This window comes from Symsagittifera roscoffensis, chromosome 10 (genome assembly GCF_963678635.1).
Source record: "Symsagittifera roscoffensis chromosome 10, txSymRosc1.1, whole genome shotgun sequence".
Lineage (NCBI taxonomy): Eukaryota > Metazoa > Xenacoelomorpha > Acoela > Convolutidae > Symsagittifera > Symsagittifera roscoffensis.
The window spans coordinates 11383389-11455477 of NC_087071.1; the positions used below are offsets into that span (position 1 = coordinate 11383389).

Sequence of the window (72089 nt, forward strand, 5' to 3'; positions counted from 1 at the left end):
GGGCCTTAGACTTCTATATAATGTGCAACTACTCTCATCAGTCTCGGTCCATCTGTTGTGAGTAATCATCTCACGGCCCTAGAATCCAAGTTGGGTTCTTTTTCTCTCAAGTAGTCTGCATAGATGTCCAGGTAAACCAGCATAATCCCAGACTGTTCAGTCAAGTTCTTCACAAGCTGATGACTGGCGACCGATAAAACTGACATTATTTTCCCCCTCTCTTGTCATTTAAAAGTTCTTCCCTGAGATGTCTTCTCTAGCATGTCAAGTTTTTTGTGCAATTCTGTGTTTTCCAGATCAGACCTCACCCATTGTTCAAATTCTTTCGTGGCCAACTTTTGCTGAACATTCTGTAATGCAGTCCGAGCCACTAGGCCATAATCTACTTGGACCGCATTAACTGACTCGGCCTCCAGTTTCGATGCAATCGCGTCATCAGGCAAGGTCTTCCTTTTTTTAGTCGTGAATGTGCCTTGTGTCACTTCTTTCTTCCACGACTCAGCTTCGTTCATTAGGCGTTCTCGACTAGCCTTGACTCCTAAAAGCAACTCTTCATGGTGGCGATGCTTCGCGTCCACCACTGCATCCCAGAACTGAGTGCAGTCTGATTTGAATTGTCCTTCCAGATTGTAAAAGAAGCAACTCGACCCAAACTTTGTTATGAACCATCTCACGTATTCTTTATGATCCTCGCCGGTTGCGACAATAACGTCAAGAAAGTAACCAATCGCTTTCATGTTTTGTTTTCAATTAGAACAGGCTGAACCTTGACGGTCTAGCGAACCACATTCAGCGCATGATTTCCTTTTGTCCAAGTCGTCACGCGGTTTGTACCAACCAGAACTTGTGCCAGTGTTTATTCCGCTGTAGTTGCCGTAGTTGTTGTAGCGGTTTTGAGCCCTTAGCTTTATGAGCTGAAACTCACGTGATTTCATGCGCAAATCATTCGGTGTCGGCACGAAGTCCGCTGACACGGTTAAGTATGTGGCCAGTATGGTTTTCAGTTAATCCTTCTTTACTCCATCCATGAACTTCGAGGCTCTGGCCAAATTCCGTTCCGAGATCTTCTCGTCAAAATTACTTCTCCTTCTGAGCATTTGCAGGACATCCGAAAACTTGTCGATGGACTCATCATCTCTTTGATCCCCCGAACCATGGCCTGATTCCTCTGTACACCTGACCCGAAACGATTCAGCAAGCTGTCGAAGGTTTTGCGAGCACTGTCTCGTTCATTTATTGTTTTCGACATCACACAGCTCAAGGCCGTGCCTTCTAAGACTTTCTTCAGTGAGCTATATTCCTGTTTCTTGGAGAGAACCTCTTCCTCAAAATGCAACTTCATCACCTCTAACCAGGTATCAATACAGTCATCAGACTCGTGCTTGTACGACTTCGGTTTCTTGAGTGTTCTTCGTGGCCCCTCTCCTCTCTCAGTAGACTTCGAGAGTTTAGTAATAAACGTCTCAAGAGACCGTTTAATAGCTCAAACATTGAATCGTTTATCGTAGTGTCATGCAAGACGGTGGTCAAATCTGGCGTTGATCTGACGTGCCCCCGATGAGAAAGCCTCTTCTGGCGTGATTGAATTCATCCAACGTGCGCTCGATTCGGCTACCCTTGATCTCTCCCTTTGCTTAGGCTCAAAGCTCTTTTTTGATCTCGGTTGGGCCCCCACATGACTGTGGGTTCCGGATCCGTCAGTCGCCTGACGCGAATCCTTCCAGATATGCGTTCCTCCTGGATGCAGCGAGATGATGGGAGTTCTCCCAGCCACATAGATTGCGCCCTGATTAGCCGCTGTCATTCTGGTTTTAATCGATATCAGATCCGACCCATCGAAGCCCATGTCAGTCCAGCTGCTTATGGGTATGACACTGACCACCGCTACGGTGTCGAGCAGTCCTTTCACGGAGAGTTGTCTGCCCTGCACATCCAATACGTGTGCTGCCAGATCGGATTCACAGCCTATGTTGACCGCATCCTGATCAAGCATGACATTTTGTCCAATCCTGAACATTAAGTTCTTCTCGGCCGATGTATATTCGGCCTTCTTGGTCCCTTGAATTGGTCAAGTGAGCTGTCGTTTAATTATTTGTGTCGTCTAAGTTCGTCAGATTCGGGTATGGGCCTTAGATTTCTATATAATGTGCAACTACTCTCATCAGTCTCGGTCCATCTGTTGTGAGTAATCATCTCACGGCCCTAGAATCCAAGTTGGGTTCTTTTTCTCTCAAGTAGTCTGCATAGATGTCCAGGTAAACCAGCATAATCCCAGACGGTTCAGTCAAGTTCTTCATAAGCTGATGACCTGCGACCGATAAAATTGACATTATTTTTCCCCTCTCTTGTCATTTCAAAGTTCTTCCCTGAGATGTCTTCTCCAGCGTGTCAAGTTTTTTGTGCAATTCTGTGTTTTCCAGATCAGACCTCACCCATTGTTCAAATTCTTTCGTGGCCAACTTTTGCTGAACATTCTGTAATGCAGTCCGAGCCACTAGGCCATAATCTACTTGGACCGCATTAACTGACTCGGCCTCCAGTCTCGATGCAATCGCGTCATCAGGCAAGGTCTTCCTTTTTTTAGTCGTGAATGTGCCTTGTGTCACTTCTTTCTTCCGCGACTCAGCTTCGTTCATTAGGCGTTCTCGACTAGTCTTGACTCCTAAAAGCAACTCTTCATGGCGGCGATGCTTTGCGTCCACCACTGCATCCCAGAACTGAGTGCAGTCTGATTTGAATTGTCCTTCCAGATTGTAAAAGAAGCAACTCGACCCAAACTTTGTTATGAACCATCTCACGTATTCTTTATGATCCTCGCCGGTTGCGACAATAACGTCAAGAAAGTAACCAATCGCTTTCATGTTTTGTTTTCAAGTAGAACAGGCTGAACCTTGACGGTCTAGCGAACCATATTTAGCTCATGACTTCCTTTTGTCCAAGTCGTCACGCGGTTTGTACCAACCAGAACTTGTGCCGGTGTTTATTCCGGTGTAGTTGCCGTAGTTGTTGTAGCGGTTTTGAGCCCTTAACTTTATGAGCTGAAACTCATGCGCATCATTCGGTGTCGGCACGAAGTCCGCTGACACGGTTAAGTGTGTGGCCAGCATGGTTTTCAGTTAATCCTTCTTTACTCCATCCATGAACTTCGAGGCTCTGGCCAAATTCCGTTCCGAGATCTTCTCGTCGAAATTACTTCTCCTTCTGAGCATTTGCAGGACATCCGAAAACTTGTCGATGGACTCATCATCTCTTTGACCCCTCTTTTCAAACTTCACCATGGCCTGATGCCTCTGTACACCTGAGCCGAAACGATTCAGCAAGCTGTCGAAGGTTTTGCGAGCAGTGTCTCGTTCATTTATTGTTTTCGACATCACAAAGCTCAAGGCCGCGCCCTCTAAGATTTTCTTCAGTGAGCTATATTCCTGTTTCTTGGAGAGAACCTCTTCCTCAAAATGCAACTTCAACACCTCTAACCAGGTATCAATACAGTCATCAGACTCGTGCTTTTACGACTTCGGTTTCTTGAGTGTTCTTCGTGACCCCTCTCCTCTCTCAGTAGACCTCGAGAGTTTAGTAATAAACGTCTCAAGAGAACCGTTTAATAGCTCAAACACTGAATCGTTTATCGTAGTGTCATGCAAGATGATGGTCAAATCTGGTACTGATCTGACATGCGGTCCTGTGGGCAAACGTGCCCCCGATGAGAAATCCTCTTCTGGCGTGATTGAATTAATCCAACGTGCGCTCGATTCGGCTGCCCTTGATCTCTTTCTTTGGTTAGGCTCAAAGCTCTTTCTTGATCTCGTTTGGGCCCCCACATGACTGTGGGTTCCGGATCCGACAGTCGTCTGACGTGGATCATTCTTTTGACCGGAACGATTATCTCGGCTACTGCCGCTCAAGCTTTCTTCAAGCTTTCCAATTATAAGGTCAGCCTTGCCATCTAATCTCTTGTACAAGCTAGTCATCGTTTGAGCATAGTTGTTGTCATGGTTTATCAATAATCGCTCGATCTTTCTTGTCATCCTACTGTCTCTTTTTTCTGACTCCATGGTTGCTAGAGCCAAGTTCTCCCCAAGGCACTGATTGTTATTTCGAATCAACTGGGCCTGACCGCTTCTGGCTTGTGATTTTGCGTCTGCCAGCTCGTCTCTTAACATTTCATGGACCTGTTGAGCCCTTTCTTTTACTCGGTCGACACTTTTCGTCATATCCTGTCGCAGTAATTCAAGGCCAGTCATTACGATGGCAAACTTGCCACTCACATCTCTGGCCGTTCCCAACACTGGGTTAACCCTTAGAGATGATGATGTTCTGAGCATTTGCAGGACATCCGAAAACTTGTCGATGGACTCATCATCTCTTTGACCCCTCTTTTCAAACTTGACCATGGCCTGATGCCTCTGTACACCTGAGCCGAAACGATTCAGCAAGCTGTCGAAGGTTTTGCGAGCAGTGTCTCGTTCATTTATTGTTTTCGACATCACAAAGCTCAAGGCCGCGCCCTCTAAGATTTTCTTCAGTGAGCTATATTCCTGTTTCTTGGAGAGAACCTCTTCCTCAAAATGCAACTTCAACACCTCTAACCAGGTATCAATACAGTCATCAGACTCGTGCTTTTACGACTTCGGTTTCTTGAGTGTTCTTCGTGACCCCTCTCCTCTCTCAGTAGACCTCGAGAGTTTAGTAATAAACGTCTCAAGAGAACCGTTTAATAGCTCAAACACTGAATCGTTTATCGTAGTGTCATGCAAGATGATGGTCAAATCTGGTACTGATCTGACATGCGGTCCTGTGGGCAAACGTGCCCCCGATGAGAAATCCTCTTCTGGCGTGATTGAATTAATCCAACGTGCGCTCGATTCGGCTGCCCTTGATCTCTTTCTTTGGTTAGGCTCAAAGCTCTTTCTTGATCTCGTTTGGGCCCCCACATGACTGTGGGTTCCGGATCCGACAGTCGTCTGACGTGGATCATTCTTTTGACCGGAACGATTATCTCGGCTACTGCCGCTCAAGCTTTCTTCAAGCTTTCCAATTATAAGGTCAGCCTTGCCATCTAATCTCTTGTACAAGCTAGTCATCGTTTGAGCATAGTTGTTGTCATGGTTTATCAATAATCGCTCGATCTTTCTTGTCATCCTACTGTCTCTTTTTTCTGACTCCATGGTTGCTAGAGCCAAGTTCTCCCCAAGGCACTGATTGTTATTTCGAATCAACTGGGCCTGACCGCTTCTGGCTTGTGATTTTGCGTCTGCCAGCTCGTCTCTTAACATTTCATGGACCTGTTGAGCCCTTTCTTTTACTCGGTCGACACTTTTCGTCATATCCTGTCGCAGTAATTCAAGGCCAGTCATTACGATGGCAAACTTGCCACTCACATCTCTGGCCGTTCCCAACACTGGGTTAACCCTTAGAGATGATGATGTTCTGAGCATTTGCAGGACATCCGAAAACTTGTCGATGGACTCATCATCTCTTTGACCCCTCTTTTCAAACTTGACCATGGCCTGATGCCTCTGTACACCTGAGCCGAAACGATTCAGCAAGCTGTCGAAGGTTTTGCGAGCAGTGTCTCGTTCATTTATTGTTTTCGACATCACAAAGCTCAAGGCCGCGCCCTCTAAGATTTTCTTCAGTGAGCTATATTCCTGTTTCTTGGAGAGAACCTCTTCCTCAAAATGCAACTTCAACACCTCTAACCAGGTATCAATACAGTCATCAGACTCGTGCTTTTACGACTTCGGTTTCTTGAGTGTTCTTCGTGACCCCTCTCCTCTCTCAGTAGACCTCGAGAGTTTAGTAATAAACGTCTCAAGAGAACCGTTTAATAGCTCAAACACTGAATCGTTTATCGTAGTGTCATGCAAGATGATGGTCAAATCTGGTACTGATCTGACATGCGGTCCTGTGGGCAAACGTGCCCCCGATGAGAAATCCTCTTCTGGCGTGATTGAATTAATCCAACGTGCGCTCGATTCGGCTGCCCTTGATCTCTTTCTTTGGTTAGGCTCAAAGCTCTTTCTTGATCTCGTTTGGGCCCCCACATGACTGTGGGTTCCGGATCCGACAGTCGTCTGACGTGGATCATTCTTTTGACCGGAACGATTATCTCGGCTACTGCCGCTCAAGCTTTCTTCAAGCTTTCCAATTATAAGGTCAGCCTTGCCATCTAATCTCTTGTACAAGCTAGTCATCGTTTGAGCATAGTTGTTGTCATGGTTTATCAATAATCGCTCGATCTTTCTTGTCATCCTACTGTCTCTTTTTTCTGACTCCATGGTTGCTAGAGCCAAGTTCTCCCCAAGGCACTGATTGTTATTTCGAATCAACTGGGCCTGACCGCTTCTGGCTTGTGATTTTGCGTCTGCCAGCTCGTCTCTTAACATTTCATGGACCTGTTGAGCCCTTTCTTTTACTCGGTCGACACTTTTCGTCATATCCTGTCGCAGTAATTCAAGGCCAGTCATTACGATGGCAAACTTGCCACTCACATCTCTGGCCGTTCCCAACACTGGGTTAACCCTTAGAGATGATGACGTCAGTTGAGATTGCAGCCTGGTGCTCAAGGATGCACCACAATTGTGTGTGCATATCGATATCATCAGCCTATCGATTGTCGAGGATGTTACCATCGTTATCCCATCTGAAATCGGTTTTGATGGCGAATTGGACATCGTTTCCTTACTCTTCTCCTGTCTCGGGCTAGGCTTGAAGTCCGTGTCCGAGTGCATCAGTCACACATGGTCTAAGCCAGAAGACAAACCATTAATTCGGAGCAATGTCGTGCGTTCATCGTTCAATGTCTTGAAGCTCTTTCTTGCTCTTGAACTTGGTTGCTCTTACCTCGGACTTACGCTCTGCAACATCGCAAACTTGCCATGCTTGACCAGAGAGGATTGTTCCTCTCTCCGACTATAGCTCTTGGTCTCCGTTTAGACGTCGCTTTGAAAAACAGTTCCTCTACTGCATTGGTCTCGGAACGCTCCGAGGTCCACTGGGGTTTCTCGATCCCTTTGCGTTCAAAGTCGTCGCCGGGCTCTTCCAGGTCCTCATGATGGTGGCGGTTTGGTCGAATTAGCGTTCACTCCTCTTCCTCGAAGAAATTGGTTGGTGTCACGGTCGCCGCCCCGGTCTCAGCGTTTCGCCTTTCATCACCATCTAGAATCTTCTCACTTCCTAGATTCATTCTGCTCACTGAAAAACCACTATGACCTTCACTCGTTTCTCCACAAGAGAAAACGTTGGAGATGCTCCTAATTGAAGATTGGTTACGCCGCGACTTAAGCCTCCTCGTGCCACTTTGCTCAGCCTGGTGATATTAGTCGTTTTTCCTAACTAGTCTCTCCGCTGCATGATTCGTTATAAGCGATATTGTTATATTTGAGAAAAAATGTATACATTGACGACAATGCACAAGTCCCCAAAAATTTTTATTAGAAAAGTTGCCCAAGCTATTAAACCTGCCTGTTTGTTTTCTTCAATATCTAAAGTTTTCTTTTAATCTCTTAGAGATGCTATTAGTGACTCGGCTAAAGTCAAACGCAGAGTCTGCCCAGTATTGAGTTACAACTGACTCCACTCAAATATTTAGTATAATAGTATCGCTAAAGTTCACAAGACATTATAACCAACACACAAAACAAAATTGACAAAAAAAACAACAAAAAACAATAAAATAAGGAGGGTTGTTAAAGGGCTCAACTGACTCCGAAGGGCTGCTTCTGAGGGTTCCCCAGAGATCATGAAAAGAAGTGTTTTCATGGCGATAAAGCCTCCGATCGCGGTATGACTTACTTGAAACAAGGTTGGTTGACCCTGTCAACCTACCCAGTGGGACGAAAACTAAATTTTTTAAAAATTTCTGTCGCTCGCAGGGTGCCCTAAAATTTTGACCCTCCAAACAAGCAAATTCTAAAAACAAAGTTCTTTCCTGAGATTATCAAACTAAAAATGGATGCGGTTCAGAAAATCGATCCAAAACGTCGACTTATGGTACCAGAAATTTTATAATCAGTTTGTTAGTTTTTGAGAAATCAACAAAAAAGCGTTTGCTAAATTGTCCTTTTTTGAGTACTTAAATTGATTCGATTCTCCGCAAATCTTTTTTCGCGATTCGACTTTTTTCGCAATTTTTGCTGAAACTGCTTAAAAATTCTTGAAACGCGCGCAGTAGTCCTGAGCAGCCCTGGAATAACGCAAAAAAAACCGGCCAAAGATGGTTTAGAAACAAAAACTTGGCCAAAAACTATCAAGTTTGGTCCCTCCGATTCCTTCCTTTTCCAATCTTTAAGTAATTAGTTTTATCCACTGAGCTATTCAGAGGTTCACTCAAAACATTTTCTTGCAATTGAGCTCTTTGTAAAAGCAGGGTCTTAACGGAAAAATTTTTATCGCTTTATCGCTTTTTGAAAAGTTCAAAAAATTGATTTTCAAAACTCTTTGAGGAAAATCGGAAAATTACAAAAATTTTGGTCGGAAATACTTTTTTTCGCCAACTACTACTGAGTACGGTTTCTTTAGTTAGGAGGCTTGAACTACGTATTAGTTCACTGCGCAAAAGCTTTTTGTTCTTCGAAAAAACTTGGATGTCCAAAGTTTTTGGGGTTAACGTTAGGTCGAAAATGGGTATTTTCGACAAAGTTAGGGTGTTTTTCGTGTCTGAATGGAAAAAAAATAATTAATAAAAAAAATGATAACCTGATTTTAGTCCTTAATCAAAATAATTGTACCCTCTTCTCGTAATATTGCAATCGATGGAGGGTACAAGACCCTTAAATTGGATAAACGCAATCGATGGAGGGTAAAATCGGACCTCGCCAATTTTGTCCACCACCACATAAAATTCAATGAAATAATACCCGAACGACACTAAAAATGTGTTAACGATGCCCAACAAGCGTTGCAGATGTTCTTCTTGATGACCTCTGTCGAGTTATGAACACGTCTGTCAGCTTGCCACTCTACCCTCTGTTCACTGACAAAATAATCAATAACTTGCTTAAATACTCATACAACACTAAAGGGGGGAGGGTACCTAATCAACCACCAGAACACTAGGTATTTCGATCAAAAATGATATAAATCAATCTCAAACAACAACAAATAGTTATTTTCTCCGGAAATATTATATAAATTGTCATTTTTTGTTTTTTACTGTTTTTGGCCTTTTTTGGGCTCTTTACTGTTTTTTTGTTCTTTTCTGTTTCAAGTAAATTTGCTTCTGGCTTTTCGTGGTTATACTTCATTTTTGATTGGTTTTACGCTTTCTCTTTAATTGTTTTTGGTCCTAGGGCCTTGTAATAAGCGGGCTCATGACTTCCCACATGACCCTCCGACCCCCGGAATTTTCGGTTTCAATTAAATCATAAAGCTAAATCGTACTAGGCAGAGGGTCGGTAACTTCCGCCTTAAACTATACAGATCATTAAGCGCTCTAGCTCGGGAATACGCCTGGAGTGGACGGTTCGTCGCTGAAACGTTTGCTTTTTTGGTCTTGCGTTTAAAACGCTGAAACGTCGATGGTCTTGCCTTTAAAAGGCCCACCCAGGAGCGCCATAAAAGCTGATATTGATCATTCGCCCAAATATTACACATTGACGGAGCGTAAAAAAGCTCTTTTAGACGACTGGCAGTCGTCAGTTACTTCAAGGTTTTTCGTTTTTCACCATCTAGACCTAGCCAGTTAGTGGTCTGGTCTGTTTAGGGCAAACTAAAAAATTACCATTTATAGGCCATCATTCAAACGACTTTTGATCAGCTTTTGTTACATGCAAAGATAACCACAAAGCTGGGTCTCGGATCACCAGACTACGTGATTACCATTGAAAACACGGCTCAGAAACCATTATTTACTATGTATTTAGTGACAATTATATACTAAATCCATTGGGGTAGATTGAATGTTACTGTCTCTCTAGCTACTCATGCTCTGAAATAAAATGTAAGAACGGAGTTAATTCAACTATTAACTATTCAGGGCATCACAGCTGCTAAAATTTAAGTTTGAGTTCGACAGAGCCTCTGATAGTGTCTGGGCACTGGGTCTGCAATTCCGTTTTCCCTCAGAGATAATTTCGTGGTACGGGAGGGTGCTATCCCACTGAAGCCTTCTTTCTTTCTACCTGCTTCTGCTAAGCGTCTTATCGTGTCTGATCGTCAAGATAAGAGGCTTCATTATTTATCTACTTTCCTCACGACTGTCTTTTGTCTGTTTAGTTTTTTTGTGTTTTTCTGGTCAAAATGGACAAGCTTGATGGTAGTGTGAGAATTGTTGAAACCATCATGGTTCATAAGCCCAAATGCTGATTCGTTATTGCCAGAGACGCAAAACTTGCCGAGATAATTAACTGCAGGTTGCAATTTTCGCGACCTCAACGTCTTCTACAAGTTGACAACCACAGACTCTAGGAGAAACCGAGAGAACAGTGTAGTATTGCCTGGCTGGGGCCCACAAAACCTGATCAAACCTAGTAGCTGTCTGGTGAAAGTCTGGTGACTAGAAGATCATATGTGTGGAGGTCTTGTTTGCGTGAAAACACTTGCGGAACAGCATAAGCAACTAACGATACTGTTCGGAAAAATAGCGATGAAAGCGCAAAAAAACGGAAAGAGAACTAATGGCAGATTGTCATGGTGAGGAATTGAAGTGAATCTATTTACTGTCCTAAGATTCTACAGCATTTTTCGATCTATAGAGTTCATAGTGAAACTAGAACAAAAAATGAGATGATCACAGCCATCAGTGTAGAAGTGTTTCCGGGAGTATTACAAACTGAACAGAAGCATATCGGAAAATGGAGAGAAGCAATAGAGGTGGAGACGAATATCAGGCAGAGTGAAACATATCGAAGAACGTCTGTAGCTAGATACCTAGTAGGCTCGATAATAGCTCCGATGTGAGCCGACAAGCAGTTCAATCGTAGCAAGGGATGTAAAAAGCTCAAGGACGATAGTAGACCAAGCTTTCTCAGTGCCAAAAAGGGTAGGAATTGCAAGATTGACCCAGTTTTTTCACAAAACACTCAGTAAATTGTTTGGCGCAGTTCTAGGAAGAACCAATGACGAGTTAGAACCGATACTAGGAAAAAATTTCATGAGAAATTTTAGTGGGAGCTTTAGCGATTTTGAAAGACACTAGCAGAAAATAACAAGGGATTAAATCAACGGATGACAATACAGTAGATAATAGTGATGAAATATACGGAGTGATGATGAAAGTAGAACCACTACTGGAAGCGTCGAGAAAACGAAATTGGAGTAGCCATGCCCTTGTTTGCTACAAACGTGCTAGTGTCCTGGGCGAAATAATCTGGTGTTGATATGGGACTCTGGAAAACTGCCCGCCATGGGTTTACAAGACTCATCAAAGCTCCACACAATAGTGATTTTTGGAGTTATTATGGCGAATAGATGGCTGGAAGCTCATGATAAGGAGAACGGTCCACAGGAAGCACCGACTATAGACCTTTTTAATAAAATGTGCACAATCTTGAACTTTTGATAGAAGTTAAGAATATGTGGGAAAGAAAACGTCTGATGCCATGGTTTAGTGCCAACATGTCTGCTTGGTTGTACAAGTATGCCAAGAAGCATTTGTCGAAGCACATCAGAGTGTATAGTTCGTATCTGTTGGACATAGTGTCAGAAGCATTCAAACGATTGCAGTATCTACCACAGTGAAGAGAACATGAAAACGAATGATTATGAAGGGGGAGAAAGAGAAGAAATATTGAAGGGAGATCTGGAACAAAATGTGAGGTTGTACTTGTTCTGATTTCAAAAAGAAACAGAAACATGAATTATTTTATTGCGTTCACAAAATGTGACGCCGCCGCCACCACAAAAGAAATATGTTTTTATTCCCTTGCAAAAGGAAGGGAAATGATATTGGAATAATTCGTATAACGTTTTAAGCATTGAGAATTGAAACGACTATTCTTATTCAATGCGAATAATAACGATTCCTCTCGTAAAGTACGAGCATACAAAACTTTCTTCTGGTAAAATACGAATGTACCAATAGAGAATACGAAGTTGAGAAGTAACTTCTCATTTGATACAAAAAGTGGTACGATTTCCCATCTGAGTATAATTAGAAGCTCAAAACTACGGGAATTCATTCCCAACAATTTCTCTTCTAACAACACAACCTCCCTCTCTAATATCCCAACAATATCTCTTCTAACACCAACACCACTCTCTTCAACCAGCCCAACTTTTCTCTAAAATAATGTACAATCTCAGAAAAAATATCTCTAATCTCACCGTAAAAATTATATGTTGAGTCAAAAGGCAACTTGCTGTAAATTCATACTAACTTCTTTTCTAATAAAATATTTCTCAGCGAAATTTAGGTTTACTTTCTAAGATAGAAAGTAGAAAGGACCCTTTATTCCTAGCAAGCGTTTTGTCCCGCGCACATAGTCTTGCTAGATCAAAATAACCTCCACAACAATTTCTGCAGAAATAGGGAAACTAAAGATCCTCTAGCTTGTGGCGAAAAAGTATAGAAGAGCAGAAGTGTTAGAGGACTTCCTCCAACAGCGTCAGAATGGCCATCGATATGTTGCAAGACACTGAAACTGAGAGGGCGGTTTCGATATCACAGGAGGAAGAGATGGAGCAGTGACAATAAGCCGAACGACAAGATGCAAAAAAGAGAATTTTAGAAGAATTTAGAAGTTCTAGAACTTCTAAACGACAAAAATTTCAAGAAAGAAATTAACAAAGGAGTAACAAAGAAGAAGCAATTGATACTCAGAATTTATTTATGTGAGAAAAACTCAAAAGAGAAACCAAGCAACTAAGCTGGAAATTGAAACTGGATGAAAGAGAAAGGTTTAGTTGTTTTGAGTCCAAAATTTGTTGCAATTATAAATTTGCCTTGTGATCTTAGTTACTGTTTTTGAAGAAACTTACTATTTATCTATAAAATTTTGAGTGGAAAGTGAATTCAAATTTTTCCCACCTGCATGGTTGTTTTCAAACAAATGGGAAAACTGTTCACTTTGAAAACTGGCGGTTCGAAAGACTTGGGTGATCTCTTGAAGAGGAAGATATTTCATTGTTCGTTCTAACCACCGAGTTTCTTAATTTAAAAAATCAGTACCAATAACAACTAAATTTCCGAGGGGGGGGGGGAGAAAAGAAGAATGATTTTAAATTGCTGGTTGGCAGGACTGTTCTGCGTCCCAACACTTTTTAAACCTTAATAGAACAATTTTTAAAATGAAGATATTGACACAAAAAGTCAGAAAAGATATTTAACGTAGATCATATCCTTTTGGTATAGATTAATGAAAAAGCGAGAAAGCTAGAGCAATGTAGTATGATGTCTTTTGTAGCACGTGGTGAGCCGATGTGATTCGACTAAAAAAAAATTTCATGCATTTTCTGAAGTCTGCTCGAGGACACCTTTTCTTTTTGACGGTTTACTCGAAGGTCAAAGAGGACATTGACCGAGATGTCCGGGGAGTAGGTAACAATCGACCAGAATGGCCTAAGACTCATTTCAGAAAGAAATGAGTTTTTTTTTCATTACAATTCAGAAGGAGGATTTCATGTTTTAATTATCGAATAGAACTACTTCGGAGGGTTTAATGTGGAGTGCCGAGAGCCAAAATTGCAACACTTCTCAGTGTTGAAGAGAGAGCTTATTCGGTGAAGATCACGAATCCCAAATGCTGAAAACTGATTTAAAACAAATTTAGCTTCCTGGTATTTCCTGAATTGAATTAAGTTCATTTTCAGGAAACAATAGTCATATGATAATAAATAGTAGCCCTGTTTTTGGGAGTGACCTCGTGGTCTGGGGATACTAAGACCCGGTCATGGGCTCACTTTTTTTGCATACAACTAATTTTCTTTTGAGCGGTCTGGCCGAAAGCCTTAAAAAGGAATGGCTTTGTCGATTCGATGAAAATGGACCATTCATTGGACTGGCTTTGTTTTGATTGAAAGCATGGGAAGCTCTGTTTAGAAGCTAGACAGTCGTTTTAGAATCAAGCTTTTTTCCGTCGGTATATTTTTCCGGGCGAACGTATATACTTCCGGGCATTTTTTGTATGCTTTTTTAAAATGATTTTAATTTGGGATGATGACAGGCACATTACCGTTATACATTTAGCGGTTATTCAAAAACAACAGATATGATTTGAATATTTAAGACAATAAGATAAGTTGGGTTCAACTGTACAATTTGCTGGCAGAATATATACTTTTTTCGCCTTCATTTCAAATGGGTGTCACTTCTGCTTTTTGGTAAATTTATTGTTGGCTATCCAGTTGGTTTCATTATTGAACAGTATCTAAGACAGTCTGATATGAGGCGGTCTAAATATTTTACTAGACTTCCAAAGCTGTCCTTTAAAGCCAGTTCAAACGCGTTTCGTAAAATATTAGGTACATTCAGCTGCCTTCCGAGAAAATCAAGTTGGTGAAAATTACTAACTAAGTCGGTGATTCGAAAGAAAAGATGTGAGATGTGTTTAAGTTAACATTTCGTGACCATCGGCTTTGTTGGAAAAATATTTTGTTTAACACATTTAACATCTAACCACTTGTGTCTTCTTGCCAATGAGAGTTCTTTATCATTGTATATTTCTTCGCATGAGTCATCGAACACTAGCAGAAAGTTTTCAATTATTCTCAAATGATGAAATCAATCAAACTTTACAAACGCTTTTTGAAATTTGAGACCAATTAATTTTTCCTGAATTGTAAGTTTTATATCTTTGTCAAAAATATCGCTCGGTCAAATCTGGGTTGAAAGATTTTTTCTATCAATAGTATGAAAATCAACTCCAGGTTTTTTTTTCAGATTCCGAAGCTCCTGTGACTGCCATAAACTGCCTCTTGTCGAAGTATCAATAGTTTTATTCGTATCTTTAGATTAAGTAGCACAAACTCAACCAAACAAGACAATTTGAAAACCAAACTGACGTTTATTTACAGCTTAGTTGTCTCCAAGAAAGTACATGGACACACCAAACAAACTTATTAAAATTATATTCATTTGAGACATACAAACCAACTCTAATCTAGACAGTACATTAAATTGAAAGATTTTTGTTCGGTGCTACCTTTTGTTTGGTACAAAATACAAAACCTGCAACTATATTCGCATCAGATTCATCAACTGCTTTTTCAGGATTTTTCAGATTTTTGATTTGGTTTCACTCTCTCTCTCTCTCTCTCTCTCTCTCTCTTTCTCTTTCTAGCTCCGACTTTTTATCTACAGCAGCTGTTTCTTGAGAAGATAGAAAAATAAAATGTTGATGTCATAAAAATGAAATGTTTTTCCCGCTGATGAACAAAAAAAAATCTCGCATCGAGTATAACCATTAACTTTTTTTCATTAACAACGTCACCCATTTCAACTACATAACTGGCTGTGGTATTTTCATTTTTTGCATCGAATACAAATTCTGAACTTCTTCACATAGGTCATCGCTGTTTTCCGTGATGACATCTGGGCACTAATACTAGCCTGGGAAGATTAACTTCACGTTGGCTGGCCAATATTTTAAATCTACGTCTTCTATGTCACTCTCGGAGTCATACAAGCACTAAACCTTAAATTTGGAAACATGAGCGTCTCCAATTTTGCTTGTCTCTCGTTACTACTCTTTTTTCAGCTAATCCTAAAAGACCTTGCGTTGTTTCAGGGCGCAGTAGTTCCTAGAATTGTAATGATGTGAATGTTTTTTGCAAAATGAAAGTTTTTGTGAAAAATAAATTTTCAATTCTCGGCCAGCCCAATTCATCAAAACTCTCAAATTTTTAATATAGGTTTTTGCAAAAAGTTCAGTCTTCTCTTTCCCTTTGGCGTTAATAATTCGCAAAATAGAAAATAGAGTAATCTGACTGTAGTTAATTCCGGGCAAATATTTTGTCAACCAGTGAAAGGCTTTTTGTTCAGGTTTTAGAAATTACTTGAAAAAAACTTAAAAACTTAGTTAAAAGCTTTATAGAGTCGCAATAGTCAGAAATTGTAATGAGTAAATCTTTAACTACAAAATAATTTTTAAATTAAAAGCCTTCCAAAATTTAGCACGGATGATCGTTCACTCAACGCTTTAAAAATGATGGAGTTCTTTTCTCATTATGTTGACAAATAAACAGGATGTTAAACCACTCAAATGGCAAGTCAGGCTGTTTTTACACTTCCAAGGCATGATTTAACACTAGGTGAGAACAATTTTATAAACTTCGTGAACCACTCCTGCGGCGTCATCTAAAATTGCATGCAGTCGTAATTTTCTTAAAATGAAGAATCGTCTATGCCAATAAGACATCTAGATGGATAAGTTCGAGTTCATAATTTGAATTATTCGTCTTTGAAAAAAAAACTAAACACTTGCAGCTAGAAAAGAGATTCGACAATCAGTATTTTCCGGATAGGTCTTTGTTAGGAGTCAAATTTATTTTATCTAGTTTTTGTAAAGATGCCAGTCGAAGTAAAGTTAACCATGTAGATACCACTTGCTGATGTTTCCATCTCGACGATATATATTCAATAAAAAACCAGAAGATTTTGATGTTCTGAAAACTTGGTGAAACAAAGTCTGATTTTTTGCCCCACTCATTTTCCAATCAATGTATTGCCGAAGTAGAACGACAAAGAAATATATTATCATGAATAGCAATAGTCAAATCAGTCGCTTTATGACATTTCTGTTTTGCATAAAAACATCACGTTAATTGTAAAAGCTCATTCAAAGAAAAAAATCGACGCAAAATTGACCATGTTCTTTGATTGCAATTTCTTCCCAACTCCTAATTGAAATTTAAATGTCAATTCTGATTATGTTTGTTTTTTGATCAGACACCAGTAGAAAAAACGTTGAACGATAAATTCTCACTTTTAATATCGTCAATGTGCCAAGTTCTCATGAAACTCAATTTGCCCAATTCGTTCTTCTAATTTTTGTTTTTGATTTTGAGTTGGTCGGTTTTTTCGACAACCCATGAGTATCGGCAACCCCTGAAACTAAATCTAACTTTTTTTTAAAAAAAGTTCAGATTTTTTTTATAAATGTAATTTAACGTTTTGTTTCAGTCTGAATTTTCCTGTTGAGCATTTAGAATCTGTGGAGTTGGTAGGAAGGATTTCGTGTGGTGTGAGGACACATTTGATTATGGCCCGGTCTAAGCTGGACATCAAACTCCTTCTGAAGCATCGGTTGTGAAGGATGTAACGCTTGCGGGTTTGCTTGGCGGGACTGGTGAAAATTTGAAAATACAGAGCGAGTTGTGATGACTCGATGACGAAGTGAGGCGTGTACTTTCTTTCGATGGCGGGATTAGTGAACGCTGTGTCCAGCTGCTGGAGCTCTTTGAGCGCATGATTGCAGGTGTGATCAGATACATGCGCTCCAATTCTTCCTTTCCAACAACTTTGCACATATTATTTTTTCACCTTCTCTTCTTTCCGTGTCTTTATTACATTTCGATTACATCATTCCTTTTAGATTTGAGTTTTTTTTATTTAAAATTTTTTTAATTTGTGTTCATTTACGATGTTGCTAAGCTTTTTCATTTCTTACAAAAAATTTTTCTGTGGAACAATAAGCATCAAAAAAGTAGCTCCGTTGCACTGGTTCTTATTACATATTATTTTCTTGGAAAATAAGACCAGAGCTCAGTTTTAACTGCTTAAAAATCATAAAGTACAGACTAGGAAATAGTCACACATTAAGCGCGGCGGAAATTATACTTCAAATTATACAGCGAAACGAAACTTCAATACCTCCAAAATTCTGAGAGCAGTCGCAAGATACCACTCCTTAAAACCCTACAAAACATGAGTGGCCGAAAACGACGTAAGAATTTTTTTCACTTGAGGGGTTAAAATTGTGTAATGTTAGGCCACATCGACTTCGGTGGTGGAGGATGGTTAAAAATATGTAATTTTCTAGCCACTTTTACATACTCCTCGCTACAAAGGAAGCCGCGTTAACTCTGCGCCAAATGATAAAAATTGTCGATGTTGCATAAGTTCCATTTTGGATAAAGCAACCTTGGAACTCCAGATTTGTGTACGAAAAGTTTTTGACGGGGAAAAATGTCTAGCTTCCGATGATAAGACACTTCCTCTTGCAAGTGTAATCAACCAATTTTTAATTACTATTGGTACACACAAAATAGAAGACCGGTCTAGACATTTGTCGAAATCACCTGATTTTTTTGAAATCTTTGGGTGCTTGTAGTAAAGCATCTCGAAACGTCTCAAGACATGTTTTCCCATCGTCCGCATTTTTGTTTGGTTGCTTAGAGCTAAAATAAAAAACATCAAGTAATTAAAACGAAGGTGGAACACGTAGCCTGAATCTCAGACTTTGGAACACAAACTTTAGTCTTATCCAGTTGCACTTGTCTCGCTCAAAAAAGCGTTTTTTTACATCCTTTCAACAATCCTTTTTTAAATCTTTGCCTTTCTTTTTGCATCTTTTCTTAATTCGTACTGAAAACATTAAAAATCCCAGAAAACTTTTTCTCATTTTTTGACAAGATCACGGAAATCAGAAATGAATCCATTGAATCTACAAGCACCAATTTTTTTATCACTGACGAGAAATACCTTGATATTTGGTCTAATTTTCAACCCCAATTTTTTTTATGAATTGCTTAAAGAGAGCAAAAGATATCTTAAAGTCTATTTTTCTTTTGATGTCTGACCTAAACTTTGTCGAATTGAAGTTTTTAATAACCGGCATGCCAAAAAATTTCATTAGCCGCAATATCCGTGATTTTATAGTGCAAATTAGCACTCTTAATAATTTGTGCTAATATGCATTATTTGCTGCTTTTTGACCATTTCATATTTTTTGGTTTTTTATGAATTTATAAATGCCCTATAACTGACTAATTTACAACTGCCCTATCCCGTTTGATTTATGTCGTGTTTCTTTTGGAAACGGAAATTTTGATAACCTCATTCATCGTTGTTTACGAGCCAGTCGTTTCAGCGAAGAAAGATTTTTCAACGCTTAAATTCATCATAACTATTACTTTGTTGCGCATTATAAGCTCATTGTCAACTGTGTTTTAAATTTTTATCAGAGGAACAAAATAATTACCACCACAAAGTTGAGTAAAGCGATAAAAAATCTGAAGACTCCATTTAAATCTTTCGGAAAAACGTCCGGCAGAATTTCATTTGAGTAGCTTTGCGACAGACTGCGTGCTCGTTCTGTAAAGTTTTACCTTTGCATCGGATATGGTTAGCTTTGCGTGGTTACCAGCTTAATTAGTGTGATCTTACCTCAAAACAACGCTTGCGATAGTCGCGTTAGAAATGCGCTTATCAAGACTACAATTTTTAATTTTTCTGAAAAGTTTGAATAGTTTTATTGCATCAAAATGTACTTCTCCTGCGAGTTTGTAAATATTCAAGAGCTTGACTCAGATTGTCGATATTTTGTTCAATTTCACATTTTCCATTGTAATCCTTGCTTTTTCTTAACCCCCTGTTTTATGAGCAAAAGCATGAAAAAAAAATTGAAGCTAGAACAAATCATTAGTTTAATTACCAAGCTTATGAAGTTTTTATTCAGAACAATTTCCGGCTCTTCGAATGTACTTCTTAATTTTTGGTATCGTTTTTGGCATCGTTCCAAGACACTAAGTGCAATAAAAAATGGGCATTTTTCAAATAATCTTGAATTTTTTAGAATAATCTTGAATAAGCTATGAATTTTTTATCGACCAAGATCTTACCGCGCTTTAAATCTTTGGTCATAGTTTTCTAAGGGAACTCTAAGGGAAAATTTTTGTGTTCGCAAAAAGCTGATAGAATTCATAAGTCAACCCAAAATATCTGTAAACTTTAACTTAAGGAAAAAACTAACCTGCTACTTTGCGGATTTTCTTGAGGGTGGCGTACGGAACTGCTGTCATGACAAACTTGCTCATCGCCCTCGATTTTGTTTGGTGTTACCGAACTAAATTGCAGAATATAACATGTTAATGGCAAGGTCGTCTTCTCAGAACAAGCAGCTTAAAAATCAGACTTATGAACAGTAATTTAAGTCAATGCTAATTGCAAATTATCTCACTCAGAGTTTTTTTAACAACCATAATGAGACTTCATAATGAGAACTTCAAACTTAATGAAATTTCAGTTTATAATTATCTGCATGGGTATTGAAAACATTGAAAGCCGAGAAACATTTTTCTCTTGATTTACCAAAAGTTATGGAATTCACAATTGAATCCAATATATCAATAAAATTACTTGAATTGTAATCTAACTTCAATGACCAAACTTTTTAATGAAACATTTGAGTAAAAAATGATATCCTAATCTCTGTTTTTCCTAGTGTTTGTTCAAAAAATGATCTTCATGTTTTTTCATATTGGTTTTTTGCAGTTCAATTCATCGATTACAACAAACTGTGTTTGATTAGAACCTTCAATCTCGTACTAATTTTTGTACAATTAATTAGTTTACTTGCCAAGCTTCGAAAGTATTTAATCAGGGCTATTTTTTTATTATACTCATGTTCTCCTACATATTTATTTATTCGCACTCAAATTATTTTTGCTCAAAAAGAACAAAAAGATGCAACGTTTTGAAAACATTTTGCAAAAATCATGCTGTTTTTTTTCTGAAACTAACTTATACGTCTAGGATGAAATTTAAAAAAGCAACCTAATGCGCAAAACCATTCATTTTTTCAATATATGAATTCAACAAAAAATATCAATTTTCTGCCTGGTTAAAATGATTTCTCACATTCTTAAATGAGATGAATGTTTTGCGTGCTGGTTACCGCACTTTTTTCATGATTGTAGAAATTATTAAAAACCTACGGAAAATTAACGGAGTCAAGGTCGGAGTGGTTAGACGTAAACCCAATAAACCTGAAACTTTTAATTCAGGGAAAAACTTGAGCAGCTCATGTGTAATTTTTTTAGAGGCTGGCTGAAGAAATGTTGTCAGGGCTTATGGAATTGTTATCATTACAAGTTTGGCTATCGACTTTCAAGAATATTTGCTTCTTCAGCGCTAAATTGCATAAGATATAGATGCTGAGATATGATCAAAGTAGCGGAGAAATTGTCCAGTCAGATCTTAGACATCATATTTATTTCTCAATCGCAATTTTAATCGCTCAACAAAGAACGTTTACATTCTTCCAACCATAATGAAATTTCTAGTTATTTTTAGCTTGCATTTGAAAACATTAAAAACCGACAGAAATTTTTCTCAAGGATTGCGTAAAGTTCATGTAATTATTCAATACTAAAATCTACGCTCAAAACTCGATTTTTGTAAGACAAAAAACCCTCAAATTTTAACCAAAATCTGGCCTTAAAAAGAGGTTTGAGAATGTTTTCCGATCTGGCAATTTAGCTGAAAGGTATCAACAGGCAAGCAAAAATCCGACCATTCAGTTTTCCCTGAAAAGTTCTTTCAATTTTATACATACTGAAAAATGTCAAAAGGTCAAGAATCGTTTTTTTTATTGTTCTGTTGTCCTCCCAGAACAATTCGAAAACCAAACAATACGCCAAGATTATGCTGTTTGGTAGCAAGAAAATGTGCGAAGAAAATATTTGAATGGCTGTTTTGTTTCATTTTATTTCAAGCGTGTAAGAAACATTAAGAAACTTAAGAAAAAAGTTGTTAGCGGCAAGAACAAAGATTTCAAAATTAAATCAAAAATGTCGGCCAGCTTTAACTAAAGAAAAATCTTTACCTGTCAGTACAAATATCAGAAGAACACAATGCTAGATGGCGCTTTGACCTAGTGGCGAACTCTTTGCAGACTTCGCTTATCTTTTTGGCACTTTTCTTCATTTCTTCCAAGTGCAGAAACATGGCATATTCTTCCTCGCAATGGATATGAGCGTCTAAGTTTTTTTTCAAGGTATGCAAACTTTCCAGGTAAAGACTTCTGATAAAATTTTCGAATGCAGGAGTTAATTCATTGTCAACGAACATTTTCTTTTTCTTTGAGGAAATATACCTAATTTTTTTTGTTTGGTTTGATGGCAGTGTGCTATCTATCAAATGATTCAAGGCTCTAACTGGTGACATGAGTTGTTGGGAAGCTTTATCATTGGTGTAATCTTTCGGGACAGTGTCTCCAACAAATGTGTTTTTGGCGCTTGGATTCATCTCATCAACTACTTTGTCAAGTTCTGGTTTTAAGTCTTCCCACAATCTCAGTACTTCTTCAAAATTCCCCTGATTAGTTGTAAGAGAGTCGTGCAAAATAGCAGCTTCATACTGATAATAGGTCAAGGCCACAGATTTGTTCATAGCCGTGGAAATTTTTTCAAAAACTTCCTTAGCTTTTGGCAAAATTTTATTTGAGTAGGTTTTCAATTGATCCGGCGTTCGCTCCAAAGCTAGTTGATAAAACTTGGATTCATGATCTTCGGCAGACACAGTGAACTCATTCATTAGCTTTTCCGTTTTTTCACTAAAAAGGAAAGATTTTGAATAAATTGTAAATTGACCATTGTCCAATTTAGCTCTTGAAGCTGTTACATCAATACGGTGCAACTAAACTAAAAGCAATTCTTTTTATGAATCATGTTCAACTCACCTGAAAACGTGAAGTGTTTCAGAAGCATGGCTTAGATTGTCGGCGAACTGTTCAATTTCGTTTCTATTTTCGAATTTACTCTTGTCGGGTACGCCACTGCTTTAATAGACACAAACAAAATATTGGTAAGTTTTTAAAAGAACTCAAGCAAATACTTTTAAACGCTGGAAAAGGCCATTTAAACAACATCAAGTTTATGGAAATCAAATGAGAAGATGATTCGTCAGTTTTTGAGCTTGATTCTCAACCGTTATTGCGAATTGATTACAATCAGTTATAGTCCACTTTTAACAAAACTTCTGCCAATACAATTTCGAGTGTGTGCGACACAAAGATATCCGCACTGAAAAAAATGGATTATGATCGATTTTAGTATGAACAAGTACGTTGGTTAAATTTAGATCAATTTGAGTATCAAAAAAGTACGTTGATTAAATTTAGATCAGTTTTAGTATAAAGAAATTACGAAGACTAAATAAAAAAGAAGAAGATTGATTTGGATCCTAAATCCCAGATAAAAAAATTGATCCAAATCGATTTTATATCAATTTAAATGCGTTTTCCCAGTCTGAATTTGTTTTCATTTTTAAGGGGATTAAAACGGATTTAAATCGATTTAAATCAATTTTTTTCATTCGAGTTTTATCAGTTTCAAATTTTTATTGCATTTACTTCTTGCCTATCAGTTTCATTTATCATCCATAGCGTATTGTAGCATGAAAAAACCAAATAAAAAGACCAAAAAATCGATAAAGTTCTATGGTTTTCTTGCATATTTTGAGTTCAAAAACTGATCTATATTTACCCTTTTCATGATTCGTTTCATAAGTTGTTGCTTAAAATCTGATTTACTTCCATGTTTTTCTATTATTTTGTTACATATTATTGAGATCACAATTTAATTTACCTGACCCTATTCTCGTTTGTATCACAAAAGTTTGCCCATAATCTGATTTACAATGGTTTTCTATGATTTTATTGCAAAGTTTTGAGTTTAAAACCTGATTTATGTGGATGTGGTTTTAATGAATTCTATAGCATCTGGCAAAAGTGCTTTAGTTTAAAAAATCGAGAATAAAAAATTCCAGGAGTTTTTTAAAGGGTATGTTTTTTTCGCCGTGTTAGCAAAAAAATTGATTTTAGTGTTTCGGAAAATCCATCGAAATCGATTTAAGTCGATTTTTTAGACACTTGAATCAATTTGAAATTTTCAAAAAGATCGATTTCAATCCATTTAAAATGGATTTAAGTGAGATTATGATGGATTTAAGTGAGATTCGGATGGATTTTAGTGAGTCGGAAAACCCATCGAAATCGATTTGAATCGGTTTTTTAGACGCTTAAATCGATTTAAATTTTCATAAAGATCGATTTAAATTGATTTAAAATCCATTTAGATTCGTAAAATGTACATGGTTAATCGATTTGGATCGATTTAAAATCAATTTAAACTCAATTTAAATCGACCGAAAGCCGTTTCTGTCAGTGCGGGTACTGTAATAATAATGTTTTTAAACAGCTAAGTGAAACAAAACTTATTTGAAAATTGCACAATATATTTTTCTCAATTTATCAATGTCGTTAAATTATGAATTACATGTACCAATTAAATAATAGCAAAAGCCGCAGGATATGAATGCCACCAAATATCGAAGATAATCAATTAAAATCGTTTTAATAGTTATCTTGATAAAGCTTTAAGAAATTATCTGTTTCACATTTGTACGTCGTTTACTTGTTATAATTGAATTTGATCAGCCAAATTGAAGACCAGTTGAGGTGATATACATTGGAATATTTATTGTTCATCCAAAAATATGATTTTTGTTAAATCAACGCAACGTTTTCAAACAAAAATTCGGCAAAAATTATTTTTCAGTGAAAAACTTTGAAGGAAATGACAAACAGTTTTTTCAAACAGCACGCATATGACTAGGATAGTCTAATGCAAATCAATCAAATGCGTATAAGAAACTCTAACCTGGCTCCTCCGGAGCTGCTCGTTGCTTGAGACTGAGGAAGCTGCTTATTCTTTTTGTGGAAGTCTCTGAGGAAGCGGCCCAAATTACCGACTTTTCTTTTTACTTCCGCGAACTGATCAGTTTCGAAGTTTCTTGCTTTCTTAGGGTCTTTCAATTCTTCGAATAGGGCGGTGAGCTTGTTTACAAATTTCAAGCACTTATTCAGGTTTTCAATGAAATTTCCATAAACTTCGTTTTTTTCAAGAATTAAACACTTTTCTTCCTCATCAGTTAAGCCAGTTAATTGGTTTTTCTTTGATTTATTGATAGAATTTCGTTCTTGAGTTGATTCTCGACTACTATTTAAGTAGGGTCGCCCAAAATGAGGTTTCGCAAGCATGATATGGGCAGACTTGGCTGTTTCTTTTGACCCTGTTTCTTCCGTTTGGGTAGCCTTTCTATTTCTGTCTTTTTGAAAAAAATTTTCTGCTTCATCATTCATCTCCTTTATAGCGGCATTATGTGTATCCACGCTAATTTTTTGGCACTCTTCAACAATTAATTTGATTTTTCTTTCCATATCTTTCGATTTTACTGATTGGGAAACGTGCAAATTCGAAAACGATATCAGAGCCTCGGAAATTTTTCCAAACATTGGAACAATTTCACTTAAACAATCTTTTGAGTAGATCGTAAACTGACATTGCAGGAACTCTTTGAAAAGTTGTGCTCCGGCGATCTCGTCTTTCTGGAGTGAACTAAACGAAAATTAGAAAATTTGCTTAATAATGATTTGAATTGTAACCATTCATTTTATCTAACATAGGTCTGACTTAGCTTCTTCGAATCTAATGTAAGAAATACAGTTTGATTTTCAGTCCTAAACTTTTTTTAAATTTTTTGTGTTTTCGATATCAAATCGTTAAATCGTCATTATTTGACAATTTTTGAAAAGTTTTTTGTATTCGAAAGTGAAAAAACTTGACAAAAAGGACATTTTTAGGTATTTTTTAGGGTCCAGCTCACCCCACAAAATAATGTATGTCGACCCCAAAATACTTTCAAAACAAATTTAGAGTCGGTCAGCCGAAAAAAGGTATCCGAAAACAGAACCAAAGTGAGTACCTTTCATTGGTCAGGGGTTGGAAACCTGAGAGGAAGCTTCCGCTACCTCCTCGTCTAAATCTGCAACGGCTTTCTGAATTTTTACCACTATATGAAAAAAAAGTTTTTCTCACAGTAAGAAATTGCGGTTTTGCGCAAAAAAAGTATTGGATGGAAAAAAACTTAAGCTAAGTTCTGAGTTCTTTATGTTGTTCTTTTTTAATGACCCAAGTACAAGGTTTATTTAACAAATCTAGTGTAATTATGTCATTCTTTGATCGGAAAGGACATGATTTTTGTATGCACTGTAACGAATGCACTGTAATGAAAGCACTGTACAAAAAAGATCTTCTGTGCGCAAGATTGTTTGTTCAATTATGCTGATTCAATTATTAAATTCAAATCTGTAAATTCAGATGCATAACTCAAACTAGATAACAATTTTTTTTTTCAAGAATTCTCAACCCGCGAGGCAAATGGGACGTACAGATTTAAAACTGGATTTTACGGCTTAACCGACATGCCAACTGAGTTCCAGAAGGCAATGGATTAAACCTTACAGGGCATAGATGGTGTCATTTGTTATCTTGACGATGTTTTGGTAGTCACGAAAGGAGATGTTCAGGATCATAACACGCTTTAGAGGTGGTAATGAAGAGACTTGACGCGGAAGGCTGGGCTCTAAATTTGAGTCAGTGTGAACTCTCGGATAACCAGTTAACTTGGTTGGGTTATGAATTCAATGAGGAAGGTTACTCTACCAAATTTTCGAATTGGAAGCGATATAATCAATCAAGCCTCCTATAACTTTAAAACAGCCAGGAACGTCTATAGGAACTTTGAATCTTCTACAACAGTTTATCCCAGGTTTACACACTCTACAGTGCACTTTCGGCAATCGTTAAAGTCTTGTAAAAAGCAGTCGTTTCTTTGGGGAGAGAAGCAAGAAAGTGCCTTTAAGAACATCACTTATCTGGCGTCAAAAAATCCCAGCCTCTTTCATTATGATTTTTCTAAGAAACCGAGATTGAAATGTGACGCTAGTCATAACGGATTAGGGGCTTGCCTTGAGCAGGAGATCGAACCTGGGCACTAATCGGTTTTGCTTCGCGTTTTCTATATAATGCGGAGGGGAAGTATAGTACAACCGAGTTAGAAATGTTGGCAATCGATTGGGTTTGTGAACATTTTTGAACATACTTACTAGAAAATTGCTTTCAAGTACTGACCGATCGTAAAGCCATAATCTCTGCCTTAAATGAAAATTATAATAACAAATCAAATCAATCTTTTCTGTCTACGTGGGCTGATAGGTTATTACCCTTCGATTTTGAAGTTGTTCATGTTCCAGGGGTTACTTTAGGTACTGTTGATGACCTGTCTCGTTACCCTACGTTTTCTGCCCCCAACCTTCACAATATGATGAACTATTCGTCATTAAAAATTTTTAGGCTTTCAAAAAGGCCGTAAATTTAATTAGTTGCACTGGCTTCCTTCAAAAGAGGTCTGAGCGCGGTTCTCTTTCAAAATAGGGCGTGGAATTTACAACGAGGTATCGTTACATCTCCTCAATACAGCGTCATTCTCCGTTAGATGGCGTTGACAAAAGTACTCAGCAGTTTAACCAATCATATCGCATTATGCAAATTCGCCGATCTAATTCCTCATCGATAGAGGGCGTCGAGTTATGCTCGGACCGTGTCGACCAATCAAACACCATTATGCTAATTTAAAAAATATTCCGGAAATCCTCACTCAAAATCAGGGTCTCCGACCCGAATCAATGCGAAACTTTCACTATCAATCTTCTATGCTCTCTAGTCAAAAATCCAAACTTTCAAGTCTCTACCCTCGCATAATGATTCAACTACCAGATACAGAAAAAGATCCCAACAAAACTCTTACTAACGTCTCTTTTAACTCTATTACCATACTAAACTCAACGGCCGAACATACTGACTTACTCACTTTTGTGGAAGATTTTTCACTCAATTCGCTTAATTTCTCATGGCCAAGCCCTCGTCATCCGCTACAATCCCGCCAGATGGGAAGAGTGTCCAGAATTGACCAGTTCCGCCAACACGACAGGACACGAGAACGGGCCGCCAGAACCCGATTTGTCGCTGCACAAATTAACTGTCGGGAAGAAGGGCATGCCCAGTTTCTAGAAGCTACCTAAACCGGGGAAACTACACAGAGCTAACAAGATCGGAGTCTTCGTAGTTAATGGAGGGAAGCCGATTCTGTCCAAATCCAGGACGGACAAAGTGGAATTACCTGGCCTCTTCGACGCAGATCTTCTGGCCTAACTCAACGGGGAGGATCGATTTCTGGTTCGCATGAAACGTGCGATCATTAACAAAGACCTGACTTTATTTAACAAGTTAGGGTCAACATGGCCAATTTCTGGACCAAAGCTGCTGAAGTCAACGATTGCATGATTGTGGACAACAAACTAACAATCGCGGAGCCTTTGAACAAGGCTGTCCTCGCCAGGTTACATCGTTCCCACACGGGTCCAGAGGTCTAACAGTCGTCTACTTAAGTCGCATGTGAGGCTTAGAGAAATAGGCCCTATCACCATTGGCTCAAGAGTCAGGGACACTATCTCTTGTGTTTTTCCACCTCATGCGGTCGGGGCCATTTCGGCTTACTTGCAACATGAGACTACAAACCGTGTAACAGCTTAAGGGCTACTTCAAAAACACCTCCACTCCAGAAATAAGAACGCCCCCATGGTCAGGTCTTGAAATACCTAAACACGCGAACGCCATGAAAAACAGGGTCGGAAAATTAAGTATACATTTAGTTTTTATTGGACAGTGGACCTTTGATTCTTTTCAGATGGATCAACCTAAAAAATCTCCTTAACTCAACATAATCACATTGAGCTCACTCATAAAATTGAAATTGGGTACTCGCATACCGAAACTACTACTAGATTTGTATAACTAATAATCGTAATGCATGTCTAGAACTGATTGAATTTAATTCAGTCTTACTCAAGAAGTTTTCAACAGACAACTTTGAACTCAAGAACATGTTTTTCTATCTGGACAAATGAGCATCTTCCGATGTCCACCTTTTCACTCATGGTTAACTCTGGTCCAGTCGATTGTTCTTATCTATCTCTCTTCCTGCGCTCTTGATTTCATATTGGGAACAAGATAGTTCTGCTCGCGTCGTGTAACTCTGGTAAATTTACGAATAGCATTTTTTTTCTAGTTTTTTCAGCAACTTTCACGCGATTATAATTCGAATCTTCTGATTGCCTTTTCTCGTATATTCGCGAGAAACTTGACCATGATATGTTCATTTCGAAATTTTGAAAAGAGAATTTGCCTCAAAATCAAAACTGAACGTTCAGCTCAAGGTCAAACTTCCTAAAATGACCGACTGGCATAAAGCAAGGATGCCGGCCTCTGGGTACATTTGGTGGACGTTCCTTAACCGACAGACTTTCGATACATGTGAGAATGGCCGCGAGTGCACGTTGTGTGGGAAGAATCTTGAACCTACTAAAACGATTAATACGGCACAATCTCTACCTAATCTGTCTGGTCCCAACCAAGAACTTGAGCCAGACTTTGCAGGCCCTGTTTTAGATGATACAGGCAATAAGACCTTCTTCTTAGTAGCTATTGACCGCTTCTGGAAGTTTCCTTCTGTTCTTACTGCCAAAACTAAGGGTGCGAAAAAAGTCGTGAAATTACTTGGTTCTCATATATGTATTCATGACATATCTCAATCTATCAGGACTGATCACGGATCTGGGTTTAAAAATGACATAGTTAAACAGTTTTGTTCCAGTAGAGGCATTGATCAGATTCTATCCCGGGTTCGAGACCACCGAGACAGTGGCCTGGTTGAGCGTTCAACACAAACGATTACGCCGAAATTGGGTATTGCCAAATTTGATACTAACTTTGATAACTTAAAATCAACGATTCAACAAATAGTTGAAGATACACGCAAAGGTAAGCACGCAGTGCATAAAAAATTGCCTTTCGAGCTACATTTTGGTGAAAAACCGAATCTTAATTGGTCTCAAGCTGGTCGTAGTTTTGTTAAAAAAGCTATTTCAGCCCAAGGACTTGAGCGTAACGTCCTCACACCGGATCAGATTGCCAGTCAAGACTTCAGCAAGGATAGCGCCCAGGTGGTCCCGAGAGGCAGTGCTAGCCCTAGGTTTACTCCTCGCTTTTGACTGATGTTCTCTCTAGACAGCAATGTCGCGGACTGTGAGCCATATAAGGCTTTGGCGGATCTTGCGCCGGCAGCGAATACGTGGTCTCAGTGTAAAAGAAACCTTCCACCGGAGAGCGCCAAACTTGTCCTCAAAGAGCTGTCCAGTCGGCTTTCATATCTTGCACACTCACTGAAAACTGGTCTTACACGATACACTCTACGTTTCTATGATCACGTGTCCAGTCCTACAACCCCGGTGATCTCTAATAATCAACGGAAATTTTGGCACAGCAAGCTCGTCGGCTGACCAAAACAAGTAATTTGAAAAACCTTTTTTTGAATGAACCTAATCGAGTTAAAATCTTTAGAAAAAACATAGATCGACAATCAGGAAAACCTCTACATAAAACTGCGAAGTTCGATATCACTTTAGTTACGGATCACGCTTATGTCTCTGATAAAAGGAGAGTCTATCGAAAAAATCATATTTGCCTTAAACCTAACCTTCGGTATGACATTTCAGTTGGCCAAAACACACTAGTGATTGTCTTCCTGCCTCGACCTCTGCTAGCGCCGTTAAAGGAGCAGCAACCAGGTCTCAACCAGTAATGATGGAACAACGTCCGAATAATCACTGCTTGTCCGACCCGATGGTGGTCGATCTCACGGCAGATTCGTCCAGTGAAGGCTCTTCAGGATCAAGTCATGGTCAAAAGTTGATATAAACCACTATCGTCACGGAAAGTCCTCAGTTGTCGGAAGATTCGCCGCTTGTCAAATTCTAAGAGCCGTCTGATTCACTTTATCAGCTGCCCAGCACAACTACAGTCACTCACACTATTTCGCCGCCTAGTTCGTCTCAGACTCAATTTTTTGGTCCCGGCATAATGGACTCTGCAGTAGTGTCTCCAACTCCTGCTGTCGTGTCATCAGAGGCACATGTGCTAACAACACAGGACGACAGTTCTGAACCACATTCTTCACACCCATCATTATCTCCTCCGGTCCAGCCGGTCACGGAATATTGGGAGACGGTCCGTGCCTCCTCGCGCAGTAAGAGGTCTACCCGATTCTTCGGCGATCCTCTGCGCCATTTAGTCAAACTGGTAAAGGAAGCTCAGTCCAGCCAGTTACAAACTCAAGACTCGAATACGCCAATTACGTCATCTCTGTAAAAAATGCTCATTAGGGACCCATCTCATCTTACCGCGTCAGAGGCGTCTTTCCCATTCTTTTGCGTGCATAAAGAAAACTCTTAGCACTGAATGACTAGTGTGAGCAATAACACGCTACAAACTTCATTTTGAGTTATTTTTTTCTTATTTTGGGTCACCTAGCTCCTGTAGTATGGAATAGGAGTGCTGTGAAATTCATGCTCATTCCGGTGCATTCTTTTTTCTCTCATACTATATTTTGTCAAGTCTCTTTAAAAAATTTTCCCACGCTGGTAATGTCATGAGGCGACTTTCGTTACCTCGCTATTAACTTGTCCTTTGTGCAGTTATTTCATGATTTGCCTTAACCAAGCTCATTTAAAGGCTTATGTCGACTGCCACGTTGAGCGAGGTCACTCTCTTGTTGGCTAACATCAATGTTAGATGTAACACTATTCATGCTACTAACTTTCTGTTTAAAGACAGGTCTTTAAAGTGCAAAATGATACTGTGAACCCAAATATTCTACTTATAGTAACCAATTATTAAATCACAAACCAATTTACATTTATTTAAACAACTAAGTTTTGAATCGATACTACTCGGCAACTGTCAATGTGTTCTCGAAAAAATGTTTGCTTATTGTATAATAAAAATCATGAAAGTTAGCCCACTTTTGTTTTTATGTGCAGTTTGTTGTTTTCGATTTGCGGAGCGAACGTGACTCAGTAGTTCGAGCAAGCACGATCTTCGGCCAAAAACAGTATTCGGAAAATGAATCGGAAGCTGATTATGACTGTAGTTGTTAATAATCGGACTTGGGTGACGACACACTAAGCAACTATATAACCATTGATATAGAAACTGTCCCGCCACAAAAAGTGAGCCAAATTTAGAGCACGAGAGTTTGTCACTTACTGGGTCAGATGTGATCAGGCCTAATCAAGTGACAGCATGGAATCTGCTATCTTGTTCAGTACGGAAATGGAAGAACGCTTAGCAAACTGAAGTGGCAGAAAAAAAGTTATCTTCAAAAAACTTGAAGGAATCAAAATGTGAGAACACAGGACAGGAAGAGTTAAAGACTGAAAACGTTGTTGAAACAGCTTCACTTATTTAGACTTGAGTTTACTGAGCTTGGCACATAGATCTGTGTTTTCATTTAACTGTTTGGTTGTGTCTTTTGATTGAACAAAAAGTTGCGAAAATGTGAATGCGCGTTAGTCTTCAAAGATTGACTAAATATGTAAATTTTTTTGATTCTGAGAAAAAGTAAGCAGCTGAAGAGTTAAATTCATTTAGGGAAGTGAATTGAATATCAAGAATGATGCTATTTGCAGTTTGATTGACGCGATACATTGTTGTATTTTTTCGTGTTCAAGTTCTTGGTAGTCTTTTTTTTCCTTGAGAGCCCGGTCGAATTTGTTTTTATGTCGTGATTGAAACGTGGTTAATACGTAGGTGAAACGTGGTTGACCTCATGGATTAAGATACTTTATAGATTTTGGATCAGCCTCGCTGTATATTAAAATTGGATTTAGAGCCTACAGTGTTTTAAGATAGGAAATAAAATTGGTACGCTTGCATGGTTTGTATGACGGTAAGAGAATCTTAAGAAAAACGGTAATTTTTCGGATTTTGTGTAGATCTGTCTAGTTTTTTTGCAAAAAAACAAGCGCGCGTTATCTAATTGATAAAAATCATTGGTATTCTTGTGTAGAGTGTGAAATGAAGGTCTTGTAAAATTTTTTGGTTCATGGTAAGTCAATGGTAAAATTTGCAAAAATAGAGATTTTTCTAAAAACTTTCAAAACACGTTACGATTTAGTAACTAGAAATACTAACTACTTTACTAGATGATCCTACTGGTCAAAACTAAACTCCATCTAAAAACTATGAAACCTAGCTGAAACGCAGCCGAAACTTCGAATTACTCGAAAAAATTGTCGAAATTTCAAAACTGGTTCAAACAATTCATCAAATTAGACTCAGCATCTGTCCAAAAGTTATCTTTTCTACAAGCTACATCTTTTTTACAACAATTTTATTGTCCTATCTGATATCTATGTTGTAAACAACATCAGTTCAAAAAATTATTTTAATATTAACTTTAAAATGTTGTTGAAACTTTCCTTGATTCCATTCTAACTCGAGTTTTTTTAATGATTAAACAGAATTCATTTGAGAGAGACAAAACTAAAATCAAAATATACAATTCCAAACTAATTAGGTCAAGTGTGATTGCTGAGAAAATTTCAATTTTCTGCTAATTTAGCATAAACACACAATTTATTCAATATTTTATCACAATTATTATCCTAGGTTCAATTTTGAACAAAATGGAGGATTTTCTTTGCAAATTTCAAATACTGTATCTGTTTCTTAACAAGATTGGTGGAATTGTTTTTTTTTCTAAATTCTGAAAGTTTTCTACGTATTCATCTGTTCTTAATGAGTCTTGTTATTTCTCAAGACAAATTCTACAGCAGAGCTTTGTAGTAGATTTTCTTTGACACTTCAAGCAAATAAATAATAGAATGCATATTTTTGATTTTGGTCCGTCTAATTTTTTCCAGCAGAACTGATTTTGCATGGAATTTAACACTATAAAGGCAATATAGTGGAAAAATTGTATCAATTAACCGATCAATTTTATTCCTTCAAATTAATTCTAAAGGATCTCTGCTTGAAAACTATAACTTATTCATAATTTTTCAGTCTTCTTATCAGTATCTAGACGTAAAATTTACACCGCTTTCTTACACGCTGATTCATAATCTAAAATCAATTTAACTTATTTTTGGATTGTGCTTGGTCTACCATCTCCCACTTGGAGTGCTTAACAATCAAATATGAATAGCATTTTGCTCAAAATATGAATTTTGGATGGAAAACTGTATCATTTCGACGAATAACCCCCATCCAAAGCTAAATCAGCAACAAAAAACAAAAAAATAAAAAGCTAGGGAACTATGTGAATTGATAACTAGGCAGAACAATTCAATTAGTCGTTGTTTTGTAAGGATCATGTAATTTTTAGAAAAAAAAATAGCAAATAGGTTTCCAATCATTAAATAAAAATATGTTTTCATTGCAATTTTAACAGAAGCAACTCGCTGTAAGGTTTCTAATATTTCAGTTTTTACTGTAGATGAAAAATGTTTCAATCAATATTTATAGAGATTTTTAGTACACTTTGAACTCGTTTTTTCAGAGAGTAAATTTATATGAAAGTTGTCTCAATTCTGTAAGATTTTCTGTGTTTCATTGATTGTTTTTACCAAGCTTTGAATTTTTGATTGGTTAAATCAAAGCAAGATAAATCTGGGAATAAGCAGAACAATCCAATTTGCTGTGTGCTTTAGGTTTATCTCACTTCTTGTTGTCTTTAAAGGGGCAGTTTCGCTTGATTGCTACCAAAAATTAGAGAGTCCAAAGGAAAAATTGTATCAATTCACCTGAAATTTTTTCTAGGAGTTGTGTTTGATTTAAAAAAATTGCTCTAAAACAACCAAATTTTCATGTAAGTCTACCTAGTTCATCAATTGACAAAAAAATTTCTGATAATTATTATATAATTACCAATACTTAAAAATTTTTATGATGAATTTTTCCTTCGGCTATAACATACATTCTGAATTGATGCAAAGTGATCTCAAAACCAATAAAATTTATCAAAACTTACATTTCATTTGTCAAAAAACTTCAATATAGGCCATTTTTGGATTTGACTTGATCTACCGTCTTCCAAATTTATCCATTTGAACGAAACCTTTATCAAAATTTGAATTTTATATATAAAACTTTATAGCTTTTAAGATAGTTTATTTTCCAGAAACCATAAATTAAATTGCTTCGGGAAAAAATTTCTCATCCAGATAACTGTATGTTCTTGTCTTATAACAAAGGTACTAATTTTGTAATGAATGTCTCATTCAGATTTGAGTAGTTTTTTCTGTAAACTTTCAGTGTCTAACAAAAATATACAAGCTTTCATCTTCGCAAAATCAGATATCAAACAATGTGGAAAAAATCATGATTTTCTATACATAAACTACATGTTATCTGCTTGAAAACTTGCTACTCCATACATAAAGATAGCTATGAAAACAGTTCGATCGGTCAATGTTTTATAAATATCCAGTACTTTTTTTACGAAAAATTAGCTAACAAACAAACAGCTGCGCATTAGTTTTTAGTATACCTTTTTACTGCAATTTTAACACAAAAGATTCCCTGTAGGCTTGATATCATTCCAGGTACTACTGTAGAATAAAGATTTTGGGATCGACTTCCATCGAGAGTTTCAAATGATTTGAACTCGGTTGCTGCTGTCCTTGTTATTCGTCAATCAGAATTTTGAACAAAAGCAACTTTTTCAAAATTGCATAGGTTTCTAGTTTTTCTCAGACTAAGTCAAGATTACTATAGTAAACTATCCTATATTTTTTGTATAATTTTAAAACTACCTTTCTGTGGTGTGTGTTTCGAGACTGCTGGTTGTGCTTTCCATCATCAAGTAGAAATTTATTGTGACAAGAAGAATGGTTCTTCTTGATATGAACGTTCAGTTCCTCGCTGCAATTTGTAAGAAAATATCATTTTGGACACTTTAAAACTCCACATGTTTTTCTATGTCTTGACATATTTATTTGCGTATAGTCTTTACTACACTCAGGGCATGTAAATTTTTTGTTTCTTTTCATCTCAATACTTATAGAAAAAATCATCTAAGGAGAGAACAAATGTTAAAATTAGAAAGTCCCAAAAATTTTTGCAGGAGAATCACACTTACTTTGAAGTTTTCATAAACCAAAGGAAAAAACCTAACCTCAGTTTATTGTAGATCGACTATCTTAAGGTAAATCAGAACTTAAATAATTTCATTTTTGAAACTTAAAAAACCATCCCATCACAATGGAGATTTACCTATTGATGAACCATAATCAACATCGATATGAACCAATCAGAACCAAAATTTGTTTTAAAGAATTTGATTTTCCCTTTTGATATCAAAATAGTCCAGTAGTATTCATAAAAGAAATTTTTCTCATTTGATATCAACCAATCACGATCGAGTCTTTCAAACCAAGCAGTTTTTCAGAATAAAGTATCCACAAAACTTTTCAGTAACCTTCAATTCAAAATAAAGCTCTGCTTACGAAAATGCCAAATCAATCGAACTGATTCAATAATAACTTCCTTTTATCACAGAAATTCCAGAAACTTCCAGAAAAAAACTTTAACCAATCAGAACTCAATAGCTTTCAAACCTAACATTGGATGAAATATGATCATTATTTGAAATTGTCAACCAAAACATTTGACTTTCTTCGACGTGAAAAAAAAATGTTCCAATTGATTTCTTTATTATGGAATATATGTAGATTTTTAATTTTTGTTCAAACATTTTTGGACGTGTTTGTTGTCAAAATTAGAGTTCTCTGACTAAACAAAGACCTCTTCAGGGAAACTTACTAAATCAAAGACTTACTTTCGAGCCGAAATTTGAGTATCAAAGCTTTAAATCTACTTTTGATTAACTTGACAAGGAAAGATATTTCATTTATTTTGAGAATTATGAAGTTATTAGAAAAACCTTTTGATAATTTTTCAAAAATTCTAATTGTTCGCTACAAAATTCCCAATTTTCTCAATAATCCCAAGCAAAATAAAGTATTCCTCCATTTCTCAAGATTTTCAAGTTCAGTTTCTTGCATGAGAAGGTTTGAAATAAGAATTCTCGAGATTTGCTTTGAAAAAATCATCAGTTTCAAGATATCAACTCAAAGTTATATCAAATTTAATAAACCTGAATATCTACTCAAAAATCAACAATTTTTATTCATTATATACAAAAAGTTTCCATGAGTTGATGAGGAAACTTGCGGAAATGCAATTTTTGTTAATTTTTTCTTTTAATATTTAGATCGGATTTATTTCTAAAGCAAACTACCTGTTATCATTTGTGTTTGCAATTTCTTTTATACAATTTTTTACAAAATTGGAAGCTTTGATTCCCTAAAAGGTGAAGTTTCTGTAATTGAATACGACAACCTAGGATAATAGAACAATTTCTGTGATCGGAAACGACAAATTGAACAAATTGCCCTAAATGGAACTTTATTTCTGATTGAATACAATTGTTTTTTCAAAATTTTCATAGAAGGAAGTTGAATTTTGATTGAATACGACAACCGTACATATACGAAAATCGGTTTTGGTTGGTTAAACAGAGCCATTTGAGTTGAAGGTACAAACAACTCTTGGGTGAGAACCACTTCATTTTCAATTTAAGTATCGTCGACTAGCTCTTCTCCCCGCTCTAAATCATTCATTTTGCTTGTTCCATGTTCCTTTTCTCAGTTACTTATTTCTCAGAATGATCTTCCGCTTTCAGAAAACTAACCTATCACAGTCGGTCAATTTTTTTACCAGAAATGATGACAAGCGAGGTGCTCGAGTCAGTCTCTGGGGACTTCTTGGTCCAAACGTATGTGCCATTTCACGTCTGGCACATGATCAAAATCATGAGGGGATACGCAAGTGAACAACGCCAGATGAAGGTTTCCATTACCGATAATCAGCTTGGAACGATGGAAATGATGACACAAAATGCAGAACAAACTGAGATGAACTATCCCCCGGCTCCTGACTCCAGATGTATCAACCTATAAACGATTATCTTTCCGTTGGAGGAAGAAGGATCTGTGGATAACCCAATTACGATCGGAAAGAATGACGATTCTCTGAATCAAGGAATATTGTGAGTGAACCAGCAAGAAAACCACCGGCGATACCTAGCTCAGACTAAAAGCTTTGTTCTGGAATTCTTCAATGTCTAACAAAAATATTCAAATTTTCATTTTAAAGTCAGTTGTTCAAAAATGTGCAAAAAATTATGATTTTCTATACATAAACTACTTGTTATCAGCTTGAAAACTCGCTACTCCATGACTATATCCAAAAGACACTAAACTAGAACTTTTTTTGGAAGTAAGCTGAAAAAAAACAGATCGATTAGTCAATGTTTTATAAAAATCCAGTATTTTTGACAAAAAATTAGCTAACAAACACATAGGTGCTCATTGCTTTTTTGTATTCTTTTTAACGGCACATTTAACACAAAAGAATCCCCGTAGGCTGGATATCATTCCAGGTACTACTGTAGAATAAAGGTTTTTGGATCGACTTCCATCAAGAGTTTCACAATGATTTGAACTCGGTTGCTGCTGTTCTTGTCATCCATCAATCAGAATTTTTGAGTAAACTATCCTATATTTAATTGTATATATTTAGGATACCCTTTTCGTAAAGTGTGTTTGAAGACTGCTGAGTGTGCTTTCATCGTCATGTAGAATCACTATGCGTTCCATCATTGTCGTGACAAGAAGAAAGCTTCTTTTTGTTTTGAATCTTCAGTTTCTTGTTGCAATTTGTATAAAAGTTACAATTTGGACAGTTTAAAACTCCACAAGTTTCACGATGTTTTGATGCAAATTACGCGTATAGTCTTTACCACACTCAAGTTGTGCAACTTTTTGGTTTCAATTCGTCTCAATAACTATAGAAAAACTAAAAACATATCAAATGTGAGAATTTAAAAAAATTCTAATTTTTTTGTCGGAGTTTCACACTTACTTAAAGTGTTCCAAAAATCGGAAGAAAGTAACTAAAATTAGTTATGTGTAAACCGATTATTTTAACGGCAAGGAAATCAGAATGAAAAGAAAAATCCATTTGTTAAAATTGAAAAACTCAGCAAATCAGAACATAGATTTACTTATCAGTGAATTTTAATCACAATCGAATTGAATCAATCAGAAACAAAATTTGCTTTAATCAACTTGTTTCCTTTTTGATATCAAAACAAGCCACTTTTTAATAATAAAACTTTTTTTTCTCAATTGATATCAACCAATCACAATCGAGTTTTCCATCCAAAGCAACTTTTCAGAATGAAGTATCCAGAAAATTTTTCCTAATTTTTCCAAATCGAAATAAACCTCTGAAAATTAGTTTTACTGTTCTAGTTCAGATCATCAAGAAATCCATTTTTTTGTAGGTTGATCAAAAATATGAGAAAAACTGTGTATTAAGAAAGGGAATAGCGCTCAAAGTCGACAAAATCGAGATTTTTGTCAGCAATATTTTAATTAACTTTTGCAAATAAAAATTCTAAGTTTTTTGCAAATGCATGGGAAAAAAGAGTTTAGGTTTTAATGTTTCCAAAAAATTGTGAAAAAACTTGCATAATTTTAATAAAAAATTTTTCAAACTTGTCAAATACTCAAATCAGTTTTGCATCTTGCAAAGTACTTCAAAAGAATTTAGCACACATGTTAAAATAGTCAGTGAAAAAATCGCATTTAGGATTCAATATTTATAGAGTTTTTTAGTACAAATTGAACTCGTTTTTTCAGAGAGTAAATTTATATGAAAGTTGTCTCAATTCTGTAAGATTTTCTGTGTTTCATTGATTGTTTTTACCAAGCTTTGAATTTTTGATTGGTTAAATCAAAGCAAGATAAATCTGGGAATAAGCAGAACAATCCAATTTGCTGTGTGCTTTAGGTTTATCTCACTTCTTGTTGTCTTTAAAGGGGCAGTTTCGCTTGATTGCTACCAAAAATTAGAGAGTCCAAAGGAAAAATTGTATCAATTCACCTGAAATTTTTTCTAGGAGTTGTGTTTGATTTAAAAAAATTGCTCTAAAACAACCAAATTTTCATGTAAGTCTACCTAGTTCATCAATTGACAAAAAAATTTCTGATAATTATTATATAATTACCAATACTTAAAAATTTTTATGATGAATTTTTCCTTCGGCTATAACATACATTCTGAATTGATGCAAAGTGATCTCAAAACCAATAAAATTTATCAAAACTTACATTTCATTTGTCAAAAAACTTCAATATAGGCCATTTTTGGATTTGACTTGATCTACCGTCTTCCAAATTTATCCATTTGAACGAAACCTTTATCAAAATTTGAATTTTATATATAAAACTTTATAGCTTTTAAGATAGTTTATTTTCCAGAAACCATTGCTTCGGGAAAAAATTTCTCATCCAGATAACTGTATGTTCTTGTCTTATAACAAAGGTACTAATTTTGTAATGAATGTCTCATTCAGATTTGAGTAGTTTTTTCTGTAAACTTTCAGTGTCTAACAAAAATATACAAGCTTTCATCTTCGCAAAATCAGATATCAAACAATGTGGAAAAAATCATGATTTTCTATACATAAACTACATGTTATCTGCTTGAAAACTTGCTACTCCATACATAAAGATAGCTATGAAAACAGTTCGATTGGTCAATGTTTTATAAATATCCAGTACTTTTTTTACGAAAAATTAGCTAACAAACAAACAGCTGCGCATTAGTTTTTAGTATACCATTTTACTGCAATTTTAACACAAAAGAATCCCTGTAGGCTTGATATCATTCCAGGTACTACTGTAGAATAAAGATTTTGGGATCGACTTCCATCGAGAGTTTCAAATGATTGGAACTCGGTTGCTGCTGTTCTTGTTATTCGTCAATCAGAATTTTGAACAAAAGCAACTTTTTCAAAATTGCATAGGTTTCTAGTTTTTCTCAGACTAAGTCAAGATTACTATAGTAAACTATCCTATATTTTTTGTATAATTTTAAAACTACCTTTCTGTGGTGTGTGTTTCGAGACTGCTGGTTGTGCTTTCCATCATCAAGTAGAAATTTATTGTGACAAGAAGAATGGTTCTTCTTGATATGAACGTTCAGTTCCTCGCTGCAATTTGTAAGAAAATATCATTTTGGACACTTTAAAACTCCACATGTTTTTCTATGTCTTGACATATTTATTTGCGTATAGTCTTTACTACACTCAGGGCATGTAAATTTTAGTTTCTATTCATCTCAATGCTTATAGAAAAAATCATCTAAGGAGAGAACAAATGTTAAAATTAGAAAGTCCCAAAAATTTTTGCAGGAGAATCACACTTATTTTGAAGTTTTCATAAACCAAAGGAAAAAACCTAACCTCAGTTTATTGTAGATCGACTATCTTAAGGTAAATCAGAACTTAAATAATTTCATTTTTGAAACTTAAAAAACCATCCCATCACAATGGAGATTTACCTATTGATGAACCATAATCAACATCGATATGAACCAATCAGAACCAAAATTTGTTTTAAAGAATTTGATTTTCCCTTTTGATATCAAAATAGTCCAGTAGTATTCATAAAAGAAATTTTTCTCATTTGATATCAACCAATCACGATCGAGTCTTTCAAACCAAGCAGTTTTTCAGAATAAAGTATCCACAAAACTTTTCAGTAACCTTCAATTCAAAATAAAGCTCTGCTTACGAAAATGCCAAATCAATCGAACTGATTCAATAATAACTTCCTTTTATCACAGAAATTCCAGAAACTTCCAGAAAAAAACTTTAACCAATCAGAACTCAATAGCTTTCAAACCTAACTTGGATGAAATATGATCATTATTTGAAATTGTCAACCAAAACATTTGACTTTCTTCGACGTGAAAAAAAAATGTTCCAATTGATTTCTTTATTATGGAATATATGTAGATTTTTAATTTTTGTTCAAACATTTTTGGACGTGTTTGTTGTCAAAATTAGAGTTCTCTGACTAAGCAAAGACCTCTTCAGGGAAACTTACTAAATCAAAGACTTACTTTCGAGCCAAAAATTGAGTATCAAAGCTTTAAATCTACTTTTGATTAACTTGACAAGGAAAGATATTTCATTTATTTTGAGAATTATGAAGTTATTAGAAAAACCTTTTGATAATTTTTCAAAAATTCTAATTGTTCGCTACAAAATTCCCAATTTTCTCAATAATCCCAAGCAAAATAAAGTATTCCTCCATTTCTCAAGATTTTCAAGTTCAGTTTCTTGCATGAGAAGGTTTGAAATAAGAATTCTCGAGATTTGCTTTGAAAAAATCATCAGTTTCAAGATATCCACTCAAAGTTACATCAAATTTAATAAACTTGAATATCTACTCAAAAATCAACAATTTTTATTCATTATATACAAAAAGTTTCCATGAGTTGATGAGGAAACTTGCGGAAATGCAATTTTTGTTAATTTTTTCTTTTAATATTTAGATCGGATTTATTTCTAAAGCAAACTACCTGTTATCATTTGTGTTTGCAATTTCTTTTATACAATTTTTTACAAAATTGGAAGCTTTGATTCCCTAAAAGGTGAAGTTTTTGTAATTGAATACGACAACCTAAGAAAATAGAACAATTTCTGTGATCGGAAACGACAAATTGAACAAATTGCCCTAAATGGAACTTTATTTCTGATTGAATACAATTGTTTTTTCAAAATTTTCATAGAAGGAAGTTGAATTTTGATTGAATACGACAACCGTACATATACGAAAATCGGTTTTGGTTGGTTAAACAGAGCCATTTGAGTTGAAGGTACAAACAACTCTTGGGTGAGATCCATTTCATTTTCAATTTAAGTATCGTCGACTAGCTCTTCTCCCCGCTCTAAATCATTCATTTTGCTTGTTCCATGTTCCTTTTCTCAGTTACTTATTTCTCAGAATGATCTTCCGCTTTCAGAAAACTAACCTATCACAGTCGGTCAATTTTTTACCAGAAATGATGACAAGCGAGGTGATCGAGTCAGTCTCTGGGGACTTCTTGGTCCAAACGTATGTGCCATTTCACGTCTGGCACATGATCAAAATCATGAGGGGATACGCAAGTGAACAACGCCAGATGAAGGTTTCCATTACCGATAATCAGCTTGGAACGATGGAAATGATGACACAAAATGCAGAACAAACTGAGATGAACTATCCCCCGGCTCCTGACTCCAGATTTATCAACCTATAAACGATTATCTTTCCGTTGGAGGAAGAAGGATCTGTGGATAACCCAATTACGATCGGAAAGAATGACGATTCTCTGAATCAAGGAATATTGTGAGTGAACCAGCAAGACAACCACCGGCGATACCTAGCTCAGATTAAAAGCTTTGTTCTGGAATTCTTCAATGTCTAACAAAAATATTCAAATTTTCATTTTAAAGTCAGTTGTTCAAAAATGTGCAAAAAATTATGATTTTCTATACATAAACTACATGTTATCAGCTTGAAAACTCGCTACTCCATGACTATATCCAAAAGACACTAAACTAGAACTTTTTTTGGAAGTAAGCTGAAAAAAAAACAGATCGATTAGTCAATGTTTTATAAAAATCCAGTATTTTTGACAAAAAATTAGCTAACAAACCTATAGGTGCTCATTGCTTTTTTGTATTCTTTTTAACGGCACATTTAACACAAAATAATCCCCGTAGGCTGGATATCATTCCAGGTACTACTGTAGAATAAAGGTTTTTGGATCGACTTCCATCAAGAGTTTCACAATGATTTGAACTCGGTTGCTGCTGCTCTTGTCATCCATCAATCAGAATTTTTGAGTAAACTATCCTATATTTTTTTGTATATATTTAGGATACCCTTTTCGTAAAGTGTGTTTGAAGACTGCTGAGTGTGCTTTCATCGTCATGTAGAATCACTATGCGTTCCATCATTGTCGTGACAAGAAGAAAGCTTCTTTTTGTTTTGAATCTTCAGTTTCTTGTTGCAATTTGTATAAAAGTTACAATTTGGACAGTTTAAAACTCCACAAGTTTCACGATGTTTTGATGCAAATTACGCGTATAGTCTTTACCACACTCAAGTTGTGCAACTTTTTGGTTTCAATTCGTCTCAATAACTATAGAAAAACTAAAAACATATCAAATGTGAGAATTTAAAAAAATTCTAATTTTTTTGTCGGAGTTTCACACTTACTTAAAGTGTTCCAAAAATCGGAAGAAAGTAACTAAAATTAGTTATGTGTAAACCGATTATTTTAACGGCAAGGAAATCAGAATGAAAAGAAAAATCCATTTGTTAAAATTGAAAAACTCAGCAAATCAGAACATAGATTTACTTATCAGTGAATTTTAATCACAATCGAATTGAATCAATCAGAAACAAAATTTGCTTTAATCAACTTGTTTCCTTTTTGATATCAAAACAAGCCACTTTTTAATAATAAAACTTTTTTTTCTCAATTGATATCAACCAATCACAATCGAGTTTTCCATCCAAAGCAACTTTTCAGAATGAAGTATCCAGAAAATTTTTCCTAATTTTTCCAAATCGAAATAAACCTCTGAAAATGAGTTTTACTGTTCTAGTTCAGATCATCAAGAAATCCGTTTTTTTGTAGGTTGATCAAAAATATGAGAAAAACAGTGTATTAAGATAGGGAATAGCGCTCAAAGTCGACAAAATCGAGATTTTTGTCAGCAATATTTTAATTAACTTTTGCAAATAAAAATTCTAAGTTTTTTGCAAATGCATGGGAAAAAAGAGTTTAGGTTTTAATGTTTCCAAAAAATTGTGAAAAAACTTGCATAATTTTAATAAAAATTTTTTCAAACTTGTCAAATACTCAAATCAGTTTTGCATCTTGCAAAGTACTTCAAAAGAATTTAGCACACATGTTAAAATAGTCAGTGAAAAAATCGCATTTAGGAAAAGTTTAATTAGACTATTTTGCATTTTTAATAAAATTTCAACAAAATTTCTCACACTATTAATGAATAAAATTACTGAGTTTCGTAATTCTAAATTTGATAATTGAAAATAAAACCATTTTTCGCATCTACGTTGATCCACATAACAGAAAAACAATGTATCAAAATAGCAAATAGCACCGAAATTCATCAATATCGAAAACTGTTGGCAATAGTTTAATTAATCTTTTTTGCATAAGCTTAAGAAAAAAGAATTTAATTTTTTGCATATTATTTTCGGAAAACCGCAAGAAAGTTTGCATCCTACACAAAAAACTCAAAAAAATTTTCTCGCAAATGTTGAAAAACTCAAACAATTTTTGCATTGGCATAATATTCTTAGCACACAAGTTAAAAATCAAAAAAAAATCGCATTCTAAGAAAATTTTTGTTAGAATATTTCGAAGATTAAAGAAAGTTGAAGCAAGTTTTTATTCAAAGGTTAATATTTAAACTTATGAATTTCCTTGTTCTTAATTTGATCGTAAAGAAATCCACTTTTTAAGTTTATTTTGGTCCAAAACCTCACGGAAACAATGTTTTTAGGTAGCGGATATCACTCAAAGTCATCAATATCGAAAAAAAACTTTGCAATAATTTTAAAATTTTTCTACAGTAAAAGTTTCCGTTTTCCGCAAATGCTCAAGAAAAAAGAAGTTTTGCAAGTTTTACGAAAAATCACGAAAAAATGCATCTTACAAAAAAAATCTCAAAAAAGTTTTTAGCACACAACCTGAAAAAAAAGTTGCACATTTTAAGAAAAATTTCTTTCAATGACTTCGCAATTTAAAGAAAACTGTAATAATTCCACTGTAATTTATTAAAAATTATGAAGTTTTTGTTAATATTTTGATCGTTAAGAAAGGCAGTTTTGAATAATTTTAACCCCAAACATCTAAAAAAACATTGCGTTAAAGAAGTGGAAAAACTAGAATTCAGCAATATCGAACCTTTTTTTACAATAAATCAAATCGTTAAGAAAACTTGCAACTTAAACAGTTTTCCTTAAGTTTTTTTCACACTTTTTAAATACTCAATTCAATTTTTGAATCTTTTAAAAAACTTCAAAATAAATTAGCAGACATGTTAAATTAATCAATGAAAAAATCGCATTTAAAAAAAGTTTTATTAGACTGTTTCGCATTTTGAATAAAACTTCAACAATTTTTCTCACACTGTTATTAAATAAAATTACTAAGTTCCTAGTTCTAAAATTGATAATTGACAAAAACATTTTTGCATTGACGTTGATCCAAATAGCAGAAAAACAATGTATTAAAATAGCAAATAGCACTCAAATTCATCAATATCGAAAACTTTTAGAAATAGTTTAATTAATTATTTGCAATGAAAACTTGGATTTTTTGAATAAACTTAAGAAAAAAGAATTCATATTTTTGCATATTTTTTTCGGAAAATCGAAAAAAAATTGCATCCAACACAAAAACTCAAAAAAATTTTCTTAAAAATGCTAAGAAATCCAAACTATTTTTGCATTGGCAAAATTTTTCATAATGTTCTTAGCACACAGGTTGAAAATTAAAAAAAATTGCATTCTAAGAAAATTTTTGTTAGAATATTTCTGATATTAAAAAAAAGTTAAAACAAGATTTTCTTACAAGGTTAATATTAAAACTTATGAATTTCCTTGTTCTTAATTTGATCGTTAAGAAATCCAACTTTCAGATTTATTTTGGTCCAAAACCTCAAAGAAACAATGTATTTAGTTAGCGAATATCACTCAAAGTCATCAATATCGAAAATTTTTTGGCAATAATTCAATTATTTTTCTACAGTAAAAGTTTCCGTTTTTAGCAAATGCTCAAGAAAAAAGAAGTTTTGCATGTTTTACGAAAAATCACGAAAAATTGCATCTTACACAAAAAAATCTCACAAAAATTTTAAGCAATTATTCTGAAAAAAATCATAAAAAGATTCGCATTGTAAGAAAAATTTCTTTCAATGACTTCGCAATTTAATGAAAATTATGATAATTTTTCTTCCACTGTAATTTATTAAAAATTATGAAATTTTTGTTACTATTTTGATCGTTAAAAAAAACAGTTTTGAATAGTTTTAATCACAAACATCAGAAAAACAATGTGTTAAGGAAAGGGAAAAAACTAAAATTCATCAATATCGAATCTTTTTCTTACGATAAAACAAATCGTTAAAAAACCGCTAAAAAACTTAAATTGTTTTCATAAATTTTTTTCACACTTTTTAAATTCTCAAATCATTCTTTGCATCTTGCAAAGTACTCCAAAATAATTTAGCAGACTTGTTAAAATAATCAATGAAAAAATCGTATTTGAAAAAAAGTTTTATTAGAGTATTTCGCATTTTGAATAAAACTTCAACAATTTTTCTCACACTGTTATTAAATAAAATTGCTGAGTTTCCTAGTTCTAAATTTGATAATTGACAAACACATTTTTTGCATCGACGTTGATCCAGATAACAGAAAAACAAGGTATTAGAATAGCAACTAGCACTCAACCTCATCAATATCGAAAACTTTTAGTAATAGTTTAATTAGTTTTTTGCAATGAAAACTTGGATTTTTCGCATAAGCTTAGGAAAAAGATTTTAAAATTCTGCATATTATTTTCAGAAAACCGCAAAAAAGTTTGCATCCTACACAAAAAATTCAAAACAATTTCTCATAAAGGTTAAGAAAACCAAACTATTTTTGCATTGGCAAAATTTTTCATAATATTCTTAGCATATAGATTGAAAATCAAAAAAAAATTGCATTCTAAGAAAATTTTTGTTACAATATTTCGAATGTTAAAAGAAGTTGAAACAAGTCATTTTTGAAGGTTAATTTTAAAACTTATGAATTTCGTTGTTCTTAATTTGATCGTTAAGAAATCCAATTTTCAGATTTATATTGGTGCAAAACCTCAGAGAAACAATGTATTTAGGTAACGGATATCACTCAAGTTCATCCATATCGAAAATTTTTTGGCAATAATTCAATTATTTTGCTACATTTAAAGTTTCATTTTTTCGCAAATGCTCAAGAAAAAGAAGTTTTGCATATATTCTACGAAAAATCACGAAAAAAACATCATATCAAAAAAAGTGATATATAATTTTTAAGCACACAAATTGAAAAAAATCAAAAAAAGTTTGCATTTTAAGATAAAAATTTTTCAAGTATTGCATTTTAAATAAAAATGTAATATTTTTTTCTTCCACTATAATTTATTAAAAATTTTGAAATTTTTTGGTACTTTTTTGATCGTTAAGAAAGGCAGTTTTGTTCCATTTTAATCAGAAACATCAGAAAAGCAATGTGTTATGATAGGGAAAAAAACAAGAAATCATCAAAATCGAATCTTTTTTAACAATAAACTATTGCGTTTTTTGTATATGAATATCAAAAAAGACGTTAGATTCTTATATATATTTTTCAAAATTCGAGAAAAAACTTGCATTTTTGGAGAATATTTCCTAAATTTGTTTCGCACATTTGTTGAAAAAGATAAAACAATTTTCGCACTCTGTAAAAAAGAGAGTTAATTTTTTGCATATTTAATGAAAAAAGCAAGTCAGATATGGCATCACGCAACAAAAATCTGAGTTAGTGTTTGCACATTTGTTAAAAATTAGAAAACTTTTTTAAAATGCTTAGTATGAAACACGATTGAGTTTGACATATGCTAAATTAAAAAAAATTGACAGGTTTCTTTATCCAGAACCATTGATATAACAACCATCAAATTTAAACAAATTATAATATAGTCTTTGACTTTTTCTAATTCTTTCCAAAAAAATTTGCCAAGAGTCTGGGTAGACGCAAGCTTCTGAACAGAGCTTAGATGTTGTCTTGTGATGTTTTTTGGCCATATGTTTATAAAACCAACAAAAGTTGAACCAAGAAAATTCCATAGAACAGTGAAACATTCCAGGAGAGAAAATGACGTCATCAACTCCTAGAATCTACACAATAACAACTGATTTTTTATAAAAAGTCATTACACAATAACTTTTCGAATCTTCTAAGCTCTACAAAAATCCGCAAAAAAATCATCCAATCAGACTTACACAACCATCTCCAAGACGATGATTCTGGTTAATTATTTTGTTGATTTCAGATGTTTCGCAATTTTCTGTTTTCAAAACTGAATACAAACAGTCTATTGATTAAAAGGAATGGTTTTCAAGGAAATTGTTCTGTTTTTAGAAAGAATGTTAGTTCCGTTCAAAAAAGAAACAAAAAATTAACGAGTCTGACTAGGCAAATTGTTCTTTTTTCAAATCAAATTGACCTAATTGTTCAAAAAAACTTGAATTATTTCAGATTTTTTAAAAACGTAAGCAAAACATGATAAAATTTTAGAAGAAGCGAAAATCTATTCCAAAAGTTAAAGCCAATCATAAAAGAAGGAAACAACTACTGCATCGAGTTTGAAGTTGGTTCCTGGTGTACCAACATTCTCAAATCTATTGAAATATCCCAGTCTAGAGAGAAAAAATCATAGGGCTTTTGGAATGAAGAGAAATCGAGAGAAAAGAATCAGGAAAATTCGAAAAAAGTAAGCCATGCCTAAATCACTTTCAAGGAAGAAGTATGGGTTTTCATATAATTCAAATGAAAAAAAAGATGAATTTGCCGATCTGGGATATAGAAACAGTTTGCGTTTGCTTACAAGTGATCATTTACTAGAAGTAACTGTTTTGATACAAAGAATTGTTTTATTCCCCAAGACTGTCAAACAGATGAAACAATTCGTGATGAAAGGTACATGAAACAAACAAAAATGATTCAACAGGAAAAAATATATCTGTTGCGAAGAAAAGATGGTGTGGCACGAGAAGAAGAGAGTGAAAACGCACTCAAAAACTGACTTAAATAATTTTTCAAATAGTAATTTTTTTGTTCGACACAATTGTAAAATTTTTAGTTGTTTTCTTTTTTTTGAATTAAATTTTCCTGAACAAAATCTTGTTTTATAACGATTTGACAATGTAAGCAACCAAAAGAACAATTAAATTAGGATTATTTTTCATCATGCAGATTACAAACTCAGCATGTACAGAAGCATTAATCATCAGAGAAACAATCAATTTTTTTCAACGAATCAAGTTCCTATTATGAATTTTGAATTTTTTTTTTTCCTGTGAAAATTCCTTGCAATGCTTCCGGTGTCTTTTCCTTGCAATGCTTGATGTTATTTGTGCTCTCTACCGTTTCAATTTAATTTGAATTGGTCTACTACGTTGACTGAATCATTCTCCGCTCGATGCAATAATGCTTGTTTAAATCTGTGTTTGTACAAAAAGAAGAGACAGACAATTTCTTGATAATTGTTTTTATATTTATCTAGTTTTTAAAGAGTCTTTTTAAGAGAGCTCACTCTTAATTTCAAATGGAACTTGCAACCCTCCAAGAATTCAATAAAGATAGAAGAAGTTACGCATTAATCTTGCATTTCTATGCATTTTTCATAAAACTCGTTCGGAACAGAAATAAGTAGTGATTTTTTATTATATTCTGAATAAAATTCGGATATCGCTTGACACATAGCAGCTGCGATCTGGAACAATGACTGTTCTCAAGAATTGTGGATTCATACAAAAGAAGTAAGGCCTACGCAGTTTCTATCTATGAAAGTCTCACACAAAACATTCCGTAATTGGTATACCATCCATTTATGAAAACCATGATGACTCATAGTCTTTATTTCCAGTTTCGTTCAATCTGAAAAAAAAATCTTCTCAGGTCTCCGCATTTGATCAGTTTGCTTATCAAAAGTATTCTCCAGATAAGACACAAGTCCCGGTTTCAATAAATTTCTGACGAATCAAACAAGAACAGTGAGATTTTCTTGTTCCCAGAAATCCTTCAAGGTGAAACACCATTTTGAACCCTTGCTTTCGCTTGCTAAAGAAAATGAATCAGGACCGTTCAAAAAACCCCAGGAAGACTATCTTGGAGAAAAAGAAGTAGAGAAGATATCAGCAATGCGAAATACTGTTGTTCATGATGCTGAAAATATTGAACCCGAACCTATAAATGAAGCCAAATCTGGCAAAGAAACAGTTATGAATCAGGTGCCGACATTTGTAATAGAATATACGAAATAAAAAAACATACGACATGCGGAGCGTGTGTGTCACAATCAAGACGTACATTGTGAACGAGCCACATTGCATTAAGATTCGACTCTTCACTGCAAAGCAAAACGGAGACTTGAAGCAAGTTGCCTATGAAAATTTTACATTCAATGAAAGAAAATTAAGCTCACCCAAGTCTTGGTAGACCTTAGGTTTGTTCATAACTGTAAAGCTATGTGATTTTTTTTGTTTGGTAAAGGAGATAACTTTAGTTAAATCTATTTTTCCGCACTGAGAGTTTGTTTAGAGCTAAAAATAGAAGGAACAATTCTCAAAGAACATTCAATATAATCGAAATTGACTAGGTACCTAACTCAAATATTAGTTGCTTTTCAATAATTTGTTTAAAAAATGCTGAAAAATTGTTCTACTGCTATTTTTATTCAACATTTGTCAGATTTTTTCAATAATGGAAACAAGAGTGTAATTTTAGTTGGAAAACGTAACAATTGCCTTTATTTCATTGATTGTTTTGCATTCTTTTCATAATTTGAGATTTTGTTTGGTTACATCACAACAAGTTAGATGTTAATTAGAAAAAAAAAAACAGTTCCATTTATTGGAAGTCTTAATCAAAAAATATTTAAAGAAGATGAAAATTTCAAAAAAAAATTAAATAGAAGCAGTTGTTGCTGATACTTGTGAAAACCAAGTGAAAACCATATAAAAACAAAAAGACGGGAAAAATAAAAGTTTTGAGTGAGTGAATATGACTGATTTTGAAATTGCTTTCACATTTTTTTACTAATTAATTTTGATAAAACTCATACCTGTGAATATTTCTTCAAAAATTAGTATGATCAAAGCTTTCAGAAGATGGAATGCTCAATTCGGACAGTTTGATATCAAAAAGGTATAAAAAACCATCATTAAAAGAAAATGGATTTTAGTTGATCATTTTTGAAACGTATGAAACTATCTTTGTAAGTAAGGCTTCGAACTGATTGCTTGATATCAAAACTCTTGAACGTTCGATAAAAATAAAGCACGATTCTGACTGGTTGATGTCGAAACTGTTGGAAGTTCTCTGATAAGTAAAGCTTGATTCTGATTGGCTGATATTGAAACTGTTGAAAGTGTTGTGATAAGTAAAATCAAAATTTCTGAAAATTTGACGATTGCACTCCGATTGGTTGATTTTTATTTCAGACACACCAAATAGAATGAAACCCACTCTGATTTTCTTTCACATTCTTTCACAAACAATTGGTCAAAAAATTAACGTTTTTATTTACTTTTATTTATACTTTGGGGCCACTCAAGTCTCCTACTAAAATTTTTGGGACTTTTAAAATCTCCCATTTGATTTCAATTTTTTTCTTTACTTTTTGAGACTTGAAATAGAAACGAAAGAGTTGCATGTCTTGAGTGTGGTAGAAACTAAACACGTAAAAATGTCTCAATATATCGTAAAACCTATGAAGTTTTGAAAAGTCCGAATTGTAATTTTCTTACATATAGCAGCAAGGAACCAAGTATTTAGATAAGTAGCAGCATTTTTCTTGTCAAAATCATTTTCTGATTGAAAACACAGTCAGCAATCATCAAACACACTTCACGAAAAGAAAGAATTAAAAACATGCAAAATCAAACATAGGAAAAGTTACCTTAAAAGTTTTCGCTGAGTCACAAAAAATCTAGAAGTCAATAAAATTTTGATGATGTTGCTTTTGTTTAAAGGTTCTGAGTGATGATGAGACCAGTAGCAATCGAGTCCAAATTATCGTGAACCTCAAAATAGAAATCGATCCCAAAATTTTTATTCTAGGCTGTGAGCTATGGTGGTTTGCTTACATGGTTTCTGATTTGGAAGTACAGTAAAAGTATTAAATTGCATTGCTCAGCTATCATTTTATAACTTTCTTAAATTGTTGTCTTCGATTGTGTTCCTGGTGTACCGCGTTCTTAGGCAGTTAATTTTCCAATGAGTTCAGAAATTTTTCAATTATTTGACAAAAAAAAGAAAAATTGGGATCTTTTATGCTAGAACTTTCAATAAAAAAAGTTTTTTAACTAAGAACTAAAAGGCACCTCAAAATATATAAGGGAACAAAGAAGATTATACACTTATCTGTTTCTTAATTTTCTTAGAAAAAAAGCAATTTTGACGCTAAATTTGCTTTGGATTAGTGAACGTTCCTTGAAACAATACAATTCTCCATCTAAATTTCGAAATTTGGGCAAAATTTTATTCAATTTGGACTCGATAACGCTCAAATTTGAAGAAAGTAGGTCAAACAAAAACCAAAAATATAAAGTTCAGAGAGAAAAAAATAAGGAAAATAATAATAATTCTTCGTGATCTTTTTTAAACGTTCTTGATTTTAGGTTATCAGATTTTTGTTTCTATTGTCATATGAGCTAACTGAAATTGTGGAAAATTTTGAGTTTTTATACAGATTTTCCCTAAATTTAATTCGGAGACGAGAATGATTAGTTAATTGATACAATTTTTCCAATAAATTGTCTTTTCAGTGTTAAATTTTGTGCAAACACATTTTGTTGGAGAAGCGAAGATTAAGCAGGAACCAAGAAAGTGAGTTCAAGTTGTATACTTATATAAATTACCAAACTAAACCTACTACAAGGCTCTGCTGTAAAAATAGTTTTTTGAAATATAACAAGAATCATTGAGGACTAGAACAGATGAAAATGTAGAGCAAATTAGATTGTTGGACAAAAAAACATTCATCATTTTTGACAATTTTCTCGAGTAATCAGAAAATTCAGCTGCGTTTCGTTAAGTTTTTAGCAAAGTTTCAGAAAATTAGAGCATTGTTTCAAAGAGTAAGATCATCTAATAAAAAATTTTTAGGTTAATTTATACCAAATATTAACGTGTTTTGAAAGTTTTCAGAAAAAAAATTCAATATCTTTGATAAAAATCTCAATTTTTACCCAAAAATTCTTAACATTGACTTACCATGAATTAAAAAAAACGAGAACAGGATACCTTCATCCTTCAACCTACACGTACCACCTGGATAATGCTCGCCAAAATTTTAGACAAAAAAAAACATTTCCACGGGAAAAACCTAAAAAAAATACCGTTTTTCTTTCCATTCTCGTACCATCACACAAACCATGAAACCTTTTACAATTCTAGTCTCAATTTTCTAAGAAATAAATTGAGAGTTAATTGGAACTTAGTCCTACAAAAAACAGACTGCCTACCTTTTTTTTTGATTTTATTTATTTACAATAAAAAATTTTAATAATTATTCGTAACTGCTCAAATATCAGAAACATGATCCGCTCACCTGATCCGTTCCAGGTTCTCAAGTACATTCGAAACCGCTGTTGCGAGCTGATCAAGATCTTTGTCCACAATCCTTGTCGCTGGAACTTTTTTATTGGAAACAGGTAAAGACATTTCAAGATGCAAGTGTAATGTTGTAAACTATGTCTGCTCACTCGTTTTAACGTTTGTTCTTTGATTTTGCGTGGCGTTTTTTTTTTCAGATAACGTCGCTTACCAAACTTGCTATAATACCATCTTACAAACTTATCAGGCACGTGTTAAGTTAAGCCAGTCATAATAGATGCAACGTTGCTTTCCAGATTTGATTTTGCGTGGCGTTTTTTTTTTTCAGATAACGTCGCTTACCAAACTTGCTATAATACCATTTTACAAACTTATCAGGCACGTGTTAAGTTAAGCCAGTCATAAAACATGCAACATTGCTTTCGAGATGAAGAATTCAACTATATGCTAAGATCGTATCTTTGAATGCGTTTCCTTTTGTAAAGACCAAAATGTAATTTTATTTTATGTATAAAATTTGTATATGTACTCAAACACGTTTTCAAATTTCTAATGCAATGAAACGCGAGCCAAAAATCTAAGAAGCCTGACAATTGCTAAATTTGACAAAATAACGCAATTCTGATAGCGTAGAATATGAATGTGTTTGTTCAAATTTCGTCTTTTCTTGATTTGAGCAATGGTAACATGTATGCACAGCAATGCATAAACGTTTGCATTCCAGAGAGCCAGATTAAAGCATTAAAAGGGGCACTATCGTTTCCATATAATTTCTCAGAAAAAAAAATAAACGGAACCAGAAGACTTTTAATTCTGATTTAGATAATTTCAGAGATGCTCTTTGTCACTCGATTGTGGTATTGTACGGAAAACAAACTTTCAGGCGATTTTTGGTCAGCATTGGTCTGCATTTTTTTTCAGACCACCCATTTCAGTTTCCAATAAAAATTCCAATCTACCTTTTCTGCTTTTTTCCACTATTTGTGATATTGAAGACTGATTATTATAGATAACAACACACGTTTTTTTTCTTTCAATAGCTATCGGAAAAGAAGAGGATGGGCTGATTAGAAAAAAAATTGAGACCGATTCAAGTTTGTTTTTTAAATTTAATCTCATAAACAACACCTCATTTCCAACTCAAATATCTTTAATTTACGAATTAAGCCACGAAACTGCAAAACACGCTAACGAATTCGTAACGATGCCATTGATCAACAGCCAAATGCTTTAAAGCCTAACCGTTGCATAAAACTTTGCAATAAAATGTGCTTCTCATGAAAAAACTGACAGACTTTGAAAAACTCGGCTGGCAAGTTCCATTCAGCTAAAGACTAGAACTAGCCATCAATAAGCTATTAGCAGATGCTATTAAACTTTCTATGCTAGAGCAGCAAAACGAAAATGAGCACTTTTTTTCGATCTGCAACTTTGGTTGAAAAAAAATCCTACTTATTCTCTAAATTCGCGCGCTCGTTTTTAATATCTGGAATACGAAAGGTCACAACACTTGCGAGATATGGTAATATACTACAGTTTAACTTTGTTCAGCTAGAAACAGCTATGAAGGTAACATTTGCACATAGTGCAAAGGAAAATAAGAGTAGTTCGGCTGCTAGCCTAATTGTTGTAACTTGTTGACCCTTAAACATACTAAAATTCAACTAGCTAGGCTGAGACGGTAAAAGACACGAATAAAAAAAATACTTGACGTCCGCTAGTCTGTGCCAGTCGGTCATATTTGGAGGCTTGACCTTGAGCAATACGAACAACGTGGTTTTGGGGTGAAATGAAATTTTTCAAAAATTCGAATTGAATATGTCAAGCTCAACTTTCTCGCGACAACTGAAAATCTCAGAAAAAAGAGATCAGAACAATCGAACTACAATCGCGGGAAAGTGGTTGAAAAAGCAATTCGCAATTTCCAGACATAAAAATAACACTAGAGAAGAGCTGTCTTACCCTGAAATAGGACACTGAACGATTCCGAAAGAAGAAGATATTAATTAGAAGCAGACCAGAGCGAACCTTCGGTAGAAAGGTGGACAACCGAAGTCTCCCAATGGTCCAGCCCCAAAAACTTTTTTCTCAAGTTAAAACTCATTTCCTTTGCTGGAGTTCGTTAATTACAAACCTCTTGAGTTAAAACTTAATTACCTTTAATGCTAGAGTTGTTGATTAATTTAGTTGCTCCAATTCTCGAGTGTGCTGGTATGTGAGTACCCAATTTAGTTTTCTTGAGTGTGTTTTATACTTCTTATGTTGAGGTAGGGAGAGTTTTAGGTTGATCCATCTGAAATGGATCAAAGTTCCACTGTCGTATATAAAAAAGTAACCACAGTAAAGTGGAAGTAAAGTTCCACAATAAAAAGTAACTGTACGGACCCTGTTTTTAACGGCGTTCGCGTATTTTGGGTATTTAGAGAACTAAGTATGGGGACGTTTTTATTTTCTAGAGTGGGGGGATATTTTGGTAGTGGCCTTTAAGCTCTGACGAGTGTTTTAGTCTCATGTCGCAAGTGAACCTAATTGGCTCCGACCGTTCGAGGTAGAAAAACACAAGAGATAGTGTCCCTGACTCTTGAGTCAATGGTTGTAGGGCCTATTTTTCTTTAATCTCATATGTGACTTAAGTAGGCGACTGTTACGTAGTGTTTTTATGGCGCTCCTGATTTTTTTTACGACATCAAGACTACTGAGTCGAACCCACTTGACACAGCTCCGGTCTACATACCCATTCTAGAGTACCTGTGGTACGGTTCGGCGGGAACGTGTAAGCCTTCCGGTCGTACCGTGATAGCTTTTTAAGAAAACTCGAGAAAACTTCCTGGTAAGCTCTCCGAACGAGGCCTAGCTAACCGTGTGAGGGGGGGGGCGTAACTAGGGGGACAAAAAACGAGAAAAAAGACAAGAAGCGAAACAAAAACCGAAAAAGAATAGAAAAAGAAACAAAACGATAAACGAAAAAGGACAGTGACTTTGATGCCGGATTAGTTGGATCAAACCTTTATTTTAATTAAATAGTTTTCCCATGCTGTTTTTATAGGACCGATCGTTTCGATCAATTCGGCAATTTAATAAGGTGCCCGAGTGTGGGGCGTTGTTAAGGGTTTTCAGATAGCTTGCCACTTAGCTGGACCACTAGGAGACTTGACTAGAAAAGTTGACCAGCCGAGTAGGAAAGTGGTTCACAGGAAGAGAAACCGACAAGTGCTGGACACGACAAAGAGACATCCAGCACAGACGGGACCGAACAGAGGAGGCACACAGGGGTGTTCTGTTTTGGTCAATCGACGGACCACTGGGAGACTTTTCTGGAACAGGTGACCAGCCAAATGGGAAAGTGGTGCTGGTGAGAGGTGCTAGAAAAGCCAAGGAGACAACCAGCGCTTCAGAACAACCAGAGAAGGACACACATGTGTGTTCTGGTTGGTCAATCGGGTATCGTTAGGATCCATATTAGTAGTAGATGTTGGAGGTTAAGTGGGGGGGAGGAGGCGGACCCCCATGTATTAGGATAGGGAATAGAGCATCCGGTCCGCCAGCTATGTATTAAGATTGGGTATAGAGTCTACAATGTATTAAGATAGGGAATACCAATGGTAAGGTTTCAGTGTGATGCTAAGAGAAAGAAAAACGAAAATTTTTTGGTTTTTGTGTAATTTTTTCGCAAAAATCTCGGCGCGCGTTACCTAATTGGGAACAATTAGTTGTTAATTACGTGTATATTGTAGAAGAAAGGTTATGTCTTTAGTTTTTTGGTGCATGGTAAGTCAATGGTAAGAGTTTTTGTGCGAAAACTTGGAATTTTTATCAAAAAAATTTTTTCGAAAAAATTCAAAACACGATAAGATTAGCTATTATTTGACCAAATTTATTAGATAATCCTACTTTCTATCTAAATGAAACAATAATCTTACTTTCTATCTAATTGAAACAAGGCTGAAACCTGCAGAAACTTGGAAAAATTCAAATTTTTTGAGACAAAATTGCAAAAGTTTCAAGTATTTGGAAAAAATTGCAAATTTTCAAGTATTTGGAAAAAATTGCAGAAATCTCATAATTTTGGCTATTGTGTTGTTGCTTTTGATCTAATTTTGAACATACTTTTACTTATAGATTTTAAAAATAAGCTAAGACTATATGTTAATTGGCATTATGTTGAGACAATGATACAAAATTTTGAATAAAAAAATGACTTTTTCAACATTTTTTTCTCAAAATATTGAAATACGATGAAGTTTACCTTAATTTGAGCTAAATATTTGGTTATACAATGCTCTAAACACTGAAAACAAGGTTCATAATAGCAGAATCAATATTGAAACTTCAGGAAAACAGTGAAATTAGTCGTAATTTTCGAGAAGGTAAAATAAAAATTAATCAAATTTAAATAAAATTTTCCATTTCGAACCTTTTATTTTGGTTTTTAACTGTATTTTTTGTCCAAATCAGGGATTATTTTTAGTAATCTCAATTCAAATGAACATTAAGGGCAATATCCTATGAAATTTCAAACTATCAAACTCCATGATTCAACTCCTCCTCATTTTTTTCTCATTGAATTACCCAAATTTGTACAAAAATTACAACTTGTGGCAAATTTTTCATGTTAAAAAGTAGAAATTTCTGATTATTGATAAAAAATGAACAGTTTATTGCTAAAATTGTTTAAAAAGGGATAAATGTTTCTGAAAAATTTATTCGATATTTGCTCAAATTCAACAAACACTTCTTCATAACTGATGATTATCTCTGTTGCTTCTGCAACATAACTTTCAAGATTTTCCGTAGAGTTTTTCCATGTTTTAACGTTATTCTTGCTTTCTGTTTAAAACATGTTTTCGCTATTGAACACATTTTACAAGAAAATTTGGTCAAAACTGGAGAATTTAGGAGGAAAATAGTATCAATTGAACGAACCATTTGCTAGCAGAGATGAAATTAGAACTGATACCGTATGATAATTACAATAAAAAATGTTACAATCTTCGAGGTTCCCCTGTTCAGTTGCTATGGTAAACTATTTAAGCAAAAATACACATTTTGGAATCATTAACTATCACTTTTCTTGCAAAAAAGTTATTAACTCGCTTTTTTTCTTAATTTTTGACGGAAATTTTTTCAAAAATGTCCAAGTGAGAAAGAATTGGTGCTAGTTAAAGCATTCAAAAATATATGTACACAATGAGAATATAAAGGTGTATTTTTACGATCTAAGAACAAATTAGGAGCAGCTCTATTAGTTATAATCTGAAAATCTCCGGAAATACGCAAGAGAACCTAGTTCCTAACATCTACAATATAAAAACTTCTGAAAGAGCGAGTCACAAAAAATTGATTTAGCAAAGCAAAGCAAGGTGCAAACTGGAACAATTGTGTAATTTTCCTTTTTTATTTTAAGAAAAAACTCTATGTAGTAAAAATGTAGTAATGTATTGTATATAGTGTTGTATATTCTATGTAGTATTGTGTAGCAAGGAAAAGTAGATCTTGAATGCAAGTTTTCGATTTATGCTTTATGTATCTTCTTCCAAAAGATGTCGAATTGGGTTTGCTTTTCAAAAATTATCTTCAAAACATTTTATTTTTCAAATAAAGTACCAAATATATCAAATGATAACAATTTTTTCTAATGAATTACGGGTAAATATAAGACTTTTTATATACGAGAATTTTAATGTCGGATTTTTTCTCAAGATATACTTTATAAGCTAAATTTTAGTAAAAGTATCTCAAATCTCTTAAGGATTAAATTGAGTTTCTATCTCATTTTAGCATTTTCTCAGTTTCTGCTTCATCTACTTTCCACCAAATGGATCCAATTTGAGCAAATTTTTCCTTGAAAATTGAATTTTAGATGGAAAAATGTAACGTTTCAACGAACGATCAATAATCCGAAGCTGAATTAATACCATAAGTCCTTTACTAAAAAGCTTTAAAGGATTTTCTCAACCTCATAAATGTATAATGCTGTTTTAAATCTGAATATCTATTTTAGACTAAATTTTTAGTTGGATTGAAGTTTATCATTGTCTTGAAACTTTCAAAGTTTAGCAAAATATACATTTTTTCCAGGTCATTAATCAATTTTTTTTCTGAAATCATTAAAAATTCAATAGAAAAACATGATTCTTAATAAGTCAATCTGCTTAAAAAGCTCTGCTCTATGAACACTTGTACAAGCACTAAACAAGGAAAACTTTAAAATAGCAACTACAAAAAGCTTTCAATTAGTTGATGTTTTTCAAATATCCAAGTTTTACAAAATTTAGGTGAATACTTAAATTCTCATTAGCATATGTTATGCACTTTACTACAAAGTTATCACAACAAAGTCTCCGCAAGCTTGCAACCAAGGGAGTTTTTACTGTTGATTAAAAGTTTTCGGATCGAGTTCCATGGAAAGCTTCACTACGATTTGAACTCGATTTTTGCTGTCTTTAACATCAATCAAAACCTTTGAATAAAAAAATAAATGACAGTTCAGGTAATTTAATGAAAACACTGTATAATTACTGACTAGATTTGTTACAATTGCTGAGACTTTTCAGATTCAGTAAAAACTAATAATCATAATTGAGCAAAGCAAAATAAGCTAAGATAATTACAATAAAAAATGTTACAAATTTTTTGGTTTTTGTGTAATTTTTTCGCAAAAATCTCGGCGCGCGTTACCTAATTGGGAACAATTAATTGTTAATTACGTGTATATTGTAGAAGAAAGGTTATGTCTTTAGTTTTTTGGTGCATGGTAAGTCAATGGTAAGAGTTTTTGTGCGAAAACTTGGAATTTTTATCAAAAAAATTTTTTCGAAAAAATTCAAAACACGATAAGATTAGCTATTATTTGACCAAATTTATTAGATAATCCTACTTTCTATCTAAATGAAACAATAATCTTACTTTCTATCTAATTGAAACAAGGCTGAAACCTGCAGAAACTTGGAAAAATTCAAATTTTTTGAGACAAAATTGCAAAAGTTTCAAGTATTTGGAAAAAATTGCAAATTTTCAAGTATTTGGAAAAAATTGCAGAAATCTCATAATTTTGGCTAATGTGTTGTTGCTTTTGATCTAATTTTGAACATACTTTTACTTATAGATTTTAAAAATAAGCTAAGACTATATGTTAATTGGCATTATGTTGAGACAATGATACAAAATTTTGAATAAAAAAATGACTTTTTCAACATTTTTTTCTCAAAATATTGAAATACGATGAAGTTTACCTTAATTTGAGCTAAATATTTGGTTATACAATGCTCTAAACACTGAAAACAAGGTTCATAATAGCAGAATCAATATTGAAACTTCAGGAAAACAGTGAAATTAGTCGTAATTTTCGAGAAGGTAAAATAAAAATTAATCAAATTTAAATAAAATTTTCCATTTCGAACCTTTTATTTTGTTTTTTAACTGTATTTTTTGTCCAAATCAGGGATTATTTTTAGTAATCTCAATTCAAATGAACATTAAGGGCAATATCCTATGAAATTTCAAACTATCAAACTCCATGATTCAACTCCTCCTCATTTTTTTCTCATTGAATTACCCAAATTTGTACAAAAATTACAACTTGTGGCAAATTTTTCATGTTAAAAAGTAGAAATTTCTGATTATTGATAAAAAATGAACAGTTTATTGCTAAAATTGTTTAAAAAGGGATAAATGTTTCTGAAAAATTTATTCGATATTTGCTCAAATTCAACAAACACTTCTTCATAACTGATGATTATCTCTGTTGCTTCTGCAACATAACTTTCAAGATTTTCCGTAGAGTTTTTCCATGTTTTAACGTTATTCTTGCTTTCTGTTTAAAACATGTTTTCGCTATTGAACACATTTTACAAGAAAATTTGGTCAAAACTGGAGAATTTAGGAGGAAAATAGTATCAATTGAACGAACCATTTGCTAGCAGAGATGAAATTAGAACTGATACCGTATGATAATTACAATAAAAAATGTTACAATCTTCGAGGTTCCCCTGTTCAGTTGCTATGGTAAACTATTTAAGCAAAAATACACATTTTGGAATCATTAACTATCACTTTTCTTGCAAAAAAGTTATTAACTCGCTTTTTTTCTTAATTTTTGACGGAAATTTTTTCAAAAATATCCAAGTGAGAAAGAATTGGTGCTAGTTAAAGCATTCAAAAATATATGTACACAATGAGAATATAAAGGTGTATTTTTACGATCTAAGAACAAATTAGGAGCAGCTCTATTAGTTATAATCTGAAAATCTCCGGAAATACGCAAGAGAACCTAGTTCCTAACATCTACAATATAAAAACTTCTGAAAGAGCGAGTCACAAAAAATTGATTTAGCAAAGCAAAGCAAGGTGCAAACTGGAACAATTGTGTAATTTTCCTTTTTTATTTTAAGAAAAAACTCTATGTAGTAAAAATGTAGTAATGTATTGTATATAGTGTTGTATATTCTATGTAGTATTGTGTAGCAAGGAAAAGTAGATCTTGAATGCAAGTTTTCGATTTATGCTTTATGTATCTTCTTCCAAAAGATGTCGAATTGGGTTTGCTTTTCAAAAATTATCTTCAAAACATTTTATTTTTCAAATAAAGTACCAAATATATCAAATGATAACAATTTTTTCTAATGAATTACGGGTAAATATAAGACTTTGAGAATTTTAATGTCGGATTTTTTCTCAAGATATACTTTATAAGCTAAATTTTAGTAAAAGTATCTCAAATCTCTTAAGGATTAAATTGAGTTTCTATCTCATTTTAGCATTTTCTCAGTTTCTGCTTCATCTACTTTCCACCAAATGGATCCAATTTGAGCAAATTTTTACTTGAAAATTGAATTTTAGATGGAAAAATATATCGTTTCAACAAACGATCAATAATCCGAAGCTGAATTAATACCATAAACCCTTTACTAAAAAGCTTTAAAGGATTTTCTCAAGCTCATAACTGTATAATGCTGTTTTGAATCTGAATTTCTTTTTTAGACTAAACTTTTAGTTGGAATGATGTATATCATTATCTTGAAACTTTCAAAGTTTAGCAAAATATACATTTTTTCCACGTCATTTATCAATTTCTTTTCTGAAATCATCAAAAAATCAATAGAAAAACATTATTCTTAAAAAGTCAAATCACATTATCTGCATAAAAAGCTCTGCTCTATGAACACTTTTACAAGCACTAAACAAGGAAAACTTCAAAATAGCAACTAGAAAAAACCTTTCAATTAGTTGATGTATTCCAAATATCCAAGTTTTACAATTTTTAGGCGAATACTTAAATACTCATTAGCATATTTTATGCACTTTACTACAAATTTATCACAAGTCTCTGCAAGCTTGCAACGAAGGGAGTTTTTACTGTTGATTAAAAGTTTTCGGATCGAGTTCCATGGAAAGCTTCACGACGATTTGAACTCGATTTTTGCTGTCTTTAACATCAATCAAAACCTTTGAATAAAAAAATAAATGACAGTTCAGGTAATGTAACGAAAACACTGTATAATTACTAACTAGATATGTTACAATTGCTGAGACTTTCCAGATTCAGTAAAAAGTAATAATCATAGTAATTTCTAAGTTTTTCAAAAAAAAAACTTAAAAATTTTACCTTTTCCTGAAGTGTGTTTGGAGTCTGCTGAGCACATAATTTATTATTACGCTGAGAATGCTTCTTCTTGAAATGATTAGCGAGTTCCTCGCTGCTATAAATATAAAAATTACAATTAGAACACTTCAAAACACCACATGTTCTACGATGTCTTGATGCATCTTTGTGAGTGTAATCCCTGCCACATTCAAGACATGCAACTCTTTCGTTTCTATTGGTGAAGGCATCTCAATAGTAATGAAAAATTAAAAGGGAGATTTAAAATGTACCAAATTTTTAGATATGGTGAGTTGAATAGCCTCAAAAAATGAATAAAATTAAATAAAAACAGCAAACTTATTAACCAATTGTTTTTAACGAGACAGAAAATCAGAATGGATATGCTATTTAGCCTACCTGAAATAAAAATCATCCAATCTAACCATGGAGTTCTTAAAAGTATCAACCAATCAGAAGCGAGCATTAATTACAAGGAAACTTTTATCTTTTCTGATATCAACCAATCAGAATTGAGCTTCAATATTCATGTAATTTTCAACAAATTCAATGTCAACCTATCAGAATTGAGCTTCAAAAGTCATGAAATTTTCAAGAAGTTTAACGTCAACCAATCAAAGTTGAGCTCTTTTTCTCATGAATTTTTCAATAATTTCTTCAAAATTTATTGATTTTGAGGATACTTTCACAGACATTAATTGTGTTAATAACCAATCAGAATGAAGTAATCACAGATTTTAAAAAACTTTGTAGATCAGAAACAGACTATGTTTATGAAACTTCTTAATCAATAAATTTTATTGAATTTTTCCAACATAACTAAGATTTGAAGTTTGATAAATAAGATTTTTTGTCTATTTTATATTGTTTTTTCGATATTCAATTCAAATTTTGAAATTTCGATCAAAATTTTTCCGATTGGTTCTATTTCTAACCAGTGAAAAAAGAAATTACCAAAATATAGGTTTTTATCGTTTTCTTTTTGGTATATTGTAGTATAAACAACCGGAAGTCTATTAAATTTGGATAAACGATCAAAAGATATTCTGACAAATCTGGATTTTGTATTTGTATCAAATTCAAAACAATAATCGAATTGATGTTCCTTATCTCCAATTTCTGTTTCATAGGCTCTTCCATTGTTTTGTTTTTTACTGATCGACCACCCAATCTGAGTTAACTCTTCAAAATAAAAACATTGTTGATAAATCTGACAGTACTCTTCTTTTTTGTAATCTCCTCTCCATCTTTTTAACAAAACTATTGAACTTTCTGTGTTTCTATACTAATTAAAACTAATACCATCTCCATCAACTTCATCTGTCCATCACTCTTGTAGTTTTTTGTAGTAGTTCAATTTTAAAATTTGATAAATGTTCAATTCAGACATTGAAAACGCTTTTGATGGAAACATTTTTCTTACTGAAATATATGAAGAAACTTAAAAAACAGGAATTGTTTTATCATTTTTAAATTATTTTGAAATAACAGTCACCGTAAATATTTTTTAATGATTTAGAGTCTAATTGGTTTCAAGGAAATTCATGTAGCCAATAAAAACCTCAAACTAAGGCAGAAAAAAATTGAAAACAACCAATGAAATTCAAAAAATCTTTAAAAAAAAAATGATAATGTTTTCAACTAAATATACATTCTTGTTTGTAATTTTCTTAAATTGAGGCAAAATTTAGCTAAACTTTGATAAAAACAGTTATTAAATAAATTTATCTGTAATTTCATAAATAAATACTGGAAAATCATTTCATAATTGGTTAGTGTTTTATGTCAATTTCGATAAAATTGTATGTTTTGTCTGACTTTTCCTCAGATATTATAGCTCTAAATATACACATTAGTGAGAAAAAATAGTTTTGAACTAATAATATCACAATTACTAAACATGCAAAACATCACAAAGCTTTACTGAGGTTTACAATTATCAACAAACATGAAGTCTCCCAATATTTGCGACAGTTCTTTGAATTCATTCAAAGTATAGTTGACATATGCAACTTGCTTCAAGTCTTCATTTTCCTTTGCAGTGAAGTGTCGAATCTGAATGTAGGGTGGCTTGCTCACGTTGTACCTCTTGATTGTGACACACACCGTCCTCATGTTGTACATTGCTATTTCATATACTCGATTACAGATGTCGAGCTCCTGATCCATCGTTGATTCTCTGCCAGATTTGGCTTCATATACAGGTACGAGTCCAAGATTTTTTTAGCATCGTGAATAATAGTATTCCGTATTGCGGATATTGCTTCGCCTTCTTTTTCACTAAGATAGACTTGTTGAGACTTTTCAAATTGTCCCAAATCATTTATTTTTAATAGTTGAAAGCACGGTTCCAAGCATATTTTTCCCTTGTAGGATTTTTGGAACCAAACAAATCTCCCAATTCTTTTTTGATTTTTTGAAAATTCAATATAGTTGGAACTATCAACTTTTCTCGAGTACATTTTGAAGAACGAACTGATCAGATGAGGAGAAATGAGAGAAATGACTTTGAGTTTAAATGAAAATGAAAGTAAGCAGTTTGAGTCATCGCCATTTCCATATATGGAAGTAGTACCAAATACTATACTATATATAACTACTATATAACTCCACCATTTTCTGCAAAATTCATTTTTCCCAATGGCAGCTGCTATGTGTCAAGCTCTTCCCAGCTTTTATTCAGATTATAATTGTAAATCATTGTTTATTTCTGTTTCCAACGTTTTTTACGAAAATTACATAGTAACCCAAGATTATTGCGTCTCTACTCACGATTCTTTCTGTTCCTTGGGAAATTGCAAATTTCATATAATTTTAATTGGAACTTCCTTTAGCCAAATTCTTCAGAGATTAGACAAATATCAATACATATATCAAGAAATTGATTGTCTTTACACTTTGTACAAGCACAGATTCTTTTCGAGTATTGTCACATCAAGTGGGGAAGTCTTCAATCAGCTTAGTTGTGGAGTGCAGCATAATTTACGATGGAAAGGAGCAGAAAAAACACCAAGCGTATCAAGGAAACGACTTGTTCGCAAAAAGTTCAAAAAACATTATCTAAGTTCTAATCAAAAACTTGCATCTACGCTAACTCTTGGTTCAGCATTTTTAGACAGAATTCGTAAAGTACAAAACTCAAAATATGAACATGATTTGTTAAAAATAATTGACTGTTTTATTGATGGTTATGGATTTGTAAATAGTGATCATGTCAATTTTTCAATAAAAAACTTCTGATATTCCATCTATTTTCTCTCATATGTTTACAAAGTTACCATTAATTACCGAAACAAAAATCACCGTTGTCAAAAACATTTGCAAAAAATTTTTCAAAAATGTAATAAATATGTAATATTTCTTTTGATTTTCAAAAAGTTGCAAAAATCATTTCAATTTTTTTAACAAGTTGTAAAAAGTGTTTCAATTTCTTTTTGACAAAATGCGAAAACTGTTTCAACTTTTTTGAGAAGATGCGAAAAGTCTTTTACTTTTTTCGATAAAATGCGAAAAGTGTTTCAATTTTTTCGACAAAATGCGAAAAGTAATTTACTTTTTTCGACAAAATGCGAAAAGTGTTTCAATTTTTTCTACAAAAAGCTAAAAGTGTGTACAAGATGCATTATCGATTAGGTAACTTTTTACTTGCGTAAAGTTTTTCCAGTGTTTTTCCGAATTTTTGTACAAAAATTAATCAAATTTTTTAACATGTGTGCGAGTTCGGAGCACTTAACTAAGTTCTAATTGTTTTTCAATGGTTTACCTTGAACCTCTCATCTATTCTCATAATTAAATTGAAATTGAAGAAATTAATTACTGAAAACGAAGTCAAAACCAAACAACTTTTATTTACAAAAACATTTAATCAAAGAGCTGTCGAGCAGCAGAAGAATTCTGGAGGTTCTCTATAGAACGCAGAGCTGGACGAGGTTGTAGTGGTTGTTGTGGAACTGGAGGTGTCATTGTTTCTGAGAATCCCTCATCTTCATCTATTGTGATGGGGTTTTCGACTGATCCTTCCTCCTCCCAAGGAAAGAGGATGTCGTCGACTGGTTGAGCCACAAATCTTGAGTCCGGAATCTCGGGATAGTTCATTTCCACATGATCAGAAACTTCCTCCATCATTTGCATTGTTCCAAGTTGGTTTTCTGTGATGGGAACTTGCATCATATGATGGTCGCTGAAATCCCTTCGCATCACTTCCACCATGTGCCAGACTTGGATTGGGATGTTCATTTGTGCTAGAAAAACTCCAGAGACTGTTTCTCGCACTTGAATTTGTACTAGATCAGGCGAAAATTCTACAGAGTACATAAGGTTGCTGTTTTGCACTGAGAAGATCATTTTGAGCAATAAGATGACTAAAAGAGCAAAAAACAAAAAAGAACTGAGAGGAGGGGGAACCTTACAATACATAAGTTGAAATTCGGATGTTTAGAGCTGAGAGAGGAGGTAGTTGACGGTAGTTAAGTTGAAAAAAAAATCATTTTTAGTTAAGAGAGAGGGCTACCTTCAACTGGAATGTGTGGGTTTAACCAATGAGAATGAATTTTCCTTATTTGGACTGTAGTCGTGTCCAATTAGATTTTAGTTTCCTTTTATGGAATTCTTATAGAAAACTCGTGTCCAATTGGAAACAAAGCTCCATTTTACACATTGTCGTTTCCAATCACAAAAATGTTCATTTTTATTCAAGTTGTCGTATCCAATCAGAGGAACCATTTAAGGACTTAAGTCATCCAAATAAGTAAAAATATACACAAAAGCAATCGCAAAAAAAAATGACAAAAAGTTGTTTGCTGTAAAAATAAGAAATATTGCCGATATGAGTAACAAAAGAAGGAAAATTAATCAAAGTAGCATCTCTGCAATTTTTTCATTTCTGATCAGGAACTTGCGTCCACTCAGACTCTTGAATCTACTTTTTTGGAAAGGATTCGAAAAGTTCAAAACTCAAAGTATGTGACTGATTTGTTGAAAATTGTTGATTAATTTATTGATGGTTTTGGTACCGTAAATAGTGAGCGTATCGATTTTTCTATTAATAATTGAATTTTTGTTAATAAAAATCTTGTCAAAATTGTTTTTATTTAAATCAAGAGTTTTTCAGATGCTAATTTTGGTTTGATTTTTTCAACAGGTTTGCAAAAATTTAATTAAACTTTTTTACAAGATGCAAAAATTGTTTTGGTTTTTTCAACAAGTGTGCAAAAATTTTCAACAAAATTTTGTGTTAGATGCAAGCTTTTTCGTGACTTTTTTGAAAACAAATGCAAAAATTTAACTTATTTTTTCTTATTCATTTGCAAAAATTGCAAAAATTTTTTGTAAAAAAACTTGTTAAATTAATGCTAAAAAATATTCATAATTGCTGACTTTGAGTACTATTCCCTATCTTAATACATTGTTTTTCCAATATTTTGATCAATCTACATGCAAAAAAGAGATTTTTTTTATGATCAAAATTAAAACGAAGATTTTCATTTTATTTAATTATTAACAGTGCAAGAAAATCTTCTTTCAGTTTTCTTTAAAATGCGAAAATATTTAATGAAATTTTTCTTAATTTGCGAGATTTTCTTTGATTTTTTTAACAAGTGTGCAAAAAAATAATGAAAAGTTTTGCATGGTGCAAAAATTAATGTAAAGTTTTTAACATGCTTGCAAAAATTGGTTTAATTTTTTTGCCATCTTTCTAACAAAATTCTATAAAAGTACTAACCAGAAGCATAATTAGTTTTTTGCATTGTTTTTGTGTTGTTTTTATTTAAATCAAGAGTTTTTTCGCAAGATGCTAATTTTGGTTTGATTTTTTCAACAGGTTTGCAAAAATTTAATTAAACTTTTTTACCAGATGCAAAAATTGTTTTGGTTTTTTCAACAAGTGTGCAAAAATTTTCAACAAAATTTTGTGTTAGATGCAAGCTTTTTCGTGACTTTTTTGAAAACAAATGCAAAAATTTAACTTATTTTTTCTTATTCATTTGCAAAAATTGCAAAAATTTTTTGTAAAAAAACTTGTTAAATTAATGCTAAAAAATATTCATAATTGCTGACTTTGAGTACTATTCCCTATCTTAATACATTGTTTTTCCAATATTTTGATCAATCTACATGCAAAAAAGAGATTTTTTTATGATCAAAATTAAAACAAAGATTTTCATTTTATTTAATTATTAACAGTGCAAGAAAATCTTCTTTCAGTTTTCTTTAAAATGCGAAAATATTTAATGAAATTTTTCTTAATTTGCGAGATTTTCTTTGATTTTTTTAACAAGTGTGCAAAAAAATTATGAAAAGTTTTGCATGGTGCAAAAATTAATGTAAAGTTTTTAACATGCTTGCAAAAATTGGTTTAATTTTTTTGCCATCTTTCTAACAAAATTCTATAAAAGTATTAACTAGAAGCATAATTAGTTTTTTGCATTGTTTTTGTGTTGTTTTTATTTAAATCAAGAGTTTTTTCGCAAGATGCTAATTTTGGTTTGATTTTTTCAACACGTTTGCAAAAATTTAATTAAACTTTTTTACAAGATGCAAAAATTGTTTTGGTTTTTTCCACAAGTGTGCAAAAATTTTCAACAAAATTTTGTGTTAGATGCAAGTTTTTTCGTGATTTTTTTGAAAACAAATCCAAAAATCTAACTTATTTTTTCATATTCATTTGCAAAAACTGCAAAAATTTTTTGTGAAAAACTTGTTAAATTAATGCTAAAAAATATTCATAATTGCTGACTTTGAGTACTATTCCCTATCTTAATACATTGTTTTCCCAATTTTTTTGATCAATCTACATGCAAAAAAGAGATTTTTTATGATCAAAATTAAAACAAAGATTTTCATTTTATTTAATTATTAACAGTGCAAGAAAATCTTCTTTCAGTTTTCTTTAAAATGCGAAAATGTTTAATAAAAATTTTCTTAATTTGCGAGATTTTCTTTGATTTTTTCAACAAGTGTGCAAAAAAATTATGAAAAGTTTTGCATGGTGCAAAAATTATTGTAAAGTTTTTAACATGCTTGCAAAAATTGGTTTAATTTTTTTGCCATCTTTCTAACAAAATTCTATAAAAGAATTAACCAGAAGCATAATTAGTTTTTTGCATTGTTTTTGTGTTGTTTTTATTTAAATCAAGAGTTTTTTCGCAAGATGCTAATTTTGGTTTGATTTTTTCAACACGTTTGCAAAAATTTAATTAAACTTTTTTACAAGATGCAAAAATTGTTTTGGTTTTTTCAACAAGTGTGCAAAAATTTTCAACAAAATTTTGTGTTAGATGCAAGTTTTTTCGTGATTTTTTTGAAAACAAATGCAAAAATCTAACTTATTTTTTCATATTCATTTGCAAAAACTGCAAAAATTTTTTGTGAAAAACTTGTTAAATTAATGCTAAAAAATATTCATAATTGCTGACTTTGAGTACTATTCCCTATCTTAATACATTGTTTTCCCAATTTTTTTGATCAATCTACATGCAAAAAAGAGATTTTTTATGATCAAAATTAAAACAAAGATTTTCATTTTATTTAATTATTAACAGTGCAAGAAAATCTTCTTTCAGTTTTCTTTAAAATGCGAAAATGTTTAATGAAAATTTTCTTAATTTGCGAGATTTTCTTTGATTTTTTCAACAAGTGTGCAAAAAAATTATGAAAAATTTTGCATGGTATCCAATTGCCGATATAAGTAACAAAAGAAGAAAAATTAATAAAAGTAGCAACTTTGCTAGTCTTCTCATCAAGTTAACTGAATTTTTTGTATATAATCGATGAGAAATTGCTGATTTTTCAGCAGATATTCAAGTTCTTTAATTTTGATGTAGATTTGAGATGATAACTCAAAGTTGATGAATTTTTCAAAGCAAATCTCTGGAAATCTGATACCAAACCTGATCATGCAAGATTTTGAACTTTGAAAGTCCTTAAAAAAATGGAGGAATAAAGCACTTTGCTGGGGAATTTTAACAAATTTGGGAGTTGGATATGGAATAAAAAGAGTCTTTGAAATATTATCGTACGATTTTTTTATCAACTTCAAATTTTCTAAAATAAATAAAATTTCTTTTCTAGTCAAGTGTAACTCAGCTGTAAGTTTATAGCTTTGATAAGCAATATGTGAATCAAAAGTAAACTCTTTGATTGAGTAAGTTTCTCTAAAGAGACCTTTACTTAGTCGGAGAACTCTATTTTGGACAACATAAACGTCCAAAAAATAGTGAAAAAAGTAAGAATCTACATCTATTTCATCAATAAGGAAATCACACGGAATATTTTCTTTTTTCTTGTAGAGTAATTCGAGGAAGTTCAAATGCTTTTTGATTGAAATTCTTCAAAAATGAATATTTTGGATCCAAAGTTATGACTAGAAACAGCTTAGTTCTGATTGGTTGAGAATTTTTCTGGAAAATTCTAGAACTTTCAAAGGAATGACGTCATTACCATAATAGAAAAATTGTGTGGGTGTTGACGTCATTTCTATTTCTAGAATAACGTCATTATCATAAAAGGAACATTGCGTG

The 72089-nt window shown here is 33.8% G+C and overlaps 1 protein-coding gene across 1 annotated transcript; it reads right to left on the reverse strand.

The window, feature by feature from the left end:
• Positions 1-7081: 7081 nt before the first annotated feature.
• LOC134854976 (uncharacterized) lies at positions 7082-54205 on the reverse strand. The gene is made up of 8 exons (XM_063871356.1): positions 53965-54205; positions 24541-25278; positions 22560-22658; positions 21705-22433; positions 19851-19943; positions 18178-18276; positions 11531-11667; positions 7082-7194 (listed from the first exon to the last, which is right to left on the reverse strand). The coding sequence occupies exons 1-8, from the start codon at positions 54075-54077 to the stop codon at positions 7082-7084; spliced, it is 2121 nt and encodes a 706-aa protein (XP_063727426.1). The 5' UTR covers positions 54078-54205.
• Positions 54206-72089: the final 17884 nt, after the last annotated feature.

Coding starts and splice junctions, on each gene's coding strand:
- LOC134854976 (XM_063871356.1), bottom strand. CDS start 54,077: ATGTCTTTACCTGTTTCCAATAAAAAAGTTCCAGCGACAAGGATTGTG. Junction 22,434..22,559: donor GAAACACTTCACGTTTTCAG/GTGAGTTGAACA, acceptor TTTCCTTTTTAG/TGAAAAAACGGAAAAGCTAA. Junction 18,277..19,850: donor GAAAATCCGCAAAGTAGCAG/GTTAGTTTTTTC, acceptor TTTTTATTTTAG/CTCTAAGCAACCAAACAAAA.